The sequence below is a fragment of the Triticum dicoccoides genome, chromosome 3B, assembly GCF_002162155.2.
Source record: "Triticum dicoccoides isolate Atlit2015 ecotype Zavitan chromosome 3B, WEW_v2.0, whole genome shotgun sequence".
Classification (NCBI taxonomy): Eukaryota; Viridiplantae; Streptophyta; class Magnoliopsida; order Poales; family Poaceae; genus Triticum; species Triticum dicoccoides.
In genome coordinates this window covers 68,319,361-68,391,449 of record NC_041385.1, presented here as the reverse complement: position 1 = coordinate 68,391,449, position 72,089 = coordinate 68,319,361, and the positions used below count along the sequence as shown (strand labels likewise).

Sequence of the window (72,089 nt, the reverse complement as noted above, 5' to 3'; positions counted from 1 at the left end):
ATTACTATGTTTTTCAACAGAAAATCCCGAAGGATTGTGTGCCTCATCTGATGTTTCCGTAAGGTCACCTTGATGTTATGAGCTTATGTCCAGGTCATCCTGCGCATCACTATTGTTCATACCAGATTTCTAAAACCGATGAAGACATGACAATCAAAGCTTGGAAAAAATGTATGGTCAGTCGTAGGGAGCTATTTGGAAGCAACATTGTGCGACGCGCAAGAATTGGAGACAGAATAATCTCCATTCTCCATAATGGAGAGTCATGGCCTATATTGTTTTATGCTATCTCACCTAAGAAAGGGTAGTTAGATCCTAGCTAATACTCCTGATCATGTGCTAAGAACAATTAAGTAGGTTTGGTTAGATGACTATGATGATGATGAGTATGACTTGTTATCATGACAACGAGTAGAAGTTGTATGATGATGATGAGTAGGACTTGTTATTATGATACCAATGATGGGTTATTTAATATTATGATGATGCATGATGCCAAGTTGTTATATGAGCATGATGAGTTATTATATATACTCCCTCCGTCCGGAAATACTTGTCGAAGAAATGCATAAAAATGAATGTATTTAGAACAAAAATACATCTAGATACATCCATTCCTCCGACGAGTATTTCTGGACGGAGGGAGTATATATTAGTGGGTGAAATGAACGTGGATTAGATTCAAGTGGAGACAACATGTGGTGCATGTCGAAAGTACTACTAATCCAAACTTGATCTAGTTTGGACTAGTAGTACTTTCGATGTGCACCACATGTTGCCTCCATTTGACTCTAATCCATGTTCATTTTACCCACCGTTATAAATAATAACTAATCATGGTCCTAAAATCATATGATGAAAGTACTGTATATAAAACCTATACAAAGACAGCGACAATAAGCTGCATTTCCAAAAATACAGGAAAATTAGTAGTAGCGCTTTTCAGAAGAAACGCTACTGCTACTTACTCTTATCAGCAGCGCTTGCCCTCAACAAGCGCTACTGGTAACTAGGTATAGCAGTAGAGCTGGGAAACCTGCGCTACTGCTAGCTGTAGCACCTTAGCAGTAGCACTGGACCCAGCGCTACTGCTATATGTATTTCAAGCGCTACTACTAGGGTTTTCCCTAGTAGTGACGACTAATGGAGTACAACTTGTAATTAACGTGTTTTCCACAATTGATCTTCGACATTCTCATATTTTATGGATCTTCTTTGCCTACTTAGTTCATTTTCGTCAGTAGTTCGGTCTTAACCGATACCCAAATCGAAGCATCGGTGCACCAATCTCTCGGTTAGCATTTTTATAGGAAACCGATCGGCTAGCCAAATCTAGAAGCCGAAATTCTTTAAAACCCGAAGCACCAAATAGATCGGTCCTGGGGAACTAAACGCCCAGGGCTACTGACATTCACTACTTACCCACAACCGCACTCAGTTAACCCTCTCTCCTCTCTGTCTCTCATTCTTCCTCCTATTCATCACCGTGAACTCCAACTCCAATCCCAACCCTTCCCTTGCAGCATGTTTGGTTGGGGGTAATTAGAGCCAGGGAATGGGAATTGAAGGGGTATAAGACTTCAAATCTATTGTTTGGTTGGAGGGATTGGAAATTCACAAGGGAAGAGGCCTGGGACTTGAGACTCCAACTCCCACCGTTTTATTAACGAGTGAGGGGGTGGGAGTTGGAAGGGAATTGTTTAAGTGAGTCAATCTTAACCATTCATCCTAACTTCCCTTGTCTAGTCCCATGTCAATTCCCACGAACCAAACAAGGGAGTACAATTTCTCCTCAAATTCTCACACATAACTCCTATCATGCACCAACAGAGGATTAGGAATAAAACGACTTATCCCATGTCTAATCTCGACCCAACTCCCTACTCTAAACTCACATTCCCCTTATCAAATATTGCCAAACACGTTGTCAAGGTATTGGATGGAGGGCTTTCTTCCTCGGGTGCTCGCTCGGTATAATCGCACCAAGTTCGAGAACACCATGGAAGTGTGCTCAAACTTTAGCAGCATCGAATACATGCATAAGGAGGCAGGCGATGTGGTGAAGAAGGTGACAGCAGAGGAGTTGAAGACACTGATTCCTGACCCGGTGAAGGGCACTATGCCAGTCGACATCCTTCGTTGGGTAATGAATCAGGCTGACTCTGACAATGCAGGAAAAAGAGTAAGGTGGGACAATTACAGGGTGTATAGGGCTCCTCATGACCAGTGTGCCGCAACATTAGGACTTTAGTGGTGTCGGGGGTCATCGGTTTGGAGTCGGAGGAGGAAAAAGAAGCGGTGGAAATGGTGGCCGAAGCGCTGGAGGCGGGCCATCGTACTTTGCCAATCGATCTGGACTCCGACGAGATGGTGGTCCAGCCAGAGGACAAGAACAAGGCCACGGCTCCCCACCGCTCCAACCGCATCCAGGGTCGCAGGGGCTAAGATTAGAATATATTGTGTATATTAACCCCCAATCCCCATTCCCCTTGTACTTAATACGGATCGGAACCCCTAAAAATCCATGGCTACTTAGTAATCATCGTCAAGTTATGGTCAGTCCTATGGCTATTTACCCCGATTTCCCATTCCCCTAGAATGCGGATCGAATACGAAATAGTAGGTTAAAAGGTCAAAATACAGCTTACTGCCATTGCCAAAGTGTTGCGAGTGATGTTGCTAATGCCGGTGATGTCTAGGTGGTGGTTGCCTTGCTAATCTCTGCTTCGCTAATCACCGCTGCCGCCGGTGTGAAAGTGGAAGAGTGGAGAGAGGGGGAGAGCAGCGAGGGAAGGTGAGGGTAATTATTGCATGCGCTTCGGGAAACAATGTGACTTCTCAAGCATGGCTCCTCGTGTGCAGCCACCCCCGCCCATGTTCATCCCGCGGGCCAGGCTCTGGAAAACTATCGATTTAGACGTTCCTAGTAGGCCCGGCTGGCAGCTACTTTAAGATCCATGCGATGTAGGCCCAACAGTGAACATAGACAACCAAACAACCCATTTTCTTCTCACTCGGGTCTGGTTGGCCTCTATGCGGGCTACCAAACACGCCCAATATATCACTTGTTGTGATCTCGAACATAGCTTATCAGCCCATCTCAAGCAAGCATACAGTGGGTGGGCCCAAGTAGTGGTTGGTTCTTTTTTTCTCTTTTCCTTTTTTTACTTTTCTTCACATTTTGAATATTATAAAATTATATTGTATATTTCAAAAATTAGTTTACTTAAAATGTTCATCAAATGTTAAAAAAAGTTAACACATTGTATAAAATATGTTCACACAACTTTTGGAAACAAATGCACACAACATTTTTAAATAATGTTGATGCATTTCAGAAACTAGAGAATACCCCACGCATTGCTGCGAGAATTGGTTGATAAAAAATTGGGATGATAACATGAGCGCAAAAATTAAGAAGACATATGATTATATTATTTGATTGCGTAGAGTTGTAAAATATTTATTGAATATAAATGGTAATAAATTTAATGGAAAACATTTTCCCATGTTGAATGTTGTGGTGGGTTTTATCCCAAGCATGATTGCATGTTTGGGTGGGCCTTATCTCATTCATAATTGTATGATTAGGTGGCATACTTGTATGTTGAGATAAATAAGTTAGTGAGGAGGACTCGGTTAGGTATATAGGATATGTTTTATGATATTTAAAAAAAGTGCATACAATATAAAAATATTTTTTGTGTAGTTTAAAAAATGTTTTTTACCATTCAAAAGATGTATGTGGCATTTTGAAAACGGTTCAATGTAAATAATGATTATACAAGGTAGAAAATATATTTTGCAGTTTGTGTAAAGACTATTTTGTGCCATTAAAAAATATTCACCTTGTATTGAAACAATGTTTAACATGTATTTCAAGAAAATGTTTAAAACATGTATTTTAAAAAATGTAGATCGTCCATTTGAAAATATTCAATGCATATAAAACAAATTCCATAGGTATATGAAAACTGTACAATGTGTATTGAAAATAATATACATGTGTTGAAAGGGGGGAAAAGGAAAAAGGGAAATAAATAAAAGCATTGAAGTAACATAAAAAACCGACAAAACGAACCAAATAAACAAACGGAAACCAAAAGACAATAGGAGGAAAACCAGAATAATACTTTGTGATTGGGCCAGCCATTAAGGGTACTCCTTGGGGCGACGCTATGTTACAGATCGTAGTAGGAAATGTGAGAGAAACTAACTGGACGTTACCCCTTGGGGGGAACATCCAATGCTCACTTTTGGTGCCCTTACAACACGCCAAGTAGTGCGTCCAGCGGCCACCACATGTCGTGTGCTGGGAGCTCCCTCTGGATTTCATTTTTTTTCATTTTGTACATGTTTTTGGGTTTTAGATGGAGGTTTTTCTGTTTTGGGTTTTTTTGTTTTTGCCCAGTTTTCCCTAGGATTTGGAGAAGAAGAAAATTTGCGTGATTTTTCTTTTGCGCAGAAAAAAACTCTGCTTCCATGAAAATGTTGCGGAACGTAGTAATTCAAAAAAAATCCTACGATCAAGCAAGATCTATCTAGGAGATGCATAGCTATGAGAGGGGAGAGTGCGTCCATGTACCCTCGTAGACCGAAAGCGAAAGCGTTTAGTAACGTGGTTGATGTAGTCGAACGTCTTCGCAATCCAACCGATCCAAGTACCGAATGTACGGCACCTCCGTGTTCAGCACATGTTCAGCTTGATGACGTCCCTCTTGATCTTGATCCAGTTAAGGACAAGGGTGAGTTCTATCAGCACAACAGCGTGGTGACGGTGATGATGAGTTACCGGCGCAGGGCTTCGCCTAAGCACTACGGCGATATGATCGAGGTGTGTAACTGTGAAGGGGGGCACCGCACACGGCTAAGGCAAAACTTGGTGTGTTCTAGGGTACCCCCTGCCCCTGTATATAAAGGAGGGAGGGGGAGGCCGGCCAGCCCTAGGGGGCGTGCTAAGGAGAGGGAGTCCTATTAGGACTTCCTATTCCTAGTAGGATTCCTCTACAAGGAAGAGAGGGAGAAGGAAGGAGAGGAAGAGGGAGTAGGAAAGGGGGGCGCCGCCCCCCCTTCCCCTAGTCCAATTCGGACTGCTACGGGGGGCGTGCGACCAGCCCTTGCAGCCCTCCTCTCTCTTCACTAAGGCCCATGAGGGCCCATTAGTTCCCCCGGTGGGTTCGGATAACCCTCCGGCACTCCGATAGTTACCTGAAACCACTCGGAACTCTTCTGGTATCCGAATAACATAGTCCAATATATCAATCTTTATGTCTCTACCATTTTGATACTCCTCGTCACGTTCGTGATCTCATCCACGACTCCGAACAAACTTCGGTCATCAAAACACATAACTTATAATACAAATCGTCATCGAACGTTAAGCGTGCGGATCCTACGGGTTCGAGAACTATGTAGACATGATCGAGACACATCTCCGATCAATAACAAAGCGAAACCTGGATGCTCATATTGGCTCCTACATATTCAAAGAAGATCTTTATCGGTCAAACCGCACAATAACATACATTGTTCCCATTGTCATCGGTATGTTACTTGCCCGAGATTCGATCGTCGGTATCATCATACCTAGTTCAATCTCGTTACCAGCAAGTCTCTTTACTTGTTCTGTAATGCTTCATCCCGCAACTAACTCATTATTCACATTGCTTGCAAGTCTTATAGTGATGAGCATTACTGAAAGGGACCAAAGATACCTCTCCGATACACGGAGTGACAAATCCTAATCTCTATCTATGCCAACCCAACAAACACCTTCGGAGACACTTGTAGAGCATCTTTGTAATCACCCATTTATGTTGTGATGTTTGATAGCACACAAGGTGTTCCTCCGGTATTCAGGAGTTGCATAATCTCATAGTCTGAGGAACATGTATAAGTCATGAAGAAAGCAGTAGCAATGAAACTGTAACGATCATAATGCTAAGCTAACGGATGGGTCTTATCTATCACATCATTCTCCTAATGATGTGATCCCGTTCATCAAATGACAACACATGTCTATGGTTAGGAAACATAACCATCTTTTATTAACGAGCTAGTCAAGTAGAGGCATACTAGGGACACTATGTTTTGTCTATGTATTCACACATGTACTAAGTTTCCGGTTAATACAATTATAGCATGAATAATAAACATTTATCATGAAATAAGGAAATAAATAATAACTTTAGTATTACCTCTAGGGCATATTTCCTTCAGTCTCCCACTTGCACTAGAGTCAATAATCTAGATTACAAAGTGATGATTCTAACACCCATGGAGTCTTGGTGTTGATCATGTTTTGCTCGTGGAAGAGGCTTAGTCAGCGGGTTTGCAACATTCAGACCCGTATGTATCTTGCAAATCTCTATGTCTCCCTCCGACACTTGATGACAGATTGAATTGAAGCGTCTCTTGATGTGCTTGGTTCTCTTGTGATATCTGGATTCCTTTGCCAAGGCAATTCCACCAGTATTGTCACAAAAGATTTTTCATTGGACCCGATGCACTAGGTATGACACCTAGATCCGATATGAACTCCTTCATCCAGACTCCTTCATTTGCTGCTTCCGAAGCAGCTATGTATTCCACTTCACACGTAGATCCTGCCACGAAGCTTTGCATGGAACTGCACCAATTGACAGCTCCACCATTCAATAAAAATACGTATCCGGATTGCGACTTAGAGTCATCCGGATCAGTGTCAAAGCTTGCATCGACATAACCGTTTATGACAAGCTCTTTGTCACCCCATAAACGAGAAACATATCCTTAGTCCTTTTAAGGTATTTCAGGATGTTCTTGACCGTTGTCCAGTGCTCCACTCCGGGATTACTTTGGTACCTCCCTGCTATACTTATAGGAAGGCACACATCAGGTCTGGTACACAACATTGCATACATGATAGAACCTATGGCTGAAGCATAGGAAATGACTTTCATTTTCTCTCTATCTTCTGCAGTGGTCGGGCATTGAGTCTGACTCAACTTCACACCTTGTAACATAGGCAAGAACCCTTTCTTTGACTGATCCATTTTGAACTTCTTCAAAACTTTATCAACGTATGTGCTTTGTGAAAGTCCAGTTAAGCATCTTGATCTATCTCTATAGATCTTGATGCCTAATATGTAAGCAGCTTCACCAAGATCTTTCATTGAAAAACTCTTATTCAAGTATCCCTTTATGCTATCCGGAAATTCTATATCATTTCCAATCAACAATATGTCATCCACATATAATATTAGAAATGCTATAGAGCTCCCACTCACATTCTTGTAAATACAGGCTTCTTCAAAAGTTTGTATAAAACCATATCAAAACGTTTATTCCAACTCCGAGAGGCTTGCACCAGTCCATAAATGGATTGCTGGAGCTTGCACACTTTGTTAGCACCCTTTGGATTGACAAACCTTATGGTTGCATCATATACAACTCTTCTTCCAGAAATCCATTCAGGAATGCAGTTTTGACATCCATCTGCCAAATTTCATAATCATAAAATACGACAATTGCTAACATGATTTGGACAGACTTAAGCATCGCTACGGGTGAGAAAGTCTCATCATAGTCAACTCCTTGAACTTGTCAAAAACCTTTCGCAACAAGTCAAGCTTTGTAGACAGTAACATTACCATCAGCATCAGTCAAGCTTTGAATAGTATAAATCATTTTTTAACTATGTAAACATTTATTTACACTGTAAAAATATATTTAATGTCAAGAACATATTCTTGACATGCGTGAACATTTTTTTTAATTAGACGAAACACGTCTTTCGAACTACACCAATATGCTTTTACATAACATAATCCATTTTTAAAATGTGATGAACTCATGTGTTAATGGGCCAGCCCAGTATTGTACCTGCTAGGAGTAGTTTTGGTAAGATTCCATGAACCAGTTCGGTCCGTTTACGAAAGATTCTACGTGGTTGTTTTGTGTGTGTGTGTTTTCCGATTTTCATGGGTTTTTTCAGTTATCCTCCAGTTTATTTTATTCCTTTTGTTTTCTATTTTTCCAATACATGTCAATTTTTTTGATAAACATTATAAATCTTTCTTATACATGTTTAACATTTAATACACGTTGAACATTTCTCAAATACATGATGAACATTTCTCCAAGTACAGATTAAATTGTTTTTCTCAAAAATTCTAGAAAATTCAGATGCACAATTTAAAAATTAACAGTATGAAACATTTTGAACTATGTGAACATTTATTTACACTGTATAAATATTTTTTATGTCCAGAACATATTCTTGGAACGTGTGAAATTTTGTTTTGAATTAGATGAAACATTTATTTTAGATATACCAATATATTTTTTACATTACACAAGCGGTTTTTAAAAATGTGATGAACTCATGTGAACATTTTTTTAACGGCGCCGTTTTTTTATTACGCACATATTTTTTAACATTTGTTGAAAAAAAATGTGACATTTTTTTTAAAACACATCCACATTTTTAAAATGTCAGGAAGCAATTTTTTGATGCTATCTATCTTTTCTAAAAGTTGTGTAAACAAAATGTTGACACTTCATGAACATTCTGTAAGTTCACGATGGACATTTTCAAAAATTGGCTAATGTGATGTTTGAAATATATGTATTTGGAAATATAAATCTTTACCTACTAATAAAGCAACTAGTGCTTCTGCCCGTCCGTCATTAAAAATGCCCTTGAAGTTGGCAATAATTACCCACCAATGCCACCCGTAAGTGGCAAAAACAATTCGTTTTTAATTTCTAATATCGCTCCAGGATTCTGTTATTAAAGGTGGATACGATATAATAGCACCAATGCATGAGCAGCGCGATGGCTGAGGCAACGATGCTCCACACAGGAGACCAGGGTTCGATCCCTGGTTCTCATGCTTTTTCTCTTTCTTTTTACCAAGCGCAGTAATGGGCCAGCCCATGTGCGGGTCGTGGCGCCCCCTGTTTTCTATATCTTTTTTTTATTTCTATTTTGTTTTTTCCCTAAAAATAAATTTCGGATTGATGGCGCCCCCTATTTTTTATTTCTTTTTACTTTTTTATTTCTGTTTTGGTTTTTTATCTCAAAATTAATTTCGGATTTCCAAAATATCAAACAATTGCGAGTTCTGAAAAAAAGTAGGAAAATGGTAAACTGTTTGTGAATTTAAAAAATATTCTAAAAATCAAAAAATGTTCATGACTTAAAAAATTGCTCACAAATTATAAACAAATCACGATTTCTAATGATTTCATGAAATAAAAAATGTTCATGATTTTTTTAAATGAGCCAATATTCAAAGCATATTCAGGAATTTAAAAATCATGTCCATCAGCTTTTAGAAAATGTTCACAAAAATTAAAACACATCCGTAAATAATGAACAAAACTAATTGTAGGTTTCATAAAGGTTTTATTAGGAGATCTATATAGCTCATTTTATGATTTTATTTAGTCCTTCGCGTTGGGTAAAAAAGGGTTTCCGTGTTTTGTACAACGCTGAACCCAACAAAATTGACATAACTTTCTAAGGGTTTGTTTTTGTAAGCTATATTAAAATGACTAAATGTCTATTTTGCTTCCATACATAGTTATGCTTATTTTCATATCACAATAGTGGTTATGGTAAACACCGCTACGCTAAGTCCAGACGCAGTAATGGGCCAGCCCATGTGCGGGTCGTGGCGCCCCCTGTTTTCTATATCTTTTTTTTATTTCTATTTTGTTTTTTCCCTAAAAATAAATTTCGGATTGATGGCGCCCCCTATTTTTTATTTCTTTTTACTTTTTTATTTCTGTTTTGGTTTTTTATCTCAAAATTAATTTCGGATTTCCAAAATATCAAACAATTGCGAGTTCTGAAAAAAAGTAGGAAAATGGTAAACTGTTTGTGAATTTAAAAAATATTCTAAAAATCAAAAAATGTTCATGACTTAAAAAATTGCTCACAAATTATAAACAAATCACGATTTCTAATGATTTCATGAAATAAAAAATGTTCATGATTTTTTTAAATGAGCCAATATTCAAAGCATATTCAGGAATTTAAAAATCATGTCCATCAGCTTTTAGAAAATGTTCACAAAAATTAAAACACATCCGTAAATAATGAACAAAACTAATTGTAGGTTTCATAAAGGTTTTATTAGGAGATCTATATAGCTCATTTTATGATTTTATTTAGTCCTTCGCGTTGGGTAAAAAAGGGTTTCCGTGTTTTGTACAACGCTGAACCCAACAAAATTGACATAACTTTCTAAGGGTTTGTTTTTGTAAGCTATATTAAAATGACTAAATGTCTATTTTGCTTCCATACATAGTTATGCTTATTTTCATATCACAATAGTGGTTATGGTAAACACCGCTACGCTAAGTCCAGACGAGACACTTTATTTATCAGTATAGCTCAGGCAGGGTCCGTCAATGCAGTTTGCTCAGCCACAAAATATTTTGTTGTGACGCCTTAAAAAATCAAGTCTTGATGAGCATCATATTGTTCGTTTTTGAAATTACATTTTAAAAGTGTCTTATCGCATCATGACATGATTTGTATATACTTTGTGAATTTGATTCATACTTTTTTATATCTACCACACATGTATAACTTGATAGTTTTTTTCCGTTGCAAGGCACGGGCATTTCCAAAAATGTTCGCTAAATCAAAAATAGTTCGTCAAATTCAATAACTATTCCACCCAATTTCTAAATATTTTCATCGATTATAGAATGTTTGCCAGTTCAGGAAAATTGCTTAAAAATGTTCACAATTTCTAAAAAATGTTTGTAAATAGCAAAAAATATTCATAAATTGAAAAAATGTTCTTGATTGTAGAAAATGTTCAGAAATTTGTAATAGTATGTTGTTTGCGATTTCAAATATGTGCATGAGTTTAACAAATTGTTCATAATTTCAAAATGTTCATGATTTCGAGAAATTGAGAGAGATATTGTATCTCGGTGATGCAACGAAATGTGATCATGACCATTTGAAATTATGAATTTTTTTCTCCCGTTGCAACGCACGGGCCCTTTTGCTAGCAAAATAGAAAAAAGAAAAAGAAAAATAAACTAACAAACAAAGAAATGAAGGAGCGCGCGGCTCCTCCCTCCCACGGCAGATCGAGCGTGCTACCAGCGATCACCGCCATCCGTTCCATTAACCCAGCATCTCGCTCGCTTCTACGCCCTGGAATAACCGTAGGAAATGGCCGTGCCGTGGCGTGCCGTCCGGTGATCCAGGCATCGTCACTTGGACTGGCTCCCAACAAAACAAAGATTGGTTGCTCCTAAGATCGATCCCGGCCTCCCGTCAACCAACCAACTACTACTCCATCCCTCACGTCGCATATGCATGCCTGCATGCAAGCATATGTTGGGCTACATCCCTCACGTCAAGTGGTTAGTTGGCGACCGAAGCCATGGCGGCGGCGATCCAGCAACAGCAGCAGCACATGTCCCTTCTTCTCCTCACCTTCCTCCTCGCGGCGTCCACGGCGGCGGCCCGGCCTTCGTACGTCATCAAGTCGACGTGCGTAGCGATCACCAACGCCACCGTGGGCACCCCCTACCGCTACTGCGTGCGCACGCTCTCCGCCGACCCGGCGGCCGCGCCCGCCACGGACGCCCGCGGGCTCGCCATTGCCGCCGCCAAGCTCACCGCCACCAACGTCTCGTCGACGTTGCACTTGCTCAACCTGCTCGTGGACGCCCTCCAAAACTGCATCGTCACGTACCAATTCATGCAAGGGGACGTCGCCGGCGCGCTCGACGACCTCAGCGCCGGCCGCCTCGACGTGGCGTCGCCCAAGCTCAAGAGCGCATCGTTCCAGCCAGATTTCTGCGAACTGGCCATGATGGAGAGTGACACCAACAAGGATCCCGTGTCGGAGGAGAACAATGCTAACCAGTTGGTCTCCGGCATGCGTACAACATCGCGGAACTCGTCGCCAACAGGCGACCGCCGCCGCCAAGATGAAGAAGTAATGGTGGTTATTACATTAGTCTTGTCTTGTGGGTAACCAAGTTTATTTTTCATTTCATTACTTTGTCACAGTTATGTTGTAACGGATTTACTGATTAACAATTAAATCTCAGTCAACGCTATAAACATGTAATTTTTTTGGAGATTCATACGATTTTTTTTGTCCTTTTGTTTTTTATGTTCCTTGGCACATCTTTTGTGTCGTTTTTTTCTTACATTCCTAGTGTTCTTTTTTTTATGTGCCCATCAGCCACACAACCAGGGGCGGAGCCCTGGAATTTTGGACCGGCCCATATACCATATAGGTGGGCTAGAGAAAAGAAAAAAAAAAGCAAACAACGCACGCACCACGCAGCCTGCAGCAGACGCGAGAAACAGTGAGACGCGACTGAATCTTCTAACCCACTATGCCCAGCCGCCGGACGCCCCATCTCCGCCAGCCTCGCTGCCTCGCCGGCCGACAGACGCCGAACCGCTCAGGAGGCTCCTCCACTCCTTCCTTTTCCTCGCGCCTACCGCCTGCCCAGCACTCGGCGCCAGCCGCACCACATACGAATCTGCGACCCGACCCTGCCCTACCACCGGCCGCCTGGCGCCCTGCAGGTGCAAGCCGGCGATAGCCGTCCTGCCGCATTCTGGCACTCGCCTGGCCTGATTTGAGGTACCATCTCCAGCAGCTCGCCAATGGGCCATTCCCCAATTTTCAATTCAGGGTTTTCTATTTGCTTATCGTGCACAGTACTATATTACATGAACGACGAACATACACATAGTTTTGCACATCATTTATGTCCAGTTATGTCATTGTGGTTTATAGAAAGTAAATTCTTATTATAGAATTATTGAAGCATAGTTATCTTTAACTTTTCAGGGTATGTACTTAGAGCCTGTTCGGACTCTCTCCCCGCTCCAACTCCGCTCTGGAGCGGAGCAGCATCCAGTTCAATTTTTCAAAGTCACTCAAGGGCCACTCTGCGCGCTCCGCTCCATGCCGTGAAGGAGCGGAGGGTTGCCGAACAGGGCCATATAGTCTAGACTAGTACTGTGTATTCTTCTTTATGGCAAACTGGGACTTATTCGGAATTTTAGTATGATTATAAGACCACATTGATCTATTCCTGTGTGGTGTTGTAATTACTCACAAACATTGACATGTTATGTCTGTTGTCAAAAAAATTGAGGATCATCCTGGTTTCAAATCCTAGCTCCGCCACTGCACACAACCATCCCTTGTCGCTTGCATGCAACTGCGATTGCACGCGCGCCAGCCATGCAACAACAGTTGCACATCCTCTATTGACCATGCGCTCATCAGAAGCTAAAAAAAATAGTGACAAAAGAAAATGTACAAATAAAGAAAAAAATGATAAACAGGAAGAAGAAAAAAAGAAAAAATGTCCTATGTTGGTGTCAACTGAAGTGAGTTAAATCTCACTCGACCGAACATCATTTTTGTTTCAACATTGGAAACCGGCAGAGGACAAGGACAACATGACTACAAACCAATGCCAGCTTGATTGTACTCCCTCTGTTCCTAAATATAAGTTTTTCTAGAGATTTCATTATGAACGACATATGAAGCAAAATGAATGAATCTACACTTTAAAATGCATCTATATGCATCTGTATGTGGTCCATAGTGGAATCTCTACAAAGACTTATATTTAGGAATGGATGGAGTAGTCACTTAGTTAGCAGGTTGGTTAATGGGTTGCCAACTCCATGATATGATTTGTAAAGTACTCCCATCGTCCCATAATATACACGTTTTTGCAGCTAGCTTGTAAAAATGTATTATATTGTGAAACAGATGGAGTATATTATAGTAGTTGTAAGCTATTGTAGTAACGCATGAACACTCACTTTATAGCGCCACTACATAAAACATTGTAAATTGTTGTGGTGACACGAGAACATTCACTTTAGGGCCTCTAAATAACATTGTAAATTGTTATAATAACACGTGAACATTCACTTTATAGTGCCTCTACATAACATTGTAAACTATACTAACATGATAACCATAGTGACATAACCTGGCAAATATTGATGATGGGAAGAAAAAAATGTCAGACATGACAACATGGATTCTTATTTTCCCGTCAAGGCAAACTCACCACCAAATATAGATCGCTAATCAAATTAAAAGTTTGCGAGTTAAATAAATCATTTAAATCACTTAGGAAGGTGTCGCATGGGAGAGCAAAATCTCAGTCTCTTGTGCGGCTATCCTCGCGAGGGTAAGAGCATCTCCAGCCGTTCGGCCACCCAGGGCGCCAAAAAGAGCGGCATGGGGCGAGCCGGCGCTAGTTCGGTCCCTGGGGTTCGTTTCTCTCCAGAAACGCGCCCAGGTACCGGCCCCGAAGGCGCTCCATATTCAAAATCCATCGTTCCCGCTCAAAGAAACAACAAACCGACGATCATCGCAATAGTTCGGCAATTCACAGTGCCACAGTTCGGTGATCAAATGTAGTTCGGCATACAAAAAAGGAAGGACGCGAAAGGCATCAGGCGACGACCTCAAGTTCGGACGGCGGCGGCGGCGGCGTATGCGGGCTAGGAGGAGTCGGCGCGGCTTCCGTCGCAGCTTCTGAGATGTTCCGCGCAGCAGAGGCATCATCGTCGGTGGTGCTGGGCGTCGCGGAGGCATCGTCATCAGCCGCCGGGCTGGGCGGCGGCGGCGGCGTCGCCGGAATCTGGTCCAGGATGAGGCCGCGATTGGCCAAGAACCACGCCTTGAGCTTCTCGTCGCCGCCCTGGAGCATGTCAGCGCCGCCCATCAAAAAGGTGAGATCGTTGTTCCTCTTCTTGGCGTCTTGAGCTTTGAGCTTCGCGGCGGCGCTGGTCCGGAGCAAGTCGAGTTTGACGGCGATGTTCGTCATCAAAACAGCCCACCTCGCCTCGGTTTTCTCTTCTCGCTCGGCGGCCCTGGTCTTGACGTCGGCGAGGCAGTGTTCGATGGACTCTTGCACGCGCGCAGCAGCCGACACGACATATTTCGCCTTCTTGGCTCCTTTGTTGCCGTCCGGGCGCCCCTCAGATGCGCCTGCGGTCGGCGCGTCCAGTTTGTACGTCTCTTTGGCCTTGGCAAGGGTGCGTCGGACGGCCGCCCATTTCTCGCACTTGTTGATCCGCTTGAAGACGTGGAGGTACTTGAAGTCTGCGTGTCTGTTGTTGTCGCAGAGCATGGCTAACATGCGTACCAGCTGCGCCGAAGAAAGGACATCAGTCGGCGCCAGAGTGCGCGCCAGGCGAAAGAACGCTCTCGGAGCGATAGAACGGTGATAGAACGGTGTGCGATACCTGATCCTCGAGGCTAGTGCCGCTCTCCGGGCGAGCCGCGACCTCCTCGACGATCCCATGCCATTTGTTGCACGCCGTTTGGATGAGCGATCAATGGTTCGCCATCCTCTTCGACCCCCGCTTCATGTGCATGCCTTTGAAGTAGGGGTCGACGAGCTTCCGCTCGTCGAACTCGGCCTTGATGCGGTCTCAATACATCTCGATGCTTTGATTCGTGCCGGTGACCTGGTCGAGGCAGACGACCTTCCACGCTTCGGCGAGGCACTCCTCTTCCTTGGATGCCCATTTGATGCGTGGCTCGCCGGACTTGGCCGCCATCTTCTTCTTCTTCTTCTTGCATTTCCTCGTTGGCGCCGACTCCTCCTCCTCTTCTTCCTCCTCCTTCGGCTCTTCCTCGCCGTAGTCGACCTCGCCGTCCATGTCGGCGAGGCTAATCGAGCCGTCCTGCACAGTGAATCCGGGGGAAGCAGCTGCGGCAGCCGAGCCGGCTGCAATGATGTCCTCCATGTCGGCCTCCGTCGTCTCGGCGTCGCCAAGGTGCGACGAGGACGAGGCTTGCGAGTAGAGGCCGCGGCGAAGAGGGGCGTCGGTGAGGCTGCGTAGTCCGGCGGCGAGTACGTGTAAGGCGGGTATTGCAGGCCGGCGAAGGCGGGCGAGGGCATGCGCTGGGCAGGGCTGTTGGGGAACGTAGTAATTTCAAAAAAATTCCTACGCACACGCAAGATCATGGTGATGCATAGCAACGAGGGGAGAGTATGATCTACGTACCCTTGTAGATCGCAACGGAAGCATTGACACAACGTAGAGGAAGTAGCCATACGTCTTCTTCCCGATCCAACCGATCCAAGCACCGTTACTCCGGCACCTCCGAGTTCTTAGCACACGTACAGCTCGATGACGATCACCGGGCTCCGATCCAGCAAAGCTTCGGGGAGGAGTTCCATCAGCACGACGGCGTGGTGACGATCTTGATGTTCTACTGTCGCAGGGCTTTGCCTAAGCACTGCAACAATATGATCGAGGTGGAATATGGTGGAGGGGGGGCACCGCACACGGCTAAGGAACGATCACGAGGATCAACTTGTGTGTCCATGGGGTGCCCCCTGCCCCCGTATATAAAGGAGTGGAGGAGGGGAGGGCCGGCCCTCTACTATGGCGCGCCCTGGGGAGTCCTACTCCCACCGGGAGTAGGATTCCCCTTTTCCTAGTCCAACTAGGAGTCCTTCCATGTATTAGGAGTAGGAGACTAGGAAGGGGAAGAGAGAAGGGAAGGAAGGAGGGGGTGCGGCCCCTCCCCCTAGCCCAATTCGGACTAGGCCATGGGGGGGAGCGCAGCCTGCCCTAGGCAGCCCCTTTCTCTTTCCCGCAGGGCCCAATAAGGCCCAATACTTCTCCCCGGCGAATTCCCGTAACTCTCCGGTACTCCGATAAATACCCGAATGACTCGGAACCTTTCCGAACTCCGAATATAGTCGTCCAATATATCGATCTTTACGTCTCGACCATTTCGAGACTCCTCGTCATGTCCCCGATCTCATCCGAGACTCTGAACTCCTTCGGTACATCAAAACTCATAAACTCATAATATAACTGTCATCGAAACCTTAAGCGTGCGGACCCTACGGTTCGAGAACAATGTAGACATGACCGAGACACGTCTCCGGTCAATAACCAATAGCGGGACCTGGATGCCCATATTGGCTCCTACATATTCTACGAAGATCTTTATCGGTCAGACCGCATAACAACATACGTTGTTCCCTTTGTCATCGGTATGTTACTTGCCCGAGATTCGATCATCGGTATCCAATACCTAGTTCAATCTCGTTACCGGAAAGTCTCTTTACTCGTTCCGTAATACATCATCTCGCAACTAACTCATTAGTTGCAATGCTTGCAAGGCTTATGTGATGTGCATTACCGAGAGGGCCCAGAGATACCTCTCCAACAATCGGAGTGACAAATCCTAATCTCGAAATACGCCAACCCAACATCTACCTTTGGAGACACCTGTAATGCTCCTTTATAATCACCCAGTTACGTTGTGACGTTTGGTAGCACCCAAAGTGTTCCTCCGGCAAACGGGAGTTGCATAATCTCATAGTCATAGGAACATGCATAAGTCATGAAGGAAGCAATAGCAACATACTAAACGATCGGGTGCTAAGCTAATGGAATGGGTCATGTCAATCAGATCATTCAACTAATGATGTGATCTCGTTAATCAAATAACAACTCATTATTCATGGTCAGGAAACATAACCATCTTTGATTAACGAGCTAGTCAAGTAGAGGCATACTAGTGACACTTTGTTTGTCTATGTATTCACACATGTATTATGTTTCCGGTTAATACAATTCTAGCATGAATAATAAACATTTATCATGATTATAAGGAAATATATAATAACTTTATTATTGCCTCTAGGGCATATTTCCTTCAGTCTCCCACTTGCACTAGGGTCAATAATCTAGTTCACATCGCCATGTGATTTAACAGCAATAGTTCACATCACCTTGTGATTAACACCCATAGTTCACATCAATATGTGATCAACACCCAAAGGGTTTACTAGATTCAGTAATCTAGTTCACATCGCTATGTGATTAACACCCAAGGAGTATTAAGGTGTGATCATGTTTTGCTTGTGAGAGAATCTTAGTCAACGGGTCTGTCACATTCAGATCCGTAAGTATTTTGCAAATATTTATGTCAACAATGCTCTGCATGGAGCTACTCTAGCTAATTGCTCCCACTTTCAATATGTATCTAGATCGAGACTTAGAGTCATCCAGATCTGTGTCAAAACTTGCATCGACGTAACCCTTTACGACGAACCTTTTTTTCACGTCCATAATCGAGAAACATATCCTTATTTCACTAAGGATAATTCTGACCGCTGTCTAGTGATCTACTCCTAGATCACTATTGTACTCCCTTGCCAAATCAGTGCAGGGTATACAATAGATCTGGTACATAGCATGACATACTTTATAGAACCTATGGCCAAGGCATAGGGAATGATTTTCATTCTTTTTCTATCTTCTGCCGTGGTCGGGCTTTGAGTCTTACTCAACTTCACACCTTGAAACACAGGCAAGAACTCCTTCTTTGACTGTTCCATTTTGAACTATTTCAAAAATTTATCAAGGTATGTATTCATTGAAAAAATTTATCAAGCGTCTTGATCTATCTATATAGATCTTGATGCTCAATGTGTAAGCAGCTTCACCGAAGTCTTTCTTTGAAAAAACTCCTTTTAAACACTCCTTTATGCTTTACAGAATAATTCTACATTATTTCCGATCAACAATATGTCATTCACATACACTTATCAGAAATGTTGTAGTGCTCCCACTCACTTTCTTGTAAATACAGGCTTCACCGCAAGTCTGTATAAAACTATATGCTTTGATCAACTCATCAAAGCGTATATTCCAACTCCGAGATGCTTGTACCGGTCCATAGATGGATTGCTGGAGCTTGCATATTTTGTTAACACCTTTAGGATCGACAAAACCTTCTAGTTGCATCGTATACAACTCTTTTTTAATAAATCCATTAAGGAATGCAGTTTTGTTTATCCATTTGCCAGATTTCATAAAATGTGGCAATTGCTAACATGATTCGAACAGACTTAAGCATAGATACGAGTGAGAAACTCTCATCGTAGTCAACACCTTGAATTCGTCGAAAACCTTTTTGCGACAATTCTAGCTTTGTAGATAGTACCACTACTATCAGCGTCCGTATTCCTCTTGAAGATCCATTTATTCTCAATTGCTTGCCGATCATCGGGCAAGTCAACCAAAGTCCATACTTTGTTCTCATACATGGATCATATCTCAGATTTCATGGCCTCAAGCCATTTATCGGAATCTGGGCTCATCATCGCTTCCTCATAGTTCGTAGGTTCATCATGATCTAGTAGCATGACTTCCAGAAAAGGATTATCGTACCACTCTGGTGCGGATCTTACTCTGGTTGATCTACGAGGTTCAGTAGTATCTTGTTCTGAAGTTTCATGATTATCATCATTAGCTTCCTCACTAACTGGTGTAGGTGTCACAGAAACAGTTTTCTGTGATGTACTATTTCCAATAAGGGAGCAGGTACAGTTACCTCGTCAAGTTCTACTTTCCTCCCACTCACTTCTTTCGAGAGAAACTCCTTCTCCAGAAAGTTTCCGAATTTAGCAACAAAAGTCTTGCCTTCGGATCTATGATAAAAGGTGTATCCAATAGTTTCCTTTGGATATCCTATGAAGACGCACTTCTCCGATTTGAGTTTGAGCTTATCAGAATGAAACTTTTTCATATAAGCATCGCAACCCCAAATTTAAGAAACGACAGCTTAGGTTTCTTGCCAAACCATAGTTCACACGGTGTCGTCTCAACGGATTTAGATGGTGCCCTATTTAACGTGAATGCAGCTGTCTCTAATGCATAACCCCAAAACGACAGTGGTAGATCGGTAAGAGACATCATAGATCGCACCATATCTAATAAAGTACGGTTATGACGTTCGGACACACCATTACATTGTGGTGTTCTAGGTGGCATGAGTAGTGAAACTATTTCACATTGTTTTTAACTGAAGGCCAAACTCGTAACTCAAATACTCTTCTCTACGATCAGATCGTAGAAACTTTATTTTCTTGTTACAATGATTTTTCACTTCACTCTGAAATTCTTTGAACTTTTCAAATGTTTCAGACTTATGTTTCATCAAGTAGATATACTCATATCTGCTCAAATCATCTGTGAAGATCAGAAAATAATGATACCTGTCGCGAGCCCCAATATTCATCGGACCACATACATCAGTATGTATGATTTCCAACAAATCTATTGCTCGCTTCATTGTTCCGAAGAACAGAGTCTTAGTCATCTTGCCCATGAGGCATGGTTCGCAAGCATCAACTGATTCATAATCAAGTGATTCCAAAAGCCCATCAGTATGGAGTTTCTTCATGCGCTTTACACCAATATGACCTAAACGGCAGTGCTACAAACAAGTTGCACTTATCATTATTAACTTTGCATCTTTTGGTTTCAATATTATGATTATGTATATCACTACGATCGAGATCCAACAAACTATTTTCATTGGGTGTGTAACCATATAAGGTTTCATTCATGTAAACAGAACAACAATTTATTCTCTTACTTAAATGAATAATTGTATTACAATAAACATGATCAAATCATATTCATGCTCAACGCAAACACCAAATAACACTTATTCAGGTTCAACACTAATCCCGAAAGTATAGGGAGTGTGCGACGATGATCATATCAATCTTGGAACCACTTCCAACACACATCGTCACTTCACCCTTAACTAGTCTCTGTTTATTCTGTAACTCCCGTTGCGAGTTACTAATCTTAGCAACTGAACTAGTATCAAATACTGAGGGGTTGCTATAAACACTAGTAAAGTACACATCAATAACATGTATATCAAATATACTTATGTTCACTTTGCCATCCTTCTTCTCCGCCAATCACTTGGGGTAGATCCACTTCCAGTGACCAGTCCCTTTGCAGTAGAAGCACTTAGTCTCAGGCTTAGGACCAGACTTGGGCTTCTTCACTTGAGCAGCAACTTGCTTGCTGTTCTTCTTGAAGTTCCCCTTCTTCCCTCTGCCCTTTTCTTGAAACTAGTGATCTTGTCAACCATCAACACTTGATGTTTTTCTTGATTTCTACCTTCGTTGATTTCAGCATCACGAAGAGCTTGGGAGTTGTTTTCGTTATCCCTTTGCATATTATAGTTCATCACGAAGTTCTACTAACTTGGTGATGGTGACTAGAGAATTCTGTCAATCACTATCTTATCTGGAAGATTAACTCCCACTTGATTTAAGCGATTGTAGTACCCAGACAATCTGAGCACATGCTCACTAGTTGAGCGATTCTCCTCCATCTTTTAGCTATAGAACTTGTTGGAGATTTCATATCTCTCAACTCGGGTATTTGCTTGAAATATTAACTTCAACTCCTGGAACATCCCATATGGTCCATGACGTTCAAAACGTCTTTGAAGTCCCGATTCTAAGCCGTTAAGCATGGTGCACTTAAACTATCAAGTAGTCATCATATTGAGCTAGCCAAACGTTCATAACGTCTGCATCTGCTCCTGCAATAGGTCTGTCGCCTAGCGGTGCATCAAGGACATAATTCTTCTGTGCAGCAATGAGGATAAACCTCAGATCACGGATCCAATCCGCATCATTGCTACTAACATCTTTCAACACAATTTTTCTCTAGGAACATATCAAAATAAGCATATGAAAGCAACAACGCGAGCTATTGATCTACAACATAGATATGCTAATACTACCAGGACTAAGTTCATGATAAATTAAAGTTCAATTAATCATATTACTCAAGAACTCCCACTTAGATAGACATCCCTCTAATCATCTAAGTGATCACGTGATCCAAATCAACTAAACCATGTCCGATCATCACGTGAGATGGAGCAGTTTCATTGGTGAACATCACTATGTTGATCATATCTACTATATGATTCACGCTCGACCTTTCGGTCTCCGTGTTCCGAGGCCATATCTGTATATGCTTGGCTCGTCAAGTATAACCTGAGTATTCCGCGTGCGCAACTGTTTTTGCACCCGTTGTATTTGAACGTAGAGCCTATCACACCCGATCATCACGTGGTGTCTCAGCACGAAGAACTTTCGCAACGGTGCATACTCAGGGAGAACACTTCTTGATAATTTAGTGAGAGATCATCTTATAATGCTACCGTCAATCAAAGCAAGATAAGATGCATATAAAGATAAACATCACATGCAATCAATATAAGTGATATGATATGGCCATCATCATCTTGTGCCTGTGATCTCCATCTCCGAAGCACCGTCATGATCACCATCGTCACCGGCGCGACACCTTGATCTCCATCGTAGCATCGTTGTCGTCTCGCCAATCTTATGCTTCCACGACTATCGCTACCGTTTAGTGATAAAGTAAAGCATTACATCGCGATTGCATTGCATACAATAAAGCGACAACCACATGGCTCCTGCCAGTTGCCGATAACTCGGTTACAAAACATGATCATCTCATACAATAAAATTTAGCATAATGCCTTGACCATATCACATCACAACATGCCCTGCAAAAACAAGTTAGACGTCCTCTACTTTGTTGTTGCAAGTTTTACGTGGCTGCTACGGGCTTTAAGCAAGAACCAATCTCACCTACGCATCAAAACCACAACGATAGTTTGTCAAATAGACTCCGTTTTAACCTTCGCAAGGACCGGGCGTAGCCACACTCGGTTCAACTAAAGTTGGAGAGACAGTCGCCCGCAAGCCATCTATGTGCAAAGCACGTCGAGGGAACCGGTCTCGCGTATGCGTACGCGTAAGGTTGGTCCGGGTCGTCTCGTCCAACAATACCGCTGAACCAAAGTATGACATGCTGGTAGGCAGTATGACTTGTATCGTCCACAACTCACTTGTGTTCTACTCGTGCAAATAACATCAAACCATAAAACCTAGGCTCGGATGCCACTGTTGGGGAACGTAGTAATTTCAAAAAATTTCCTACGCACACGCAAGATCATGGTGATGCATAGCAACGAGGGGAGAGTATGATCTACGTACCCTTGTAGATTGCAACGGAAGCGTTGACACAACGTAGAGGAAGTAGTCGTACGTCTTCTTCCCGATCCAACCGATCCAAGCACCGTTACTCCGGCACCTCCGAGTTCTTAGCACACGTACAGCTCGATGACGATCCCCGGGCTCCGATCCAGCAAAGCTTCGGGGAGGAGTTCCGTCAGCACGATGGCGTGATGACGATCTTGATGTTCTACTGTCGCAGGGCTTCGCCTAAGCACTGCAACAATATGATCGAGGTGGAATATGGTGGAGGGGGGCACCGCACACGGCTAAGGAACGATCACGAGGATCAACTTGTGTGTCCATGGGGTGCCCCCTGCCCCCGTATATAAAGGAGTGGAGGAGGGGAGGGCCGGCCCTCTACTATGGCGCGCCCTGGGGAGTCCTACTCCCACCGGGAGTAGGATTCCCCTTTTCCTAGTCCAACTAGGAGTCCTTCCATGTATTAGGAGTAGGAGACTAGGAAGGGGGAAGAGAGAAGGGAAGGAAGGAGGGGGTGCGGCCCCTCCCCCTAGCCCAATTCGGACTAGGCCATGGGGGGGCGCGCAGCCTGCCCTAGGCAGCCCCTCTCTCTTTCCCGCAGGGCCCAATAAGGCCCAATACTTCTCCCCGGCGAATTCTCGTAACTCTCCGGTACTCCGATAAATACCCGAATGACTCGGAACCTTTCCGAACTCCGAATATAGTCGTCCAATATATCGATCTTTACGTCTCGACCATTTCGAGACTCCTCGTCATGTCCCCGATCTCATCCGGGACTCCGAACTCCTTCGGTACATCAAAACTCATAAACTCATAATATAACTGTCATCGAAACCTTAAGCGTGCGGACCCTACGGTTCGAGAACAATGTAGACATGACCGAGACACGTCTCCGGTCAATAACCAATAGCGGGACCTGGATGCCCATATTGGCTCCTACATATTCTACGAAGATCTTTATCGGTCAGACCGCATAACAACATACATTGTTCCCTTTGTCATCGGTATGTTACTTGCCCGAGATTCGATCATCGGTATCCAATACCTAGTTCAATCTCGTTACCGGAAAGTCTCTTTACTCGTTCCGTAATACATCATCTCGCAACTAACTCATTAGTTGCAATGCTTGCAAGGCTTATGTGATGTGCATTACCGAGAGGGCCCAGAGATACCTCTCCGACAATCGGAGTGACAAATCCTAATCTCGAAATACGCCAACCCAACATCTACCTTTGGAGACACCTGTAATGCTCCTTTATAATCACCCAGTTACGTTGTGATGTTTGGTAGCACCCAAAGTGTTCCTCCGGCAAATGGGAGTTGCATAATCTCATAGTCATAGGAACATGTATAAGTCATGAAGGAAGCAATAGCAACATACTAAACGATCGGGTGCTAAGCTAATGGAATGGGTCATGTCAATCAGATCATTCAACTAATGATGTGATCTCGTTAATCAAATAACAACTCATTATTCATGGTCAGGAAACATAACCATCTTTGATTAACGAGCTAGTCAAGTAGAGGCATACTAGTGACACTTTGTTTGTCTATGTATTCACACATGTATTATGTTTCCGGTTAATACAATTCTAGCATGAATAATAAAAATTTATCATGATTATAAGGAAATATATAATAACTTTATTATTGCCTCTAGGGCATATTTCCTTCAGTCTCCCACTTGCACTAGAGTCAATAATCTAGTTTACATCGCCATGTGATTTAACAGCAATAGTTCACATCACCTTGTGATTAACACCCATAGTTCACATCAATATGTGATCAACACCCAAAGGGTTTACTAGATTCAGTAATCTAGTTCACATCGCTATGTGATTAACACCCAAGGAGTATTAAGGTGTGATCATGTTTTGCTTGTGAGAGAATCTTAGTCAACGGGTCTGTCACATTCAGATCCGTAAGTATTTTGCAAATATTTATGTCAACAATGCTCTGCATGGAGCTACTCTAGCTAATTGCTCCCACTTTCAATATGTATCTAGATCGAGACTTAGAGTCATCCAGATCTGTGTCAAAACTTGCATCGACGTAACCCTTTACGACGAACCTTTTTGTCACGTCCATAATCGAGAAACATATCCTTATTTCACTAAGGATAATTCTGACCGCTGTCTAGTGATCTACTCCTAGATCACTATTGTACTCCCTTGCCAAATCAGTGCAGGGTATACAATAGATCTGGTACACAGCATGACATACTTTATAGAACCTATGGCCAAGGCATAGGGAATGATTTTCATTCTTTTTCTATCTTCTGCCGTGGTCGGGCTTTGAGTCTTACTCAACTTCACACCTTGCAACACAGGCAAGAACTCCTTCTTTGACTGTTCCATTTTGAACTATTTCAAAAATTTATCAAGGTATGTATTCATTGAAAAAATTTATCAAGCGTCTTGATCTATCTATATAGATCTTGATGCTCAATGTGTAAGCAGCTTCACCGAAGTCTTTCTTTGAAAAAACTCCTTTTAAAAACTCCTTTATGCTTTACAGAATAATTCTACATTATTTCCGATCAACAATATGTCATTCACATACACTTATCAAAAATGTTGTAGTGCTCCCACTCACTTTCTTGTAAATACAGGCTTCACCGCAAGTCTGTATAAAACTATATGCTTTGATCAACTCATCAAAGCGTATATTCCAACTCTGAGATGCTTGTACCAGTCCATAGATGGATTGCTGGAGCTTGCATATTTTGTTAACACCTTTAGGATCGACAAAACCTTCTAGTTGCATCGTATACAACTCTTTTTTAATAAATCCATTAAGGAATGCGGTTTTGTTTATCCATTTGCCAGATTTCATAAAATGTGGCAATTGCTAACATGATTCGAACAGACTTAAGCATAGATACGAGTGAGAAACTCTCATCGTAGTCAACACCTTGAATTTGTCGAAAACCTTTTTGCGACAATTCTAGCTTTGTAGATAGTAACACTACTATCAGCGTACGTCTTCCTCTTGAAGATCCATTTATTCTCAATTGCTTGCCGATCATCGGGCAAGTCAACCAAAGTCCATACTTTGTTCTCATACATGGATCATATCTCAGATTTCATGGCCTCAAGCCATTTATCGGAATCTGGGCTCATCATCGCTTCCTCATAGTTCGTAGGTTCATCATGATCTAGTAGCATGACTTCCAGAAAAGGATTATCGTACCACTCTGGTGCGGATCTTACTCTGGTTGATCTACGAGGTTCAGTAGTATCTCGTTCTGAAGTTTCATGATTATCATCATTAGCTTCCTCACTAACTGGTGTAGGTGTCACAGAAACAGTTTTCTGTGATGTACTATTTCCAATAAGGGAGCAGGTACAGTTACCTCGTCAAGTTCTACTTTCCTCCCACTCACTTCTTTCGAGAGAAACTCCTTCTCCAGAAAGTTTCCGAATTTAGCAACAAAAGTCTTGCCTTCGGATCTGTGATAGAAGGTGTATCCAATAGTTTCCTTTGGATATCCTATGAAGACGCACTTCTCCGATTTGAGTTTGAGCTTATCAGAATGAAACTTTTTCATATAAGCATCGCAACCCCAAATTTAAGAAACGACAGCTTAGGTTTCTTGCCAAACCATAGTTCACACGGTGTCGTCTCAACGGATTTAGATGGTGCCCTATTTAACGTGAATGCAGCTGTCTCTAATGCATAACCCCAAAACGACAGTGGTAGATCGGTAAGAGACATCATAGATCGCACCATATCTAATAAAGTACGGTTATGACGTTCGGACACACCATTACATTGTGGTGTTCTAGGTGGCATGAGTAGTGAAACTATTTCACATTGTTTTTAACTGAAGGCCAAACTCGTAACTCAAATACTCTTCTCTACGATCAGATCGTAGAAACTTTATTTTCTTGTTACGATGATTTTTCACTTCACTCTGAAATTCTTTGAACTTTTCAAATGTTTCAGACTTATGTTTCATCAAGTAGATATACTCATATCTGCTCAAATCATCTGTGAAGATCAGAAAATAATGATACCTGTCGCGAGCCTCAATATTCATCGGACCACATATATCTGTATGTATGATTTCCAACAAATCTATTGCTCGCTTCATTGTTCCGAAGAACAGAGTCTTAGTCATCTTGCCCATGAGGCATGGTTCGCAAGCATCAACTGATTCATAATCAAGTGATTCCAAAAGCCCATCAGTATGGAGTTTCTTCATGCGCTTTACACCAATATGACCTAAACGGCAGTGCTACAAACAAGTTGCACTTATCATTATTAACTTTGCATCTTTTGGTTTCAATATTATGATTATGTGTATCACTACGATCGAGATCCAACGAACTATTTTCATTGGGTGTGTAACCATATAAGGTTTCATTCATGTAAACAGAACAACAATTTATTCTCTTACTTAAATGAATAACCGTATTACAATAAACATGATCAAATCATATTCATGCTCAACGCAAACACCAAATAACACTTATTCAGGTTCAACACTAATCCCGAAAGTATAGGGAGTGTGCGACGATGATCATATCAATCTTGGAACCACTTCCAACACACATCGTCACTTCACCCTTAACTAGTCTCTGTTTATTCTGCAACTCCCGTTTCGAGTTACTAATCTTAGCAACTGAACTAGTATCAAATACTGAGGGGTTGCTATAAACACTAGTAAAGTACACATCAATAACATGTATATCAAATATACTTATGTTCACTTTGCCATCCTTCTTCTCCGCCAATCACTTGGGGTAGATCCACTTCCAGTGACCAGTCCCTTTGCAGTAGAAGCACTTAGTCTCAGGCTTAGGACCAGACTTGGGCTTCTTCACTTGAGCAGCAACTTGCTTGCTGTTCTTCTTGAAGTTCCCCTTCTTCCCTCTGCCCTTTTCTTGAAACTAGTGATCTTGTCAACCATCAACACTTGATGTTTTTCTTGATTTCTACCTTCGTTGATTTCAGCATCACGAAGAGCTTGGGAGTTGTTTTCGTTATCCCTTTGCATATTATAGTTCATCACGAAGTTCTACTAACTTGGTGATGGTGACTAGAGAATTCTGTCAATCACTATCTTATCTGGAAGATTAACTCCCACTTGATTTAAGCGATTGTAGTACCCAGACAATCTGAGCACATGCTCACTAGTTGAGCGATTCTCCTCCATCTTTTAGCTATAGAACTTGTTGGAGATTTCATATCTCTCAACTCGGGTATTTGCTTGAAATATTAACTTCAACTCCTGGAACATCTCATATGGTCCATGACGTTTAAAACGTCTTTGAAGTCCCGATTCTAAGCCGTTAAGCATGGTGCACTTAAACTATCAAGTAGTCATCATATTGAGCTAGCCAAACGTTCATAACGTCTGCATCTGCTCCTGCAATAGGTCTGTCGCCTAGCGGTGCATCAAGGACATAATTCTTCTGTGCAGCAATGAGGATAAACCTCAGATCACGGATCCAATCCGCATCATTGCTACTAACATCTTTAAACACAATTTTTCTCTAGGAACATATCAAAATAAGCATATAAAAGCAACAACGCGAGCTATTGATCTACAACATAGATATGCTAATACTACCAGGACTAAGTTCATGATAAATTAAAGTTCAATTAATCATATTACTCAAGAACTCCCACTTAGATAGACATCCCTCTAATCATCTAAGTGATCACGTGATCCAAATCAACTAAACCATGTCCGATCATCACGTGAGATGGAGCAGTTTCATTGGTGAACATCACTATGTTGATCATATCTACTATATGATTCACGCTCGACCTTTCGGTCTCCGTGTTCCGAGGTCATATCTGTATATGCTTGGCTCGTCAAGTATAACCTGAGTATTCCGCGTGCGCAACTGTTTTTGCACCCGTTGTATTTGAACGTAGAGCCTATCACACCCGATCATCACGTGGTGTCTCAGCACGAAGAACTTTCGCAATGGTGCATACTCAGGGAGAACACTTCTTGATAATTTAGTGAGAGATCATCTTATAATGCTACCGTCAATCAAAGCAAGATAAGATGCATATAAAGATAAACATCACATGCAATCAATATAAGTGATATGATATAGCCATCATCATCTTGTGCCTGTGATCTCCATCTCCGAAGCACCGTCATGATCACCATCGTCACCGGCGCGACACCTTGATCTCCATCGTAGCATCGTTGTCGTCTCGCCAATCTTATGCTTCCACGACTATCGCTACCGTTTAGTGATAAAGTAAAGCATTACATCGCGATTGCATTGCATACAATAAAGCGACAACCATATGGCTCCTGCCAGTTGCCGATAACTCGGTTACAAAACATGATCATCTCATACAATAAAATTTAGCATAATGCCTTGACCATATCACATCACAACATGCCCTGCAAAAACAAGTTAGACGTCCTCTACTTTGTTGTTGCAAGTTTTACGTGGCTGCTACGGGCTTTAAGCAAGAACCAATCTCACCTACGCATCAAAACCACAACGATAGTTTGTCAAATAGACTCCGTTTTAACCTTCGCAAGGACCGGACATAGCCACACTCGGTTCAACTAAAGTTGGAGAGACAGTCGCCCGCAAGCCATCTATGTGCAAAGCACGTCGAGGGAACCGGTCTCGCGTATGCGTACGCATAAGGTTGGTCCGGGTCGTCTCGTCCAACAATATCGCTGAACCAAAGTATGACATGCTGGTAGGCAGTATCACTTGTATCGTCCACAACTCACTTGTGTTCTACTCGTGCAAATAACATCAAACCATAAAACCTAGGCTCGGATGCCACTGTTGGGGAACGTAGTAATTTCAAAAAATTTCCTACGCACACGCAAGATCATGGTGATGCATAGCAACGAGGGGAGAGTATGATCTACGTACCCTTGTAGATCGCAACGGAAGCGTTGACACAACGTAGAGGAAGTAGTCGTACGTCTTCTTCCCGATCCAAGCACCGTTACTCCGGCACCTCCGAGTTCCTAGCACACGTACAGCTCGATGACGATCCCCGGGCTCCGATCCAGCAAAGCTTCGAGGAGGAGTTCCGTCAGCACGACGGCGTGGTGACGATCTTGATGTTCTACTGTCGCAGGGCTTCGCCTAAGCACTGCAACAATATGACCGAGGTGGAATATGGTGGAGGGGGGCACCGCACACGGCTAAGGAACGATCACGAGGATCAACTTGTGTGTCCATGGGGTGCCCCCTGCCCCCGTATATAAAGGAGTGGAGGAGGGGAGGGCCGGCCCTCTACTATGGCGCGCCCTGGGGAGTCCTACTCCCACCGGGAGTAGGATTCCCCTTTTCCTAGTCCAACTAGGAGTCCTTCCATGTATTAGGAGTAGGAGACTAGGAAGGGGGAAGAGAGAAGGGAAGGAAGGAGGGGGTGCGGCCCCTCCCCCTAGCCCAATTCGGACTAGGCCATGGGGGGGGGCGCAGCCTGCCCTAGGCAGCCCCTCTCTCTTTCCCGCAGGGCCCAATAAGGCCCAATACTTCTCCCCGGCGAATTCTCGTAACTCTCCATTACTCCGATAAATACCCGAATGACTCGGAACCTTTCCGAACTCCGAATATAGTCGTCCAATATATCGATCTTTACGTCTCGACCATTTCGAGACTCCTCGTCATGTCCCCGATCTCATCCGGGACTCCGAACTCCTTCGGTACATCAAAACTCATAAACTCATAATATAACTGTCATCGAAACCTTAAGCGTGCGGACCCTACGGTTCGAGAACAATGTAGACATGACCGAGACACGTCTCCGGTCAATAACCAATAGCGGGACCTGGATGCCCATATTGGCTCCTACATATTCTACGAAGATCTTTATCGGTCAGACCGCATAACAACATACGTTGTTCCCTTTGTCATCGGTATGTTACTTGCCCGAGATTCGATCATCGGTATCCAATACCTAGTTCAATCCCGTTACCGGAAAGTCTCTTTACTCGTTCCGTAATACATCATCTCGCAACTAACTCATTAGTTGCAATACTTGCAAGGCTTATGTGATGTGCATTACCGAGAGGGCCCAGAGATACCTCTCCGACAATCGGAGTGACAAATCCTAATCTCGAAATACGCCAACCCAACATCTACCTTTGGAGACACCTGTAATGCTCCTTTATAATCACCCAGTTACGTTGTGATGTTTGGTAGCACCCAAAGTGTTCCTCCGGCAAACGGGAGTTGCATAATCTCATAGTCATAGGAACATGTATAAGTCATGAAGGAAGCAATAGCAACATACTAAACGATCGGGTGCTAAGCTAATGGAATGGGTCATGTCAATCAGATCATCCAACTAATGATATGATCTCGTTAATCAAATAACAACTCATTATTCATGGTCAGGAAACATAACCATCTTTGATTAACGAGCTAGTCAAGTAGAGGCATACTAGTGGCACTTTGTTTGTCTATGTATTCACACATGTATTATGTTTCCGGTTAATACAATTCTAGCATGAATAATAAACATTTATCATGATTATAAGGAAATATATAATAACTTTATTATTGCCTCTAGGGCATATTTCCTTCAGTCTCCCACTTGCACTAGGGTCAATAATCTAGTTCACATCGCCATGTGATTTAACAGCAATAGTTCACATCACCTTGTGATTAACACCCATAGTTCACATCAATATGTGATCAACACCCAAAGGGTTTACTAGATTCAGTAATCTAGTTCACATCGCTATGTGATTAACACCCAAGGAGTATTAAGGTGTGATCATGTTTTGCTTGTGAGAGAATCTTAGTCAACGGGTCTGTCACATTCAGATCCGTAAGTATTTTGCAAATATTTATGTCAACAATGCTCTGCATGGAGCTACTCTAGCTAATTGCTCCCACTTTCAATATGTATCTAGATCGAGACTTAGAGTCATCCAGATCTGTGTCAAAACTTGCATCGACGTAACCCTTTACGACGAACCTTTTTTTCACGTCCATAATCGAGAAACATATCCTTATTTCACTAAGGATAATTCTGACCGCTGTCTAGTGATCTACTCCTAGATCACTATTGTACTCCCTTGCCAAATCAGTGCAGGGTATACAATAGATCTGGTACACAGCATGACATACTTTATAGAACCTATGGCCAAGGCATAGGGAATGATTTTCATTCTTTTTCTATCTTCTGCCGTGGTCGGGCTTTGAGTCTTACTCAACTTCACACCTTGCAACACAGGCAATAACTCCTTCTTTGACTGTTCCATTTTGAACTATTTCAAAAATTTATCAAGGTATGTATTCATTGAAAAAATTTATCAAGCGTCTTGATCTATCTATATAGATCTTGATGCTCAATGTGTAAGCAGCTTCACCGAAGTCTTTCTTTGAAAAAACTCCTTTTAAACACTCCTTTATGCTTTACAGAATAATTCTACATTATTTCCGATCAACAATATGCCATTCACATACACTTATCAGAAATGTTGTAGTGCTCCCACTCACTTTCTTGTAAATACAGGCTTCACCGCAAGTCTGTATAAAACTATATGCTTTGATCAACTCATCAAAGCGTATATTCCAACTCCGAGATGCTTGTACCAGTCCATAGATGGATTGCTGAAGCTTGCATATTTTGTTAACACCTTTAGGATCGACAAAACCTTCTAGTTGCATCGTATACAACTCTTTTTTAATAAATCCATTAAGGAATGCAGTTTTGTTTATCCATTTGCTAGATTTCATAAAATGTGGCAATTGCTAACATGATTCGAACAGACTTAAGCATAGATACGAGTGAGAAACTCTCATCGTAGTCAACACCTTGAATTTGTCGAAAACCTTTTTGCGACAATTCTAGCTTTGTAGATAGTAACACTACTATCAGCGTCCGTCTTCCTCTTGAAGATCCATTTATTCTCAATTGCTTGCCGATCATCGGGCAAGTCAACCAAAGTCCATACTTTGTTCTCATACATGGATCATATCTCAGATTTCATGGCCTCAAGCCATTTATCGGAATCTGGGCTCATCATCGCTTCCTCATAGTTCGTAGGTTCATCATGATCTAGTAGCATGACTTCCAGAAAAGGATTATCGTACCACTCTGGTGCGGATCTTACTCTGGTTGATCTACGAGGTTTAGTAGTATCTTGTTCTGAAGTTTCATGATTATCATCATTAGCTTCCTCACTAACTGGTGTAGGTGTCACAGAAACAGTTTTCTGTGATGTACTATTTCCAATAAGGGAGCAGGTACAGTTACCTCGTCAAGTTCTACTTTCCTCCCACTCACTTCTTTCGAGAGAAACTCCTTCTCCAGAAAGTTTCCGAATTTAGCAACAAAAGTCTTGCCTTCGGATCTGTGATAGAAGGTGTATCCAATAGTTTCCTTTGGATATCCTATGAAGACGCACTTCTCCGATTTGAGTTTGAGCTTATCAGAATGAAACTTTTTCATATAAGCATCGCAACCCCAAATTTAAGAAACGACAGCTTAGGTTTCCTGCCAAATCATAGTTCACACGGTGTCGTCTCAACGGATTTAGATGGTGCCCTATTTAACGTGAATGCAGCTGTCTCTAATGCATAACCCCAAAACGACAGTGGTAGATCGGTAAGAGACATCATAGATCGCACCATATCTAATAAAGTACGGTTATGACGTTCGGACACACCATTACATTGTGGTGTTCTAGGTGGCATGAGTAGTGAAACTATTTCACATTGTTTTTAACTGAAGGCCAAACTCGTAACTCAAATACTCTTCTCTACGATCAGATCGTAGAAACTTTATTTTCTTGTTACGATGATTTTTCACTTCACTCTGAAATTCTTTGAACTTTTCAAATGTTTCAGACTTATGTTTCATCAAGTAGATATACTCATATCTGCTCAAATCATCTGTGAAGATCAGAAAATAATGATACCTGTCGCGAGCCTCAATATTCATCGGACCACATATATCTGTATGTATGATTTCCAACAAATCTATTGCTCGCTTCATTGTTCCGAAGAACAGAGTCTTAGTCATCTTGCCCATGAGGCATGGTTCGCAAGCATCAACTGATTCATAATCAAGTGATTCCAAAAGCCCATCAGTATGGAGTTTCTTCATGCGCTTTACACCAATATGACCTAAACGGCAGTGCTACAAACAAGTTGCACTTATCATTATTAACTTTGCATCTTTTGGTTTCAATATTATGATTATGTGTATCACTACGATCGAGATCCAACGAACTATTTTCATTGGGTGTGTAACCATATAAGGTTTCATTCATGTAAACAGAACAACAATTTATTCTCTTACTTAAATGAATAACCGTATTACAATAAACATGATCAAATCATATTCATGCTCAACGCAAACACCAAATAACACTTATTCAGGTTCAACACTAATCCCGAAAGTATAGGGAGTGTGCGACGATGATCATATCAATCTTGGAACCACTTCCAACACACATCGTCACTTCACCCTTAACTAGTCTCTGTTTATTCTGCAACTCCCGTTTCGAGTTACTAATCTTAGCAACTGAACTAGTATCAAATACTGAGGGGTTGCTATAAACACTAGTAAAGTACACATCAATAACATGTATATCAAATATACTTATGTTCACTTTGCCATCCTTCTTCTCCGCCAATCACTTGGGGTAGATCCACTTCCAGTGACCAGTCCCTTTGCAGTAGAAGCACTTAGTCTCAGGCTTAGGACCAGACTTAGGCTTCTTCACTTGAGCAGCAACTTGCTTGATGTTCTTCTTGAAGTTCCCCTTCTTCCCTCTGCCTTTTTCTTGAAACTAGTGATCTTGTCAACCATCAACACTTGATGTTTTTCTTGATTTCTACCTTCGTTGATTTCAGCATCACGAAGAGCTTGGGAGTTGTTTCGTTATCCCTTTGCATATTATAGTTCATCACGAAGTTCTACTAACTTGGTGATGGTGACTAGAGAATTCTGTCAATCACTATCTTATCTGGAAGATTAACTCCCACTTGATTTAAGCGATTGTAGTACCCAGACAATCTGAGCACATGCTCACTAGTTGAGCGATTCTCCTCCATCTTTTAGCTATAGAACTTGTTGGAGATTTCATATCTCTCAACTTGGGTATTTGCTTGAAATATTAACTTCAACTCCTGGAACATCTCATATGGTCCATGACGTTCAAAACGTCTTTGAAGTCCCGATTCTAAGCCGTTAAGCATGGTGCACTTAAACTATCAAGTAGTCATCATATTGAGCTAGCCAAACGTTCATAACGTCTGCATCTGCTCCTGCAATAGGTATGTCGCCTAGCGGTGCATCAAGGACATAATTCTTCTGTGCAGCAATGAGGATAAACCTCAGATCACGGATCCAATCCGCATCATTGCTACTAACATCTTTAAACACAATTTTTCTCTAGGAACATATCAAAATAAGCATATGAAAGCAACAACGCGAGCTATTGATCTACAACATAGATATGCTAATACTACCAGGACTAAGTTCATGATAAATTAAAGTTCAATTAATCATATTACTCAAGAACTCCCACTTAGATAGACATCCCTCTAATCATCTAAGTGATCACGTGATCCAAATCAACTAAACCATGTCCGATCATCACGTGAGATGGAGCAGTTTCATTGGTGAACATCACTATGTTGATCATATCTACTATATGATTCACGCTCGACCTTTCGGTCTCCGTGTTCCGAGGCCATATCTGTATATGCTTGGCTCGTCAAGTATAACCTGAGTATTCCGCGTGCGCAACTGTTTTTGCACCCGTTGTATTTGAACGTAGAGCCTATCACACCCGATCATCACGTGGTGTCTCAGCACGAAGAACTTTCGCAACGGTGCATACTCAGGGAGAACACTTCTTGATAATTTAGTGAGAGATCATCTTATAATGCTACCGTCAATCAAAGCAAGATAAGATGCATATAAAGATAAACATCACATGCAATCAATATAAGTGATATGATATGGCCATCATCATCTTGTGCCTGTGATCTCCATCTCCGAAGCACCGTCATGATCACCATCGTCACCGGCGCGACACCTTGATCTCCATCGTAGCATCGTTGTCGTCTCGCCAATCTTATGCTTCCACGACTATCGCTACCGTTTAGTGATAAAGTAAAGCATTACATCGCGATTGCATTGCATACAATAAAGCGACAACCACATGGCTCCTGCCAGTTGCCGATAACTCGGTTACAAAACATGATCATCTCATACAATAAAATTTAGCATAATGCCTTGACCATATCACATCACAACATGCCCTGCAAAAACAAGTTAGACGTCCTCTACTTTGTTGTTGCAAGTTTTACGTGGCTGCTACGGGCTTTAAGCAAGAACCAATCTCACCTACGCATCAAAACCACAACGATAGTTTGTCAAATAGACTCCGTTTTAACCTTCGCAAGGACCGGGCGTAGCCACACTCGGTTCAACTAAAGTTGGAGAGACAGTCGCCCGCAAGCCATCTATGTGCAAAGCACGTCGAGGGAACCGGTCTCGCGTATGCGTACGCGTAAGGTTGGTCCGGGTCGTCTCGTCCAACAATACCGCTGAACCAAAGTATGACATGCTGGTAGGCAGTATGACTTGTATCGTCCACAACTCACTTGTGTTCTACTCGTGCAAATAACATCAAACCATAAAACCTAGGCTCGGATGCCACTGTTGGGGAACGTAGTAATTTCAAAAAATTTCCTACGCACACGCAAGATCATGGTGATGCATAGCAACGAGGGGAGAGTATGATCTACGTACCCTTGTAGATCGCAACGGAAGTGTTGACACAACGTAGAGAAAGTAGTCGTACGTCTTCTTCCCAATCCAACCGATCCAAGCACCGTTACTCCGGCACCTCCGAGTTCTTAGCACACGTACAGCTCGATGACGATCCCCGGGCTCCGATCCAGCAAAGCTTCGGGGAGGAGTTCCGTCAGCACGACGGCGTGGTGACGATCTTTATGTTCTACTGTCGCAGGGTTTCGCCTAAGCACTGCAACAATATGACCGAGGTGGAATATGATGGAGGGGGGCACCGCACACGGCTAAGGAACGATCACGAGGATCAACTTGTGTGTCCATGGGGTGCCCCCTGCCCCCGTATATAAAGGAGTGGAGGAGGGGAGGGCCGGCCCTCTACTATGGCGCGCCCTGGGGAGTCCTACTCCCACCGGGAGTAGGATTCCCCTTTTCCTAGTCCAACTAGGAGTCCTTCCATGTATTAGGAGTAGGAGACTAGGAAGGGGAAGAGAGAAGGGAAGGAAGGAGGGGGTGCGGCCCCTCCCCCTAGCCCAATTCGGACTAGGCCATGGGGGGGCGCGCAGCCTGCCCTAGGCAGCCCCTCTCTCTTTCCCGCAGGGCCCAATAAGGCCCAATACTTCTCCCCGGCGAATTCCCGTAACTCTCCGGTACTCCGATAAATACCCGAATGACTCGGAACCTTTCCGAACTCCGAATATAGTCGTCCAATATATCGATCTTTACATCTCGACCATTTCGAGACTCCTCGTCATGTCCCCGATCTCATCCGGGACTCCGAACTCCTTCGGTACATCAAAACTCATAAACTCATAATATAACTGTCATCGAAACCTTAAGCGTGCGGACCCTACGGTTCGAGAACAATGTAGACATGACCGAGACACGTCTCCGGTCAATAACCAATAGCGGGACCTGGATGCCCATATTGGCTCCTACATATTCTACGAAGATCTTTATCGGTCAGACCGCATAACAACATACATTGTTCCCTTTGTCATCGGTATGTTACTTGCCCGAGATTCGATCATCGGTATCCAATACCTAGTTCAATCTCGTTACCGGAAAGTCTCTTTACTCGTTCCGTAATACATCATCTCGCAACTAACTCATTAGTTGCAATGCTTGCAAGGCTTATGTGATGTGCATTACCGAGAGGGCCCAGAGATACCTCTCCGACAATCGGAGTGACAAATCCTAATCTCGAAATACGCCAACCCAACATCTACCTTTGGAGACACCTGTAATGCTCCTTTATAATCACCCAGTTACGTTGTGACGTTTGGTAGCACCCAAAGTGTTCCTCCGGCAAACGGGAGTTGCATAATCTCATAGTCATAGGAACATGTATAAGTCATGAAGGAAGCAATAGCAACATACTAAACGATCGGGTGCTAAGCTAATGGAATGGGTCATGTCAATCAGATCATTCAACTAATGATGTGATCTCGTTAATCAAATAACAACTCATTATTCATGGTCAGGAAACATAACCATCTTTGATTAACGAGCTAGTCAAGTAGAGGCATACCAGTGACACTTTGTTTGTCTATGTATTCACACATGTATTATGTTTCCGGTTAATACAATTCTAGCATGAATAATAAACATTTATCATGATTATAAGGAAATATATAATAACTTTATTATTGCCTCTAGGGCATATTTCCTTCAAGGGCGCCCGTGGGGAAGGTGATGTTGGGCTTGAAACCACCGTGGGCGTCCCCATCGGCATAGCCCGGCGAGGGCGTGCTCCATGGGTGCGGCGACGACGAGAACCCGGCCAGAGAGCCGACGCTTTGCTGGCTCCAGGCCGCGTACGGGTGCCCACCGGTGGATTTGTCATCGTCGCGCGTGCCACCTCCGCCTATTCGGTGGCGCGCTCCGCCGCCGCCGCCGCCGCTGCGTACGCCGCTTTTTCCCTCGCCTTCTTGGCCCTGTTGCGCCTGTCGGCGGTGACGGCCTCCCGGCGCTCCACATCCGCCTTCCACTCGGCGTTGGTCATGCCGGGCGGTTTGGAGAGCGGAGCCCTCGGCTTCCTTTGCTTCGGCTGGGCGGCGGCGGCGGTTGAATCCGTCGCGGCGTGCGGCATCACGTATTTCTTCGATGGCATGGCCGGCGGGAGGACAGGGGGGAGGCGGGGGTTTGGCGGGAGGAATGGAGAAGAGAGGGGTGAACGCGGGAGGAAAAGGGCTTCCGGTCATCTTCTAGTCGCCGACAGAGCGGCCCCACGCCGCTTTTCGCTTGTGCCGGCGCGCCCAGGCGGCACCCGGCCGTTTGGGTTCGTGGCAGGATCGCCGCTCCGGATTTCGCCCAAACCGGCGCTAAACGAGATCCTCGGGACGCCTGGGCCGATTTTCAGCCACCGACGCTAAAAAATCGCTTTGGGAGGGTTTGTTAGGGACGCGGCTGAAGATGCTCTAACAAACTCGGGCATTCAATCGTGCGACAATGCCACGCCATTTTTATCAATGGCCGCCAGTGATGGCATGTGCTTGGATACATTACCGGCATGGCTTGACCACATGAATGGTGTACCACATACAGAAATTGTCGGTGTAGCACAACAGTTCAAAGTGCATATCATAAGACACACCGGCGGAGCCTCGAGGAGGCCAAAGGGGGGCGTAATCCCCATTCCAAAATTGCATTCTTTTACTACTATACTTAGTGTTTTGGCCTAACCCATCGATGGATAATTCCCCTTCCAATCCAATTAATTATTATGTATGTTGGGTTTAGAGAAAAATTGACTGCCTTCATGACCATTGGATGGAACCGTTAAGACCATCTGATGTGCCCACGTGAGCGGGCCCCTTTGCAATAAGAGTGGTGTTGCAGTATTTTCTGCATCTTTACATTCTTTCTAAATCTCGGTCCTGAGACTTGGTTATATTATGCCATTGAGATCCGTGCAAAAAAACCTTGTTGCAATTGTAAATAGGCCCTTTGTTTCGAAACAGAACATCTCATTCTAGAGAGCGAGGAGGGAAGGAAGAGTAGGGGCACGACGTGGCTAACCTTAGCATCAAGGGCGCTGAGCCGCATACCAATGGCAGCCACCGGATGACGCCACAGGAGTCAGGGCAGGACGATATTTTGTAGCGGGTCCTGAATTGAGAAGAAAAGATATCAATGAAGATAATTAAGATTTTAGAAAATACACTAAAAAATATCAGTAGCGGGCCCTGGGGTTCACCCGCCACTGATAACATTTACCAGTGTCAGCTAGTGTTCTTCTACGACAATGTGGGTAGCCGTGTCAAACCAGCTAGAGATCCTAACCGCTTTAGAGCTTTTTTTCAAACATACAAGGAAATTAAAAATGCAAACACCCACTTTCAGCTTCAGGAGGATCTCATTGAGCACTATTGGCAAAGGGTTGAACAGTAACAAACTCATTTTTCCATTCATTTGTATTTGTATTCGGGACAAGTTTTGTATTGCATTATTTGTATTTGTATTCAGTGATTTGAATAATTATTTGTAATGTGGATGATTGTTGTATTATGTTGGTATTGATAATTATGATGTGGTACTGATATTCGCGGACCGGCGGGATGCGGGATGCAGCGGCGCAAGAGCAGACCCCGCGAAAGCCCACCTGTAAAAAAAATATTCCATGAATATTCTTTTATACGGGTCCGTTTGAGGGGTCTGTCTCTGCGGCCATCCGCGCCGGCCCGCAAAGCCGGCGGGATGCGGGGTCTGCTAAAGTTGCTCTAATAACTTCGGTTCCTCTTACCCCTAGCCAATATGACCAGTGGCATGTGTGTAGGATTGTCCACTACTTATCCCTAGCCAATATGACCAGTGGCATGTGTGTAGGATTGTCCACTACTTATCAACGACGACTCGCCGCGGAGTCGTCCCTTCTAGTGTTGCTGTGGTGGCAATTCTCAATTAATGTATTTTTTTTGCTGTCGGGAAATGTAGAAGAGATGTTTCATGAGTGTTCAATGAGTTTTTGTTGTATTGATTCCGTCCACATAGCTTATTTTGGATCTTCAATGATTTTAAATGCAGGTTATATGCGCACGTGTTTTAGAAATACAAAGGCTCATTTCATAAAAGAAGAGAAGTACACAGACTCCTATTGTGCGTACACAAGTTGATCGGTTAGTTGACTTTTCATTTTCAGGGGCAGCAAGCTAACTGCCACGATGTACTAGCACATGCAACGATAATTAGACCTGCTAGCACATGCATGCATTTCGGTTCCGTAGCGATTCGCCCGTGAGCAGCAGAAACAGTCCACCACCGGACGAGGCGGCAGGGCCAACCACCGGCCTCCGTTTCCGTAGCGATTCGCCACTAGCTGTTATGGGCAGCCTGCCGCCTGACCGGCTGGCGGCAGGGGCTGCCGCCTCGTGGCGGCAGGTGCCACATGTCGGCTGGCGCGCCTGCCGCCACGGCTTAGGGGGTTTTTCTGCACTAGACAGGCGGTCCTTTTCGACAAAAAACCGGGCAGGACTAAGCGATGCCATGGCCAATGGCGCACTGTGGGGAGGCAGCGCAGGTGGTAGCTCCTCTCCCCGGCGGCGGAGATGGGCTCGGAGGAGAACCCTCCTGTGCCCATCTGATCACAAATAGATCAGATGGTGGCCACATAAGCGGTCGGTCGGCAAGTGCACAGATCCGTCAGGTGAACACATTCGTTTCCCATTTTATAAAATTCAAGATGGGATTGGGCTGGGCCGGACCTGGCCCTGGCCCTGTGGCCCCAAGTTCAATTTGCGAGGCCATGGGTCGACCCATTTCAACAGAATTTTGTGGCCTTGCTGGCCCATTGGGCAGATGAGGCCGACCCAATAATTCAGCAAGTGTTTTACACCGTCCAGTAAAATGACAAGTTGTAATCTTTTCGCATCCAGACATGATCAAAAGACTCAGACAAGATCAGAAGATTTAATATCCACAAGATTATTAGGCAATCCACAAGATTCAGACAAGATCAAAAGATTAGGACACTGTCTCTACTTTTATAGAGCCTACAAATTTCCACAACAATTGAGAGAGATATAACAGAGCCTACAAATTCACTGAACCACACTGCAATAACTTGTTTAAATCGCAAGCAGAGGCAAGTCAGTGAACTGGGAATGGAGAGAAATCCCATGGTTATTCAAGCTGCGCCAAGAACTGGGAATGGATAGAACCAACACCAAGCAGCTATCGCAAACAACACTGACAATAACCAAAAGAGTACATGCACTGGCTTGGCTTCAAGCTGCGCTGGGAAGGGGACTAGGGGAGGAAGCCGGCAAGTATCACTTGCGAGCAGAACAGGACGGCGACCGGAATGGATCAGGACCGGCGACCAGGACAGCGGGGCACGGGACGGTCTCGATCGCCGGCGACCAAGACGACAAGCATAGCAGGAGCGGGAGGAACGCCGGCGGCCTGGGGCGGCAGAGATCGTCGGGGGCGGCGACAGGGCATAACTATCAGCTAGCTGGGTCGACCCGTCGGAACCATTGGGTCGCACGAGGCCGGCCCCCACTGACCCGTATATGATTCAAGGCCAACCCACCTGGCCCATTGGCCTTGAATTTTTGGGCCGGGTCAGTGACCCAGCGGGCCGACCCGGCCCATTCCCATCTTGATATAAAATCATTAGGGTTACTGCCTTTTCTCTATTCCCAGATTTATCTACATTGGTTTCGTTAAAAACTTAAGTTTGTTCCTTTTTTTGATGAGTGAGGCATTTTCAAGCAAAAAACAAAAAGGGATGCATACTGCATGATGCTGCAAATGACGGCAGTTACCAGTTTAATTAGCCTACATTTCTTGCAGATAGTTTCACAGGGCGAATTTGTACAATGTGAACAGTTCAACCAACCATCCGGTCACATGCTAAAAGAACGAAAAAGGAAAGAAAAGGGGCACCATAGGCACCGCTGTACATTGTGCGCGAACAAGGTCTGAAACACCAACGCACGGCTCGATAGTCTGGCAGAATCCGCGCCACCTAAGACGAGACAAGTTTTAGAAAGGGGAAATCAAAGAGAAAACATGTGTGCCCATGCATGTGCAAAACAAAATGCTGTGGTCATCACCTTGGGAATGGATGCAATTCACCATCACTGGAAAGCATGAATATGAAGCTAGACGACAGTTCCCAGAAAATATGCACATCACATGATCCTGTCAATAAAACAGCTACACCAAGATCAAAATGGTTACCATGGTTCGTACCGCGGCAAGAAATGCAGACATAACCGGTGGGGATATATAATATGAGCCCATAACAAGTAACAAGATGAAATATAAGTATATTGCAAACTACTCCCTCCGTAAAGAAATATAAGAGCGTTCAGATCACTAAGTAGTGATCTAAACGCTCTTATATTTCTTTACAGAGGGAGTACCTGACTATGTCAAACCATATTCTTTCTTGTCATGTACTGTATGAGCTCTGTTGTAAAAGAATAGTTTCTGAACCCATATGCTTTGACTAGAACAGTCAGTAGAGGAATGTTTACCTCCGTCCCAAAAAGCTTGTCTTAGATTTGTCTAATACACATGTATCTAACACAAACGTATTTGGATACATCCGTATCTAGACAAATGTAAGAATAGCTTTTTGGGAGGGAGGTAATAGTAACAGCAGGGCTACTATGGGATAGGTGATATGCCAGTTATCTTAATCCTGGAAAACATGCAATGCTTCACAGCACTTCCAAGTATTCCATGATAAAAACAAACATTATCCAAACCTTTGGGCATTGTTCCTCAAAACGATGCACTTAATCAGATGTATAAAAGCTGATGGTTGTTTGCCGCAGAACTTCAGAAGTCCGGTCAAGGCTATGAGATGCCACCTATCAAATCAAAAGAGAACATGTTATCCCATCTTGAACATAGATCCTTGAAAAATATAGAGGATAAGCAAAGGAGACTGTTACCAGATATGTGAGGGCTGCGTATCTTTCTTGGCTAAGATACAAGGGCTTTCCTCTGTGCATTTCATGATCCTGCATCCAAAAGGTACATACATGCATAAGCAAGGGGTACAAGGTAGCTTCTAAAAAAGAAAAGAAAAATCCCGACAGCCTTTGGTCGTATCATTTGTTTGGTGCACCACTTGGCAGCACATACTATCACGAGGTGTTGCATACTTCATAGCTTTGTATCACGAGGTAACCATCAAAAAGAACCATTTCTCTTTTTGTAGGCAGGAAATGGAACACCATGATATGCTTCAAAAGATTTACGGCTAAGTTTATGGCAGTTCACGCAATTCACTCTACATGCAATGCTCAAACCCTCCATGTCAACTATTGTGTGATTAGGTTAAATCATATTTGCATCATATCATGGTGCATATTCTAGGATGGTGGTGGTGCAGAGACTGCAGTCTAAGTGTCGCCGGACTCTTTGATAGCGTCCCTCATGGACCCGGCAGCTATATTGGTTGGTCAGTTTTCAGTCAAAAAAAATATTGGTTGGTCAGTTCACTCGATTATTTGGTGGAGACGGTTCCTCACATTAATTCAGTAACAGATATACTACATTGCCTGTGTTCTTCAGTTGATTTGGCAGCAGGTACTGATATGGAATCATACATGGATGAAATATATCCGGAGTGGCCGAAAAAAGGCTCAAGTATTAAATGAAAATACTCATTAGTAAGTCCAATACCTCCTCACCGAAAGCATCAAGGTACAGAGATGGCCAAAATGCAAGACGAGCCGATCGTTGCAACAGGATTGTTGTTTTCTGCAAAGAGCAACTATCAAAACCGACAAGATCTTTTGATATCACAAAAAAAGAGCAGAAAAATGTGACAGTAACTTCATCGGATGAAGAGGGATGATGTGACACATACCCTCACCAAAAGAAATATGCCAACACCAGCACCACACTGAGACGCATGATTTAGGCATTTACCAGCCCTAAACATTAGAAAAAGAACAGGTTTAACATTTCATAAAGTACAGAAGAACAAACATTGGTGGAGTGGGGAGTACAAAAGCTGAAACACTCACCTGCAGCATGGTTTCCAACTAGGTGAACATAGAATGCCACAAAGCAAACATAACGCTGGCTCATCAGGCACTGAACCACAATCAGGGCATTGCATCTTGACATATCTGGTGGACAAAAGAGTAAGATGTTAAGTTGCAAACCAAAGTCAAGCTCCTGAAGCCACTGAACACACACGTACACAGACCAGAAAACTTAGAAGATTCAAACTAAACCTTTCTAGGAGAACTTGGTAGACAGGTGGTAACTGCATCAGCCTGAATGGGACCGCGGGGGTAGAAAAGAGGATGCCTCTATACTTGCGAGATCTGTAGTCTTCACAGAAATGTTGAGACCATCTTAAGGCAAGCATGTGTACACACTCATCTTTGAGAATCAGGTCCAGTGGCTGAATTTGAAAGAGGTGTTCCAGTTCTTGTACTCCATCCAGCTCAATTGCCAGTGAAGAATTGCCTTCCGCTGTGCTACTATCTAAGTGAAGATGTGACCCTTCCCAAATATTGGAACTGTCATATAAGGGTGCTGAGGAAGAGGATTTTAGCAGCTCCCAAAGCAATGCACACCTCCGAAGATAAGGATGTGTTAATCTCCGTACCATATCTTTTGGATCACAAGAGGGATCAATGTGCTTAGATACAAAATATTCTCTAGCAATATCATATCCTGACATCTCCTGGCAAACATCGTTGAGAAGGCAGTTACGGAAGTTTGATCTGTCAAAGGCTTCTTCCCGGTAGCATGTTATTAGTGCCTACAGCACAATGCATATGTTAACAGAGAAATACACCATAACAGAAATATGTAGGTGGTGGGAGATTGCAGAACAGTATACCTGAATGACACAAACAATGTAGAATAGATGAACAATAGGGATGAAGAATTCTGTGGATGTCAAAACTTCAACAGGTAGACAGAAAAGTGCTGACATCAATGAAGAAAATGGATCTTGAGCAAGGATTGGATCAGCGCATTGCTTCCAAAATTGAATATCAGGAAATATTTCACCCTCACTTTCCGGGTCAACCATAGGTAGCGAAGTGCCTATCAAAAACGGAAATGTGAGAAAGAGGATACATAAATATGGTATATTCCTGCACATGCAAGTTATAGTGATTTGAATTTCCAGTAAACAAGATCCAAAAACACAAAATTAGGTACATCATACAAGTTACCCATCTGATCTTTTTAATAACTACTCCCTCCGTTCGGAATTATTTGTCACAAAAATGGATGTATCTACAACAAAAATACATCTAGATAAATTCATTTCTTGGACGAGTAATTCCGAACGGAGGGAGTATATAGTAGGTGAGTACTAAGAAACAACACTGGAAAAAATCTTGCGGTAGGAAGATTGTACAAAGGGGGCCAAGGTGCCCTATATACCTTTTCGCTTGGTAGCATCCAAAAGATCTTTATCGCCAGAAATACCAGAGCAAATAGACCCTGCTAACAGTTGGATACCTTCAAATCTCAGAAGAACCTCACGGCGGTTCAGAACACGTGCAGAGTGAGAAACACGAAACAATAGAGACAATATGAATCCACTCGATGAATTCAATTCACTGCGCAGAGATTCTAAGCAAGACTTCGGTTGAGCAGAATAGCTTGACATTCTATCACGAGAAGCAATCTCTGTTGAAACGACAGAGTACCGAAGTGTTTCCCAGAGAAACAAGGATGGGCTTAGCCTTTCAGATGCTGAAAAGCTGCTTTTGCTGCGAGGATAGTAAAGCATAGTGAGTCTTCGAAGGGAAGGATCTAAAGCTGGCTCCGCAGTGTCATTCACATTCCCAGGAAAAGCTTTTAGAAATGTGCTTTGTCCAACAATTTTTCTGGCACTTTCAAGGAGGGCCAGTGCGCGAGGGAACTGTAAATTATGTACAGTTGCAGCAGCTTCAGTAGGCATGGTTTGAGCAATTGGCATCGCCTTCCTAGTTATACCAGAGAAATCCGGTGATGCCGGAAGAATGGAATTTGCAAATCTGCGACACACTGGACACAGCAACTCTCCCTGTACGAAGCTAGGTGTAAGTACAGAATTAGCAAAAGAAAGAAGACAAAAGTGTCTAATGCATCAGTAGAAAATACCAGATCAGGATCGACAATATGACCTCCTTCAAAACCTAGTCTCCTGATATATCTGTCAAGAAACAAAAAAGTAAAGTTGCTGCACTGAAATTGTAGATTCAATCAAGAGAAGTGTGAGAAGCCATCATAAGACAACCACTAATGCAGGCTCCATTGGATCAATGCTTTTTGGATGGTCTGATTGGTTGGATCAAAGACAACTCATGCTTATTATATTTGTATGGATAACTGTGAGATGCCAATTCAAACAGAAAACTACTCAAAGGCACAATATGAAAGTGTATCCTATTTGAACTTTATAAGAATGAATTCAAGCGATTTGAATGGAAACCGTGCAGCATACCTTTGTTTCAAGGAAAACAAATATCGATCATGACATTCTTGGTGTACAGCATGTCCACAAGAAGAGATGTGGATGCCATCACAATCAACGGGGCCAAATCTGTTTCTTATTGTTACTGGGGCAGAAGATTTGGAGGCTACATCACAGAAAGAAGAAAGACGGTATTTTGTTGAAAGACAAGTAACATATGTTCCCAGAACAGAACTTTTAGGGCTTGTGCTTGTCTTGGAGCCAGCTGTGAGATTTGAAGTAGACAAACTCTGCTCACCACCTTGAATGCCAACCAGATCATTTATGATAGACTTGTATACATCAGCCTCAATTGTCTCAAGGGAGATATTGTCATCTGCATTGCCAGTACAGCGTCCACTTGGGAAACATGATATATATCTAATCAGTGGATGTTGCTCATTTGAGAAATCAAGAAATGCGTCAACTTCCATGCTGTCTAATTCAAAGGAAGGTTCTATCGTTGTATCCCTGACAAGTTCCTCTGAACTAGAAGACCCAGCACCCGAGGAATCGGTTGATTTTTCCCGTCTGATGGACCCAGATGTCTTCTTTGATTGACTCAAGTTATCCCAGGATGGATTGCCCGTTTCAACAAAAGATGCAAGCCGAGATTTCTAGATTATAGAACAAGTAAGAATACTATACGACCAACATAACATAACAGGAAATTTGTAGTCCAATTGCCATGCTTTTGCACATGGGACAGAGAAAGGTACTTTATGTTGACAAATTACTACAGAAAAGAGAATCACCATTGTCGAGTCAAGGATTATTACCTGAAGAAGAATCAAATAGCAGAGTGGACTTTTGGAATCCGAATCCCGGCATAGAGAGCAAACTGGTCGTGACTCCTCAGAGGCAACGGCGGTTGAACTGGATGCATCTGGCTCAAATGTTGCATCAGGATGCCCTTCATTTTCTGATGCCTTCATACTTTCAGCAAATTTTGACTGCTCTGCTTTCATTTTTGCCTGACATACAGATTAGATACGAAAAATTATATGCCCGGGTTTTGTAAGTCCATCCAAACAATTTATTTGACGAAAGCTGAAACTCAAGATGCCTCAAGAATATATAGTTAACTTTTTTAATTAAGCATTTACCATGATTGCGGCCTGACGTTGGCGCGCTTTTGCCTTCTTGTCCATCAGATCTGGAGATCCAGAATTCTGTTTAGTGCTACCATGATCCGGAATAGATGGAACTACTTGCGGTGCCATTTGTCTTAATGCAGACATGCACTGCTTACTTAACTTGGCAAATCTTTTTAACAAACTCTCAACTAGAGATGGAACATTGCAGTACTTGGATCCAGAAAAGGTGCTGTCATTCTCTTCGCTGTACTTGCGCATTAGTGAAACAAGCAAGGTTAGCATGCTCTCATTCTTTACTTTGTCAGACTCTGGAGAGACTGATTCAGTAGAGTAGGTCAATATGGGAAAAGTCTCTTCTGCATACGATGACAGGACAACCCATGATTCAGCATCATGCTGCACTATGTCCATCCCATATTTGTCCGCATACGTTTGACTCTCTGATTCACATATATCAAGTGCCAACGAAAGAAGGTGCAAACCCATCACAAGAACATTGTCCGGGGCACGTGATACCGATGATGCTTCGGTGTAAACAGCATAGAAGAGAACAGCACGAACAATTTGAAGGACAGCTTTGGAGGTGGCTATCTTAGAAATACTGTGCAGAGGGCTAAAAACATGAGTCCATTGAGGTAGTTGAGCGTTAAGAGCAGAAACTTTGCAAAAACGGTAATATCTCTCTTCAGCAATCTGTATTTCTCTGGAATTCCAGCGCGGGTGATACAAGTCCAATTCCTTCCAGAATGCTTTGCGAAGCACATACTTGCCCTGTGATATTTTTTCTTATTAGTAATGCATTCAAATGTAAAGAAGGAATCGCTGAAGCATGTTATACAATTTCAAGGATTAAAACCTGTTTCATTCCAGATGGATTGGAGTAAACTGCGAGTGAATCTAGAACACTTTGAAGTTGGTCACTTGACGAAAGGTCCCTGGGAAGAGACTTCACAATCTGGCTATGGGTGGCATCTCCAACAGCCAATTTATAAATCAATTCTCTCTTCAAGTTGTCTGCTGTCGAACGCCCAATAAATCTGCGTTCTTTGACTAGTTGTATAAGAAAAACTAGCATTTCTTGCATTAGAACTGGCTCATATCTGAAAGACATAAAAAAATCAGCATTTAACAAAACTGTCCAGGCAAACTATTATAATCTGGATATGATGAAAACATTGACAGGAAATGCACAGAAGCAACAAGAAGATATTGCCTAAGGCTGTTGTGTCATCATATGATAAACAAAAAAAAGTTGACCTGAACATCACTCAAATGCGCAACTAAAAAAAGACACAGTAAACTTAAAAGAGTTCAATATATCACAGCGCGACAAGCTGTGTACTTCCCACCGTCACAAAAGAACAATTAAATGGAATGGTTAACGACAATAGCTTAGTGGTAATGACAGAAAATAGATCAATGAAGATAAAACTGAGCATACTCCACAAGACCGGAATATAAAATAGAGTAATACATGGTTACACAAGAAGTATGTTGATGAATGCAGGGTTTAAGTCATTTTTAACTTATGTGATCAATGAAAACCTTCATGTGGCAAGTAGTGACAACAAGCAGTTGACTGGATTATCAACACAAAAAGTACATACATGTACCACCGAAAATTTAAGCAATATGTTAACAGAAATAGAAGTTGATGTCATTACAGAACAACTTGGGGCTTACTCATTCTGTTCCGTGAGAACCAGAGATATATAATTCGACAAACCAAATCTTTCTTGAATGGTCTTCACAAAGAACTCTGGAGAAGATAATGCAGCACAGCATTGCAGCAGAAACAGATCCGACTCCAAGCCCTGTTCAAGCCTGGAAAGATGGGTAACAATATAACTTCAGGACTGTTAGTTGAATAGCAATTTATTTGAGGTGAGCAAAGAAATTACCATTGCACAGAGCGGTACCACTCAGCACTCAGTATAGCTGCATCTCCGTTCTTACGCCACATTCCAGCACGCACTTGTGCGCAAAATACTCTCACTCTTAATGGATGCTCCATTACAATTGAAGCAAACCCATAAGGCTTGAAACCTCCAAGTACCTGAGAGAAAAACTCCTTGGGCTGCACAACTGAACATTCCTCTGGTTTGGCATCCTCTCCGAAACATTTCTTCATTGCTTTACGCAATAGTAAAGAAAGCATACGGTGTAATGGGATATGAAAAGATGTTTCTTGTGAACCGACATCAAAGACAACACGAGGCCAGCTTGTCATGTTCAGTATTCCTAGTTCATCAATTCTTGAATCTGGGTGAGCATATAGAAGGCTGCCATCGGTCAGAGCAACAGAAATGGCATTTTCAGAGTGTAATTGTACATCTAATCCATTGCTACTTTCGTTCATCTTTCCCTTGCCTAAGTCATTTCCAGCCTGAGGCGATCCTACTTGATCTATCAGCATCATGTCGTCGGATTCTTGGGCAGGAGAACTGACCACTTCATGATAATCTGCAGCATCGTCTATTTGGGATCCTTCATTCACCTTCATGCCCACATCACCAATCTGTTTACTTGATCCACCTTTGTTAATAGTCAAAGTGTCTTCAAGCAAGGCCAGAAAATTGCGAGCATCAGTGCTGCTAGCATCGAGGGACGACAACTTTCTCCTCCGAGGACCAGGTTCCAGCCAGCTCTCAATAGCTTTCAAGCACTGACGAATTAAACAGGTAGCAGGTGCTGGTAATTCACTGCTCGAAGCACTCTCTCTGGTACTTGAATTGCATACCAAGTTCTCCTGGGAGACCCTTCCAACTTTAGCATGACGCTGATTCTCGGCACTTTCCATGCCTTTTATCGCAGTGGAGCATACAGTAACATCAGTTGACTCTTGTTGCCCAGGAGAAGAAAAGGCTCCCTTCATCAAAAGATTCTGAATGATACCAAGATAATGTCCTAGCATGAAAGGCGAAGCTAGATTCTCATTCTCATCTTCAACATGAATACTTGTCACTCTCTTCTGAGGATCCATTCCTTGCACAAGTGACAATAGCTTAATCCATGACCTTGTTAGATCAGGCCTCTCATAAGCAACATACTTGGAAACCTCCTCATGGCTCACGACATAGCGTGTATCTTCCAATAATCTAAGAGAAGAATCATACAAATTTCCCCATTTGCTTGTCTGCAAATAACAAAGTGAAAATATTCCTGTGACCATATGAAATCACATTACACTGTACTAATCACAATATATTAAGTAGCTATATACATCGCGACAGAACACCAAAGTGAAACCAAAATCTTTCTGGGATCTGTTAGCATACACACATTTATCGAAAACCAACAAAAACATTGTCCTGAAGTGTTTGAACATATTTCTGTTAAACGTTGATCATCCACCCCCAGTAATCCAAGTATGTTGACATGCTATTTATCTCTTTACTTACGCAATAATTGGAGAGATGATAGGTGCGCTGATGTTTATGACAAGCCAACATTCAGGGCCTATGCCCTGTTACTGATAACAGAAATATGTTCGACGCGAATTGTACCGGCAGCTTTGAAAAAATATAGCAATAATGCTTGGAAAGTAATAATATCCCATCAGTGTACAGCGACTGGGTAAAGCATAAACGTCTAATTTTTTGAGCGGCGGAAAGAAGTCAAGCATACCTGTAAATGAGCATCCTCACCTACGCAAGAAAGAAATAGAACTGTCAAACATTCAAGAAGAATACCCAACAAATTGTGCTCCCGCACAAGCCTTGTAGTCAGCGTAGGCACGGTAAATATTTGAACAGAAAAAGTCGGTATCAGTCGATACTCGTCCAGCGGATTATCATTGTTCCCTTTAATAACTTCAGAAAATGTACCAGGATAGTACTGTATGAAAACTTTGGCAAACTCGTACTTAAAAGCTGGTTCAGTGATAAGTTTCAATAGCAGCTCATGCAAATTTTTCAGAACTTCCTTGTCCAGCAACCTTTCCGCCCTCGTCAATACATCCAAGAGATCTGGTGACTCACGGATCCTTTGGGACACAAAACTAAGAAGACTTTCACTAGAGGTGCAGAAGCGAAGCAGCATGTCAGCAATAGAAGTCGTCAACTCCTCAGCAACACTCTTGCAGGGAGTACCCTCGCCAGCCTTCCGAGTTGGGGCTTCCACCAGACAAATCCTCTCCTTCCAGAAGAGCAAGAGCTCATCCAACACAGGCCCCACAGAGCTCGCAAGCTCCTCGGAAAGAGGCTTAATCTGTTCGGCCCCCTTGTGCCTCGAGCAGAACCCTTCACGCTTCCAGGCAGTAGCATCCCCGCAGTCACAACATCCACCACCTGTATACATGATGGAGTAATCATGATCCTCGTGGTTACCATTCTGGAAGCATGGAACACAGATGGCGCATGTGGAGTCGTTTTCGCAGGTCCGGCAGCGGTAAGCGAGGTCGTTCTGCCCCCAGACAGACCCGCAGACGGCACGCTCTCCCGCACTGCTATGCTCCATGTCATCAAGCACTGCATCCGGCTCGTTGCGGAACATCATCCACTGCAACCACGACAAGCTCTCGCTGTACGCATCGCCATCGCTGCTGCTGCCGCTGTCTTCATCCTTCTTCGAGGACTTGCGGGCCTCCGAAATATCGGTGCCCGCTGACAAGATGACCGCCATGACCTCAGAAATCTTATCGGCGTGCTCCTCCAAGTACATGAGCAGGGCTTCCTGATGGTCCTCCCGCAGCTGCTCTTCCGGAACTCCGCAGGCGATCAGCTTCTGCAGAGAGTGAACACAATGCCACTACATTAGCAAAATTGAAGGATTCTGCAAACAGTTGTACTGTACTATCTTACTGAATCATCGAAACTTCCAATAAAAGTCTGGAACAGTTTGGTTATTCGCACACAAAATTTCCCAATGTCCTACTGCATCGGCCGGTAAACACGGCCGTCGATTCCACAAACGCAAATCGCGAGCCGTCCCAGCGATCAGGAAGGAATCGCGCTGGCTATGTATGGAACCCTCGCGGCTCTGAGAACCACGGGACTAGTAACCAACCAACGGCACAAGAGAAAAACAGAGGAGCGCACGGGCAGAGGCGCAAGCAGGCAACCGCCGCCACGGGTGGTTAGATCAGAGGAGACTAAAGCAGAGAAGACGCACCTGCTCGACGCGCTCGACGGGCGTCAACTCGGGCAGCCGCGCGGCGGGGGCGTCCCCGGCGCCGTCGATCCCGGCCATGGCCCGCAGCCAGTGGGCGCAGGTCCAGTGGCCCGACCGCCCGCCCCCACGCCCCAGCCTCGCCGAATCGAGCCCCCTCCGGAACCCCCGCGCCGCACGCACGAATCCCCCCTCACTCCCCACACACCCAGATCGATCCAGCCACCGAGGGCGGACGGATGGAGCAGGCGAGCGGAGGAACAAACCCCGGCGGCAGCAGGAGAAATCTCGCGAACCCTAGCGAAACCCGGCGCGATTGGGGTCTGCGTATTTATAAATAACTCGGGCGCAGGGATGGGATGGGATGCGATGCGAGGAAGGAAGAAGATGGGGGTCGAGACGAGAGGAGACGGGACGATTCGCCCTCCGCCTCCTCCTGTCCTGTCCTGTGGAGGAAGTAATCTTTTTTTTTATCCTGGAACTGTTTGCGTGATGGGAATGGCGGCCTGGGCTTGGCCTGCCGTGCGTGCTTATCCCGCTACTGCTGCTGCGGCAATGGCGGAGAGGGGGGCGGGTGGGCCCGGGGCAATGGGATGGATGATGTGTGGGCCCGGGTGGCAGCGACCGGGCGCGAGACGCGATCGATCGGTGGAGGAGATGCGGGGGGGTTGTCACGTGCGGCCTCGGTGCTGCTGCCGCGTCGGCCCGTCTGTCGGAAGGGATCGACGATCATTCGCTGTTCTGATTTGATCGGGCGAGTTGGCTCTTGGGTCGCCCTCGCACATCGGTGCCTGATTTTTTTCGCAGTTTAAAATTTGTTAATCGCGATTTTTCAAGTCCGGAAACTTTAAATATTGTTGCTCTTGATTTTTAAAGTCTAGAAAAATATGATTACATTCTTTTTTTACTGTTACACTAGGACAATGCCCGTGCGTTGCAACGGTATATAAATATTCTAGTATGTTAGTTTGTTATTGCTTGTTCATATGAATATAAATGTTTATCAGTTTGTACCCATGATTTAGTTGCCCGTGCATTGTAACGGGGTATATGCTGAATGTGTTTAACCTATATCTTTAGGGCAACATTCTTGACTTTCTAATATTATTATAGGTGAATACCCGTTCGTGCTACGGGATACAAAATATATTGAGAAAAGTTGCACTGGATGATAATATAGCTTTGTGGTGATTATATTAAAATTCCACCTCTATTATAATGAACGTGCACCCTAACAAGACTCTTTCAGCCCCATAAAAAAACTGAATGCATCAATCAAATATTTTTATTTTCCTTTTGGGGATGGGCATCAAGCAAATGTCTATCACGTCTTGTGACAAATATAGGACTGGCTCCAAGCTCAAAATAAAATAAAATAGGACTTGGCTCGATTCCTCCTCTTACCACTCTACACTCTCCATTTCTTTTTCATTGAGATCTCCAAACACAAACTCAACTCATCTCTTTTCCATTGGCATCTCCTTATACGCCCTCTACAAGTTATTTCCTTTCCAATGAGGTCCGCGGCTCCCAGCAGCAGAGCTGACGAATTGATAATGAAGAAGAAAGACCATAGTTAAATAACCCGCCGACCATCATGTCTTGTTGGTCCAAATATGTAGATGTCTATGAGAAAACTGAAAACCCAGTTAAATAACCAAACCATTTGAGCTTATGCTTTGCTATTCCCTACAATTATTTCCGTTATCAAATGAAAAGTGTAAATTATGGTGGACAGTATTAACTACAGATACTATACAACCCGTTCAAAAAAACATAATCTCAAACCTACTCTATTACTTCAGAAATAAATGATACAAATGTAGAAACTATAGGAAAGTGAATCAACCTGGAAACCAAAAATGACTGGAACAAAAGCAGGTACAGAAATGAACTGAGCGTGATTTGTTTTGCCGTACCGCAGAAAGACAAGATGAGGTAGACGATGGCGTGGACTCCGCTGGCAGCGACAACGTTGGCCTCGTTCTCTGCAAGCGCTTGCCGGATCTGTTCATCTCCTTGCCTCACCCACACGAAGGGGGGAAACTGGTCATGTGGACTCCAGCCGCTGGACTCGAGGAGGCTAGAGGAAAGAGAGGACGTAAGGCAACGAAGGCCCTTACTGCTACTGCCCCTCACATCTAAGCAATATGCTACAGAAGACACATGGTTATGCCATTGATCCATACCACATTCAAATACCTTCATGAAGTTTTGGCCGTCGCACGCTGCCGTAATGAGGAAGAGGCGGGGAGCGAAGGCGGCAGATTCGACGCCTGTGGCAGCTCATCTTGCTCTTGCCGGAGAACACGGACACTCCCCGGGGGCATCAACGTGGCGGTAGTGGCGAAATAGTCTGCCGGGACAAGCTTCTTGATGCCCCCCGTCACGCCGTCCTCCCCGTAGACTCCCCTCAGGCCCTCGTCGGTGGTGCGCGGCGTGACGTATATCTTGTGGAGCGCAGGCACGCACTTCCTGCCGGCGCCCCTATCCCTGTCGCTGGTGAACTCCTGCATGAGCCACGGCGTCTTGCGCTTCTAGGATGGGGACGGGACGCAGTAGAACCCGAAGCTATTCTTAAGCCCTCGCTCTTCAGGAAGCTCCTCCTTGGTATGCTCCAGCCGCCAGTACCCGCCGGTCTGGACGCTGCAGTCGGCGCGCTTGTTCTTGGTCGCCGCACACGGGCTCTGGAACTTGGACTCGCCGAGGAACCATCAGGTGTGCTAGCCCACGCGGGCGCTGGTCGGCGGGTGAAGCTGCTGCAACGCGCAGTGACCGTTGGCGTACATGTCGACGTGAAAGATGAAACCCCGCGCGTCCGGCATCTTGTCGTCGCGGCGATCCACCGGTTGAGGAACCCCATACTATCCGCATTTGTCGAGTTGAAGTAGACGTCGGGAGGCAGCGGCGACGGCTGCTTGAGTTCGTTAAACCCGCCGGGACTGGGCGGAGGCGCCATGGGCATGGAGCTGCTGGCTCCGGCTCCGGCGTCGGCGGTCGCGGAAGTTGATCTTTTGATTGCTTTCCTCGCTTTCATGACGGCCATGTTTTCCTAGCTAGCAATCTGCATGAGTTTCTCCGTGCAATCTGCATGACCAAACATAACAGTAACGATTAATCATGCATAAATAGAAATCAAATTGAGTACAAACACAAGAGTTTGGATGAATTTGTATCATGATATGGCACTCTATTCTTTTGATGACAGGGAAAAAAGGCATCTAAGAAACACCATGCAGCCTCCCAAGCAATTGCCAAGAAATCATCTGATTATATAGTTACTAATTAATCAATTACCCATGGGTCTTGTTCGGCCGGTGCCGCATCTCCAACCAGTTCCGTTGCTTCTTCGCGGGTGCCTCATGTAGTACCAGCCACAACTCGCCGATCTTGCGCACCGTGATGGAGCAACGAGAAGGACACGTCGCCGCTTTTGGGAGGTGAGGTCGACGTGGATAACGCTCGCGACGCCGGCGAGGCTGGTATGGGCGCAGCAGCCAGACCGGAGAGATCATCACGATGTGGGCTAGGGGCGGTAGGCCTCGGCGGACCAGCAGCCGCGGCGGCAAGTGCGGCGGTGTGGTCGGGCCGAGGAGGGCGGGCAGCGGCGGAGGGGGTCGAGCGGCAGAAAGAAGAGCGGCAGCTGAGGAGCTATGGGGAGAGGTGGGTTGGAGCTGACGCTAACCTACCTAGCCAGATCGATGTGGGCTTTAGCGGGGCTTGGCCCATATGCGTCTAGACGGGGTGAGCGAACAAGGGACGACGATCGCGAGCGACGTAAGAGGGGAAACGGAACGCTCCGTTTCTTTTAGATAGTAGAGATAATAGGATTACTGTTCTTTTTTTTTTGCCAATGATGAATAGGGTTACTAATCAGGAGATAGTGTCTTCGAGAAGGAATTAAAGGGACCTTTTTTTTTGAGAAATTTCATATATCATTCAACAGATGTCAAATTACAATACGGAAACGCGAAAACCACGATAGAAAAGAGAGAGGACACATGTCCAGAAACATTTGCAAGAAAACTCCATTAAAGCAGATTTCTGCAACCGCCATCGTTGCCACTTGTCGTCTTCGGAGACGAAGAAACACCACTGCCCATAAAAGGCTTTGTGAGCCCAAGAAAAGGCTTATCGCTAGCAAGGCCAGTTGTGACGCGTCGATCGGGATCATCCTCATGCTCCTTGAAACCCATATCCGTTGCATGTCGTCAATGTCATCGAGGCAAAAACACCGGAACTACCACCCACAAGCATCCAACCTTGTTCTTGGACCAACACCTTCCCCCAACACAAAGACGACACCGCACAAGATGGCATCTGCCATGGACACAACAAACACCACCAGATTCATCGCATCAAGGAAAGGATGGAATAAGGTTCCCACATATCCCTTGATTTCACCACCAAGGGCGTCACCGAGATGGGGCTGGGATCAGGGAACTTCTATTCCAAACGTCGGCATCACCGCCATCCAAACGCCACCGTGGAACACACTAAACCTAACCCTAACTACAGCCGAGCAGAGAGCCGGGGTTCCCTCACCCATCCGTCGAAGGAACGACGACCAAAGAGTAAGAGAACCCATGGCCTTGCCGGCAGAGCGCGGGACGAGTTTGTCGCCTCCCTGGTCGCTTTTTCCTGGACGAGAGGGAGCGAAGCGGTTACTCAAACACACATTAAAGGGGAGTAGGTTAGACCAATGTTTTGGTTACTGTTTCTTTAAAGAAAAAAATAGCCGCATTTCTCATGGGGAAATTCTCCTTTTGCTACTCTAGCTTTGCCTATTTTTCTCATGTCACCCAAAAAATTGGCATCTCACTTTTGTCACTCTTATCTTTTGAAATTATATCACAGATACCATTTCGAGTGGCAAAAGAAAAATGGAGAGCTAGTTAATTATTATACCAATCTGACAAGGAGAGAGTGGCAAAAGTAAAATGTTAAGAGCTAGAGTGGCAAAAATTGTGCACAAATTAGAGTGGCAAAAACAAAAACAAAAAACTCAATTCTCGTTGCTTCCTCACCCGGTAAACACTCATAGCGTGCAAAAAATTGTTTGAAAAGGAATAAAATTGATATGGAGGTTCACCAGAAGTACAAAAGCACCTTGAATGTAAGAAAAAAATACGTCGAGGCCTTTGGACCACCGAACGGCCATTGTCACCACCAGAACGAGTCGTCGATGTGTCACTATCACCGCTCCCATGTGAATCGGCCTAACCTTGTCGATGACATACGAGAAGTCTCCGAGCATGTGGCCCTAAGAACCAACGTGAATATGCAGTCACCATCATTTAATCCCTTGAATTGATCCGAAGAATCTGACAACAAATCTCATTGTTGTGTATGCACGACGAGAACCGTAACCTCACTGTTTTGAGGAGCTGGCAAGAATCTACGTCAGAGCTCCGTCATAGCGCCACCGCTACGATGACTAAAAACCCTATAGCGACACCGCTACGAGGACTAAAAACCCTAATCTACCCACTAGCCGTAACTGAAGCACCATGGTTCCTCTACCCTCCACCAGCCAACGGTTGGGAGGCGAATCCACGGGCCCACCTATGGCGATTGAAAGGATGGAGGCCTTGCCCTAGTCACCTTGCGAAAGGGGAAATAAAGATGTGAGCAGCTTCTTAGTTGTATGATCTGATTGATGTATTAAAAATAATACATTCGTAGTTTTAAATTTGAAGGTAGTTAAATAGAACACCATCTCTCATCAAGCGGCATACTACGAGGTGGAGTAGTGGTAGTAAGTTCACACATTGTAAGAAATGGTGTGGCTAGTGAACCTAGGACCCAACACGGACGTTATAAGTATAGTTGCAACCACGGTCTTACCATACTGATCTGATATATAGTAAGAGTTCAATACCTACATATATAATAAATGTCGAAAAGATAAGCGGGTTGGTCCTCCTCTCCTTTATATAGTGCAAATGGATCTCTACTCCTAATGGAGCAGTTGGTAGTCTCGCTTCCAGTTTTTTTCCGTCCCACCTTTCATGGTTTTTTTGGGTACCTGCTCCCACCTCACACTGAGCCGCCACAAACCGAAAAAACCTCGTACCGAGGCCCCCACCCGCCCCCACGCACTCCAGGTCCTAACCTCGTACTGAGGCTCCCAGTTTCGTCGGTTTTTTCGTTTGGTTTATTTTCGTCTCATCTCTCACCACCCCTCCCACCTTAACTTTTTCTTATTCCCACTTAAAACCGAATCACGTCCGATTCTCCTTCCATTTATTCGTGCTTGCTTTGGCAGGTGTCGATTCAATTCAATCATGTAAATATTTTGGCAAGTTCTAATTCAGTAAATCGAGAGCAATCAGCGTAGCCGGATTCGGTAATTGGTAATTGAAATCGTAGGCAAGAGATCTCCTCGTCCATCAGTGCGAACTTCCTTTTTTTTACAATATGAGTCCCACCTTCCTAGCGCCAAAGTGTAATATATGGAAACAAACTCAATGAATTATAACAGTAATTAACCCGATTATTACATACCAAACATCAGGTACGTCATTAATTCGCTTCCTTTCCTTCCCTTCGTCCCTCAATCCCACGCTCATGGCGCTATAGTGGCGGAGTCACCGATGGCGACGAGGACAGCCCATGGCAGCCCCCGAAGAACTAACACGACCCAAGATATGGGTGAGTTCTCGTGATCTCCATCCTACTCCCTCACTTCCTCCAAATTCCTCAATCCCGTTCATGCTCTGATCCGAAGGCCGATGCAGCTCTGTCCGATTGACAATGCAGGTTCCGGATCATTCCTTTCAGCGCCCACTCTTGGAAGAATCGGCAGCATGCCATGCAGATCGATCCCGACCGAGATCACGGGATGCTTGCACGGGGCTCGCCAAGATTGCTATTCTGAACTTTTTTGTGAACAAATGAAGAGTGGGACAGGATCCACACTTGTGCTAATATACTTGTGTAGTTGCGGGTTTTGTTTTAAAAATTCAATTGTTGTTTATCTTTTGTCGCTGAAAAATGATTACTAATTATGACATTGATTTTATTTCTTCTGGATGTTGTATATTCTTGGATTGAAGGGACTCCCTAACAAGGTGAAAGGTCAGGTTACATCTGCATGTCGTTCTATACTTGTTTACCTGATTACTTGATGCATAATTTCACATGGGTAAAGTAAAAATATTTAGCCTGGTTTAGATGATGCAATCAGACGAAGAATGACGAGGGGCTTGTACAAATTTCTTGGGAGAAGACAACCCAAATTTTGGCATTGGTCGTAATCTGGTAGTTCTTTAGGTGAGTGACACATTCATTTGGAGAAGCACGAGCTGGAATCAGACACCTATTCTTTTAATGTTTGCTGCTTATTATAACTTTTTTCTAATTGAACAAGAGTTTTATGTAATAACCTTACAGAATAGAGAGCCATGCAAACATATATATGACCTTTTGAACTTGTCAAGGAGAATACGCAGATTAACTTTTCATGAGTAGTAGTCTTCTTTTGTTAACTAAAATTATTTAGTTCTCATGTACGTGGGTAATTTTAGAACTTGGAACTTGGAAGTTATCCAAACAAAGGAAACAATTAACCTCTACATCCCGTACCTAATAAGATGGATATGTATGAGAATATTAAATATACTATTAACATGATTAATATTGAAGTCTTAAAGTTAATGTGGCCCCGTTGCAACGCACGGGCGTTCTTCTAGTGGGATATGGTTTCGGGGCTTCTCTGTTACGAATTTGGTTCGAGACCCTTCACTAAAGTTATCAGGGATGACATCACGAAGTCAGCGGCGCCTCGTACGCCACTTGTATTCAAACATTTGCATTTATTTTTTCTAGTGATAAACTCAAAATATCTAAAAATATATGGTTTAAACGGGGTAAAAATGCGTGTAAAAGCCACTCATCACTAAGCATGAATTCTGCACGTGCATCAAAAATCTTTAGCCAGGTTTTGCCATAAGAGTCCCCTGTGCCTACCTATTTCATATGACTGAAAAAGGTCATTCCAAGTAAATTGTCATATGCGCAACAACAAAAACAAACACATCATTAGAAGTTTTCAATTGTGAGATTTTGATGAGTTGGAACACATTAGATTTTCCATTGGCTCGATCTCCTACTGAACTATTCCCTCCGTTCCTTTATATAAGGTGTATTATTTTTGGCACGGTGACCAAGGAACATAATTATAGACGTGTTACGATGAAATTACCCTTGGTAAATTTGTTTGTTAGTGGCAAGTAAATCAGTTAGTCCAAGAAAGTAAGAGATACATGCAATCGACGGAGAGGTACTTTATTTATTTTGCTATAAGGAGGGATACAGACAATCATGAGAGAGATATTTTCCCTTTTTCTGGAGGGCTAACAAGGGAATTATGAGGAATTAGAAGAAATGCACCTTACATTCTGGAATTTTATCAAAAAACTAGTAGAAGGCTCGTGCGTTGCCACGGGCCTTTTAATGTTTTTCGGTTACACATATATACTTGTGTTGTTGTATTTAAAAAATAAATAAACTTAATGAGTTTTGGCCCCTTTCAATGACATCGCCTTGGAACCCTTGTTGCTTGATTATTTTCAAACATCGGCATAATCTATATCCATCTCTCGTATAATATGCAAAAATAAACATATATACAAATACACCTTTTATATTATCATACGCAACATATATACAGAAGAACAATTATTTGTATGTATCTATTCTGATTGTGTAAGACTTGATTAATTGTTAGTCCTATTCATCATAGTTACGTCAGTAACTTTGTCAATCAAGATTTTCAAAGCATCATCCAAAATAAGCTCATGATAAACTCCAATCAGCCCCTGTCGTATACAGTATTATATACTTCAAGTGACAATTTTTTTAGCGCGAAAAAGATTCGTAACCCACACATGATCAGACACTACAGCAGTCGCTAGTCCTCAAAAGAATGGATTCAGGCCCTCACATTACGGATGAGTCCAACACATAGTTTCACACGAAGTGATATCTTGTAATATGATACTATTTTTTGGGGGGCTGTAATATGATACTCTTTTGACCCACTTCTCTGCTTGAAATAAGTTACACCATCAATCAAAAGGGAGGCCCAACAAAAGGTTTAGACAGACTATTTGGCCACTTATAAATGGAGAAACTTTACTAATTTAATTCTTCAACTTGAAGTACCTGCACACAGTAAAACCTATAATCACTCAAATAGAAATATAAAAAATGCTTTGATTTGTCACTCAATATGATTTTTAGGAAGTTTGTGATTTGTGGATCTGCAGAGAATAAGTATGATTGCTGCATTGGGAAAGTATGGACTGCTGCATGCTGAATAAACTTGGCAGGAAATATACCTAACCGATCGTGGTACTACTAATTATAGATGAAAGATTTGAACCTGCAGACTTTCCTATTCGAGAACATCCATTATAATGGACAAACATACTGTAGACACAAAGAAACAATTAATTTTAGGCATAATGATAGGACCTACTATCTAACAAAGTTTAATGAGTATACATCAAGCTTTGCACAACCATATAGGAAGAGCATAAGTAGTATGGCGGTGCTTGGTAGACTACAACAAAATCATGTCTGAAGTGGATAGAGAAACTAAATATGTGCGACAAGACACAACCGCTCCATTCAGAGATTATGTAATAGTCTCTTTTCAGAGATTATGTAATAGTTGCAATGCACAGCCACGGTTATATACAAATGATATTTATACATGGTGAGCTCACTATCCAATCTGTATAGTAATAAAGTGTAATCAACACCATGAAAATCATCCAATGAGAGATAGGATTATTAGGTAAAACTGACAAGTGACACACCATTTTTGTACTAAAGTTTAGTTACAAAGTGCAAGATGTAATCCATGCATGCCATGATTTACAATGAGATACCTTATTTGAACAGAGCCATTAGCAAGCCCCCTGCCAAGAACAAAGCTGAGAGCAAGTCTCCAAAATAACATAAAGAATCGAGAATAGTAATAACCATATTTTGCTTAGAACAAAAGGCTACTACGAAATAGAATTGGTGATTCGACATTTAGCCATATATATTTTCAAAACAAACTCATACCTGCACAAAACTATGAAGATAACATCTTACGGAGCTGTGGTCTATGGTAATAAGCTGAGAGCAAGCGACCAGAAAGGCCAAGTCATTCGGGGAGCACCCGGGTCTGAGAAGAGGTGAGGTGGGAGAAGAGTACGTCGATGTCTGGCACCCATGCCGGTGACGGGTGGCCGGACCGCATCGGCACCACCCATCTCTCCCGTCACCTCTCCAAACGTTACCCCTGATGCCCAACCAGGGCTCCCTGCTTGGATCTGCAACTGGCACAAACCAGCCACCCGCTAAACGGCACGAGAAGCCGGACCGGCCACAACCTGTAACCATAGAGAGAGCCAGGAGCATCCACAGAAACCGCACGCAGATGATCTGCCGCCAAAGAACATGCTGCACACCGGCAATGCCGCAGCCATCACCCCGAGACGCTCGTTGGAGACCGAGGCCAGATCCCGACAGATTTGACCAGTCTAGGCAAGCACCCACCGCCGCGGCCCCTGGCCCCTCCCAGCCGCCATAGCAGAGGAGAGAGATGGAGCCCACCATCAAGCGAGCCCCACCCGCGGTGCCGAATACACCCGCAACCACCAGTGACCGGATCAGGCTGATCCAAAGCCGCCGACGGTGCCACAGGAGACCACCACCATGCGTAGCCCACCGCGCCCGAGCTGGACGACCGTGTCACAATCGCCCAAACACTCGCCAGCACGCCACTGCGCCCCACGCCAACACGCCGCCACCGCCGTCTCCCTGAGCAAGAGTACACCGACGGGAGGTGAGGAAGCCTCGTTGCCACCGACACCGGCCCGGCTTTGCCTAGCGGTAGCGAGGAGGGAGGATGGGGAGGTGCACGAGGGCCAGCGGCGCTGGGGTTCCCCCTGATCGCGAAGCGGGCGCGACAAGGGAGGGAAGGGGGAAGGGGAAAGTTCTGTCTTTCCAACCGCAAATGTGGATTACAAAAACAGTGGATGAAAAATACAAAAACTGACTACATTGGTTTGATGCAAGTAGCAATCATGCAATTCAAGTAGTTTCATGTTCCTCACTTGAAACACATCCCAAGACGACTTATCAGTTCCTTTGCATGCTCAATCTGGTTCTGCAGCTTCTCTTATGCAGCATGTTGAGTTTCCACCCATATCCCCTTTGCTGAGGTAAGAGATCTCTATCCTTATTATGGGTGAAGCAATAAAACAACAAAAAAGGTATAGAGACACAATACAGGCTGAGGGTGAAAGAAGTGGCATAACTCCAGAGTCCATAAATATGTAGGCTAACGCTCCAATTCGATGTGTGTATTTCTGCAATACCAGCATAATTTTATAAAGCATACTGATACTGCATCAGAGGCCTAAAAACCAGTAGCCTGAAAATATGTAGACCACAACTAATGCTCAATTTTGATGCACTATGTATTTTTTGCAATACCCAGATAATTTTATAAAGCATACTGATACTGCATCAGTGGCCTAAAAATCAGTAGGCTAAAAATATGTACACCACAACTGAGGCTCTAACTTAGTGACACAACACCCATGTGGCTATAGAAACTCACCATTGATTCGATTTGATGTGTGTAAGTCATGTGCCGACTGGCCTTTCCTGTGACATTTTGTCCAATATAGACATAGGACATCCGACATTCAGTAACTGGAACCCCTGAAATTTGTCAAGAAAATCGATGTGACAACTAAAGACATGACACACGCATGCTCCAATGCCTCTTATGCAGGATTATAAACAAAAGATTGAGTACAAAGATAATTAATCTGAAGCTCATTTAAGTATGATATCCAAAACATGAGGACGAATGCTTTTGGTATCCTTAAAATTTTCAGATATAAACAAAATTTATGTTGGAACCACACTAAACAGCACCATTGACCATCATTATGTGAAATTTAGGAGCTTTTCCACCTTTTTGTGGATAGAAAAACAGAAGGAAAGAAAGAAGCTTATTGTCCTCCTATACATGCCTCGTTGACATTAAATTATTTGATAGATAAGCAAGTAAGTAATTTGTTGTCATTGCAAATGGTACACTGCATTGACAGTAAATCATAATATAGATAAGAAAATAGGAAGGGCATCACAACATATACAAGGCTCTACAACCAAGTACATGCCTTTCTCATGGCTTTGGCTTTAAAGATAGCAGCTTTAACTTCACTTGCAGTCTTCAAGTGTCGAGAAACACCCAACAGTAGCTATCGTTTTTTCTATTTCGTCCAGAAAGGCTTGCTGAAAATTGCCAAAAAAATACAAAATAGAAGAAACATCAGAGCATGTTCTTAAGTATAGTGGTATTACCAGAAAAAAAAAATCAAGCTAACAGCAAGAACTGTATTCGGGCTAATATATGTTTGAAGCCTGGTTCTTAAAGCAAGGGAGATATTTTAACTGGAAAATACATTTTCTTCACCTCTTGGTGCAAGTTCTTATTTACCAAACTCTAGAGCTTGATGTATTTACCCCACGAGAATCAACTTTATCAGCTTTTGTAGCTGCAGATGAAAGTATTATTGGGAATGTGTACCCTGAATCTGAATGTCATAACACATGAGTCAAGAAAAGAAGTTAAAATTTAATGAAGGCTCTATAGAGAAAATTCAATTTTTACAAATGGTTGTGACCAAACTCCATTGTAAAAAAATGCACTATAAAACCCTACATGAGCTATATATATAGTAGTAAACACTACAAAACTTCAGTCAGCAGTATACAACAATATCATTACACCACTAGCTAAAAGGAGCAAATACAGTTTTCTTCTCAGTCAAACAAAGATCAAATTTGTTATAGGCATATACCTAAGTTCCATGTAGAAGAAGAACAACTTATAACAAAAAAGCATGGTCCAAAGACAAGCCACGTCAATAATCGATGATGGATTAACATTTTGTCCCACTATGCTATGCGGTATTTTAGATGAAAAATTAATACATATCACTCACCAGCAATATGCAAATGTAGTGGAGAAAGGGCTATAATTCTTAGCTATTGCGCTTCTGTAATTGAAAAGCTACGTATAAAATGACTGGTCATAAGGTACTCCTTCTGTTGTCATTCATCCGACCAAAACAAGACTAAATTGATCCAGCTAGTTTTACGATAATTACACATAAACAAGAACTTGTAAATGTAATAAAATGGTATGAGCACATATGGTATATATACCTCGTTGTGGTCGTCGTCCTTCTTGAGGGGAGTGGATCCATTCCTTAAATTATGTCCAGCTTTATGTTCCAAAATGGAGTTATTCATGTTGCCCTTGATGACTATAGAAAGAACTGCAGGTTTGAATAACTAATCCATGAAGAAACTGAAGTGCATTCAAATGGAAAAAGAATCACATAAAAGACTTCCTTCTTCGATTTATAGAGAAGCAATATACATATCTCAATAACCTTTTTGGATCTCCATATTACATTATCAGTTTAATGCATATGCACGAAAAAATGAATAGTAAAGCACACATAAAAAATAAGGGCTGCCAGCAATATGGATAATCTTGCATTGCAAGAGGATACAAGCTGAGCATTAAAAGAAAAGAGACGACATAACCTAAAATGTTTCTGAACTTGCATGAAAATCGGAGATATCACCAAGAGGATCTTTCTAAACTTGCAAGAAAACAGGGAATATGCCTAAGATATGAGCTGCTAGAGGGAGGGTGTGCATGAACTGACGCCAGTCTTTGGCTGAGTTGCCATGCGTTGGAGGTCGAAGGTGGTTTTTTTTGCACGGACAAAAAATAAATAAATAGAACTTAACTTTGCACGGTTCAATACTATTGCTGAAAGATGATCTTATCCTAGAAGTGGACTTTGCATACCATTAGGTAATTTAATACTACATAAGTCTAAGCTTTGGAGTTCTAGCATATAAAATAAATAATTTGGGAACAGTTCCTAGAGCCTGGCACTAAGAGCAAAATGTACGTGAAGATCTTGAAATTAAGATTCGGACTATATTTCTACTTCCAGTTTGGAGACAATTACATCTCGGGTAATTGATCGGACGTAGATGATTGTTGAAGTATGACCCAAACCTAAAATTTCCATCGAAAATATAAGGTTAGATGAAAAGTTCTAAAATAAAAAACTGTTGGATGATTCCAAAATCACCCAACAGAAAACGTGCAATTGGGTATATTTATTTCATATAAATATATATAAAATAAATGACAGCACAAATGAAAGCAATACCTAATTTGTCGAATGCACTCCATGTAACAAATGAATGGTTCACTGCCATGTCCAATAATGTAGAAGTATGACCCTAACATGAAAAGACACATGAGCGCAAATATAGATGATAATTCTCCGATTGATTTTGCCTGTGGAGTCTGAATGGTTTCTTCACCATGGTGTTATACCACATCACAGAAAACGTGCAACTTGGTACATGTGAGTGCCACCAGACAAGGTGAACCCATAAAAAGAACACCACCAGCATATAAATTTTACACCATACATAAGTGAATTAATCATCTCAATTTTGGACATTTACATGACAGCTCAATTGAAAAAGTATTTTTTGATTTGGGCCCACTTCTCTTCAGTTTTTCCGTTCATTCAGATAACCATAAAAAAATGCTACCTTCCTATATGTTCTGCAACAATTACCTGCAGTGCAAAGTGATCGGAGGGATATCAAATCTTTTTCAAATGGATCGGTGTGTGGGATAAAAAATTACCCTCAATCAAGTCGTTGAGTTCTTCACATGTGTCAGTTCAACCTCTGTCACTTAATACATGCAAACCAAATCATGTTTTAGAAGGGCGGATCCAGTGAATCCTCTAACAGGTTTACCAGGTAAGGAACGGCTCATACCTTGTCCAGGCATTGCGTTAGATATCAATTCTTGCGCCACAATATCAAAATCCTTCGCAACAAAATCTGGTGCTAGAGTATTAAAAATGGTGAAGTCCGCCGTTGCCGGAATGGCAGTGACCTGCTGATAAGACGCTGCTACTGCTGCATGCCGTTGGCGTCCTTCTTCGCGGCCTCGTCCTTTGTCACCGCAGATGCATGGTAAGAGAGGACCACAAGTAAAAAAGGACTTGCGCGCGACCGGTGGAGTGGTGGCGGCCGGGTAGCCGCCAGCGCCTTCCACCAACCGCTAGTGCCCGCCCCCGGAGCCCATCACCCCATTGTCTTTTCGCTGCAGCTGCACCAGCACGACACAGGAGCACAGTCAGTGGCGGAGGACGGAAAAAAATTAAGGTGAGGCAGACCTTGCACCGGCTACCACCTGACGCCACATAAGCTGGCTACATAATTCAGTTAAAACTTTGAGCCAAACACCAGTTATAATATCCTGTGATGTAAAATTACCAAGCATGAAAGGAAATTTACCAAGCAACGAGCACACCATGCAGGGAACGGTGTGGCCGTGAACGGCGGCACTCACGATGGCTGGGTCGTCCTCTCGCAGGCAGTTAGCCGGGCCGCGTGCTCACGAAGGATGGCGGGAACCGAGACCAGGGGAGCTGGGCATGGGGAGGCTGGGACAGCAGCCGGCGGCGCGACGTTGGAGGCTTGGAGCACCTAGTGCGTACATGCAGAGGAAAAGAATCAAGTCGTGCGATGCTGGATCGGTGGATGCTTTCATGCTTTTTTCTGGACTGTGCTGGGTTGAAATCTATGTTGGAAATATGCCCTAGAGGCAATAATAAATTAGTTATTATTATTATATTTCCATGTTCATGATAATCGTTTATTATCCATGCTATAATTGTATTGATAGGAAACTCAGATACATGTGTGGGTACATAGACAACACCAAGTCCCTAGTAAGCTTCTAGATGACTAGCTCGTTGATCAATAGATGGTTACGGTTTCCTGACCATGGACATTGGATGTCGTTGATAACGGGATCACATCATTAGGAGAATGATGTGATGGACAAGACCCAATCCTAAGCCTAGCACAAAGATCGTAGTTCGTATGCTAAAGCTTTTCTAATGTCAAGTATCATTTCCTTAGACCATGAGATTGTGCAACTCCCGGATACCGTAGGAATGCTTTGGGTGTACCAAACGTCACAACATAATTGGGTGGCTATAAAGGTGCACTACAAGTATCTCCGAAAGTGTCTGTTGGGTTGGCACGAATCGAGACTGGGATTTGTCACTCCGGTTGATGGAGAGGTATCTCTGGGCCCACTCGGTAGGACATCATCATAATGTGCACAATGTGACCAAGGGGTTGATCACGGGATGATGTGTTACGGAACGAGTAAAGAGACTTGCCGGTAACGAGATTGAACAAGGTATCGGCATACCGACGATCGAATCTCGGGCAAGTACAATACCGTTAGACAAAGGGAATTGTATATGTGATTGATTGAGTCCTTGACATCGTGGTTCATCCGATGAGATCATCGTGGAACATGTGGGAGCCAACATGGGCCAGATCCCGCTGTTGGTTATTGATCGGAGAACGTCTCCGTCATGTCTGCATGGTTCCCGAACCCGTAGGGTCTACACACTTAAGGTTCGATGACGCTAGGGTTATAAAGGAAGTTTATATGTGGTTACCAAATGATGTTCGGAGTCCCGGATGAGATCCCGGACGTCACGAGGAGTTCTGAAATGGTCCGGAGGTAAAGATTTATATATGGGAAGTCCTGTTTTGGTCACCGAAAAAGTTTCGGGTTTTATCGGTAATGTACCGGGACCACCGGGAGGGTCCCCGGGGTCCACCAAGTGGGGCCACCATCCCCAGAGGGCTGCATGGGCCAAGTGTGGGAGGGGACCAGCCCCAGGTGGGCTGGTGCGCCCCCCACAAGGGCCCAAGGCGCCTAGGGTTTGGGGAGGGGGGTGCACCCACCTAACTTGGGGGGCAAGTTTCCCCCCTCTCCCCCCCTTGGCCGCACCCTAGATGGGTTTTGGGGGCAGCAGCACCCCTTGGGGTGGGAACCCTTGGGGAGGCGCAGCCCCCTCCGTCTCCCCTATATATAGTTGAGGTATTTGGGGCTGCACACACATGAGTTTTGACCTCTCCCTGGTGCAGCCCTACCTCTCTCCCTCCTCCTCTCCCGCGGTGCTTGGCGAAGTCCTGCAGGATTGCCATGCTCCTCCATCACCATCACGCCGTTGTGCTGCTGCTGGATGGAGTCTTCCTCAACCTCTCCCTCTCTCCTTGCTGGATCAAGGCATGGGAGACGTCACCGGGCTGTACGTGTGTTAAACGCGGAGGTGCCGTCCGTTCGGCACTAGGATCTCCGGTGATTTGGATCACGACGAGTACGACTCCTTCAACCCCGTTCTCTTGAACGCTTCCGCTTAGCGATCTACAAGGGTATGTAGATGCACTCTCCTTCCCCTCGTTGTTGGTTTCTCCATAGATAGATCTTGGTGACTCGTAGGAAAATTTTGAATTTTTGCTACGTTCCCCAACAGTGGCATCATGAGCTAGGTCTATTGCGTAGATTCTTTGTACGAGTAGAACACAATTTTGTTGTGGGCGTAGATCTTGTCAACTTGCTTGCCGCTACTAGTCTTATTTTGCTTCAACGGTATTATGGGATGAAGCAGCGCGGACCGACCTTACACGTACGCTTACGTGAGACAGGTTCCACCGACTGACATGCACTTGGTGCATAAGGTGGCTAGCGGGTGCTAGTCTCTCCCACTTTAGTCGGAACGGATTCGATGAAAAGGGTCCTTATGAAGGGTAAATAGCAATTGGCATATCACGTTGTGGTTTTGCGTAGGTAAGAAATGTTCTTGCTAGAAACCCATAGCAGCCACGTAAAACATGCAAACAACAATTAGAGGACGTCTAACTTGTTTTTGCAGGGTATGCTATGTGATGTGATATGGTCAAAAGAATGTGATGAATGATATGTGATGTATGAGATTGATCACGTTCTTGTAATAGGAATCACGACTTGCATGTCGATGAGTATGACAACCGGCAGGAGCCATAGGAGTTATCTTAATTTATTGTATGGCCTGCGTGTCATTGAACAAACGCCATGTAATTACTTTACTTTATTGCTAACCGATAGCCATAGTAGTAGAAGTAATAAGTTGGCGAGACAACTTCATGGAGACAAGATGATGGAGATCATGATGATGGAGATCATGGTGTCATGCCGGTGACGATGATGATCATGGAGCCCCGAAGATGGAGATCAAAAGGAGCAAAATGATATTGGCCATATCATGTCACTATTTGATTGCATGTGATGTTTATCATGTTTATACATCTTATTTGCTTAGAACGACGGTAGTAAATAAGATGATCCCTCTTTAAAATTTCAAGAAAGTGTTCCCCCTGACTGTGCACCGTTGCGAAAGTTCGTCGTTTCGAAGCACCACGTGATGATCGGGTGTGATAGATTCTTAGTTCACATACAACGGGTGTAAGCTAGATTTACACACGCGAAATACTTAGGTTAACTTGACGAGCCTAGCATGTACAGACATGGCCTCGGAACACAAGAGACCGAAAGGTCGAGCATGAGTCGTATGGTGGATACGATCAACATGAAGATGTTCACCGATGATGACTAGTCCGTCTCACGTGATGATCGGACACGGCCTAGTTGACTCGGATCATGTAATCACTTAGATGACTAGAGGGATGTCTATCTGAGTGGGAGTTCATAAGATAAACTTGTTTATCCTGAACATAGTCAAAAGGTTTTTGCAAATTATGTCATAGCTCGCGCTTTAGTTCTACTGTTTTAGATATGTTCCTAGAGAAAATATAGTTGAAAGTTGACAGTAGCGATTATG

General features: G+C 43.6%; 1 protein-coding gene and 1 pseudogene across 1 annotated transcript; both read right to left on the bottom strand.

Annotated features, from left to right (window-relative positions):
• Positions 1-42,373: 42,373 nt before the first annotated feature.
• Positions 42,374-53,424, bottom strand: LOC119274760 (E3 ubiquitin-protein ligase PRT6-like). The gene is made up of 19 exons (XM_037555487.1): positions 53,269-53,424; positions 51,784-52,881; positions 50,058-51,292; positions 49,840-49,980; positions 49,013-49,256; positions 48,166-48,927; positions 47,839-48,033; positions 47,051-47,676; positions 46,708-46,759; positions 46,003-46,630; positions 45,449-45,657; positions 44,832-45,367; positions 44,619-44,723; positions 44,459-44,525; positions 44,272-44,349; positions 43,536-43,604; positions 43,347-43,451; positions 42,687-42,774; positions 42,374-42,598 (listed from the first exon to the last, which is right to left on the bottom strand). Exons 1-17 carry the CDS (start codon positions 53,344-53,346, stop codon positions 43,377-43,379), a joined length of 6,198 nt encoding a protein of 2,065 aa, XP_037411384.1. The 5' UTR covers positions 53,347-53,424; the 3' UTR covers positions 42,374-42,598; positions 42,687-42,774; positions 43,347-43,376.
• Positions 53,425-55,469: 2,045 nt separating this feature from the next.
• Positions 55,470-56,311, bottom strand: LOC119279307 (annotated as a pseudogene).
• Positions 56,312-72,089: the final 15,778 nt, after the last annotated feature.

Bases quoted from the DNA above. Each gene is read 5' to 3' on its own strand.
- LOC119274760 (XM_037555487.1), bottom strand. From the start codon at position 53,346: ATGGCCGGGATCGACGGCGCCGGGGACGCCCCCGCCGCGCGGCTGCCC. The intron at 49,257-49,839 runs GTAAGCCCCAAG...TATGTCTTTCAG, and splicing joins GTTCTCACGGAACAGAATGA to ATATGAGCCAGTTCTAATGC. The intron at 46,760-47,050 runs GTATGCTGCACG...GTTTCTTGACAG, and splicing joins TTGTTTTCCTTGAAACAAAG to ATATATCAGGAGACTAGGTT.